This window comes from Helianthus annuus, chromosome 12 (assembly GCF_002127325.2).
Source record: "Helianthus annuus cultivar XRQ/B chromosome 12, HanXRQr2.0-SUNRISE, whole genome shotgun sequence".
Classification (NCBI taxonomy): Eukaryota; Viridiplantae; Streptophyta; class Magnoliopsida; order Asterales; family Asteraceae; genus Helianthus; species Helianthus annuus.
Genome location: NC_035444.2, coordinates 125,911,111 through 125,983,199, shown reverse-complemented (window position 1 = coordinate 125,983,199; position 72,089 = coordinate 125,911,111).

Here is a 72,089-nt window from a genome sequence, read left to right as displayed (position 1 = left end):
CGGAAGCTTCCTTTATATAACTAGTAAACTTTCATTCACAAGTCCATCCACATCAACAACACAAAACTCTCTCTTTTTTCCCCTCTTGGTTCGGCCGAAAACAACCACCCACACACCACCATCATCTAACCAAGTCTCTTCCATTCCATACATATACAAGGGTGTTAGAAGGTGCACAAAGAAGCCGGGAGCTTTCGGATCACCAAGGACCTTCTCTATTTGCTATTAACCACCACTTTTCTTCACTTGAACTCTCCAAGCTTTGAGCTAGTGGTAAGTCTCTTAGATCTACTCATTTTACATTCTATGGAGGTGGTTAAAGTATGAAACATAATGGTAAATGTGAAGAACATCAAGAACACTAAAGAACATAAAGTTTAAACTTAACATAAGCTTTAAATATGAAGAAATAATGTTGTTTAAGTGTTGAAACAATTGTTGATTATTGTTGGTTTGTAGAAATGATGTTGGTCATCGTGTAATTTTGCTAAATCATGATTAAAAACATGATCTAGCAAGATGAGAAAGTAAGAATGATGTAGGTTGATGGAATCATCCACACATAAACTATGAACATGGATGAATGGGTGATTTCTTGAAAAATAAAGAACAAAGTAGGTTATAATCATGTAGATCTAAAGATCCATGAGTGGTTTTTCAAAAGAACCAAGTTAAAAATATGAGTTTCACTAAAACTTGGATCTTACATAAACTAATCACATTCTTGGTAAATAAACAAGTGTAGAAACACTTGTGTAATAAGAAAGGTTCACAAAGAAATATTTTTAGAAAATATGGTGGAAGTTGTAAACACTTAAAGTCTTTAAAAATAAAGTTTTTAAAGAACTAATCACATTTTAAAAGGTGAAAAGACTTACTAAGTATGCTAGTAAGTTACTACATATTTTTATAAATTTTCAAGTTCATAAGTTTATAGTTTGTGCTTGTTTTTGACAAGTTTGGTAACTAGAGATTGTATGTTAATGATTGAGAATTGTTTGAATTAATTTTTGAAAAGAAAATGATATGCTAGTAAGCATGGACACCTCCAGTTACAAAGGAAACTCTGGCGAAATTTTCTAAAATCCCAACACTTAGAAAATATTTTTCTAAAACAAGCGTTACGAGTGTATTTTATAACTTGTTTTTCGAATAGAAACTTCGCCGTAATTTTTGTAACTAAACACCAAGTATCGGAGGTTGACTTTCATAAATAAAATTTGATAAATATATATTTAAAATATATATTGTATACTAGAACCCTTGTGTGAATATTTGTTTATTTTACCGGTATATTATTTTAGGGTAAAATAATATATAACTTAACAAAGTGTGTTAACGTTTAAATTGTGTGATATGTGATAAAAGTAATGGGTAGATTAACCATACGTGTTGTGCATGAGAAATTGATTGTTATCTGTACCTTATTAGGACGTGCTTGATTTCCTGATTGTTAAAGTAACTAATCTAACCGAGCAAACCGAGGTGAGTTCACACTTTTCTACAAAGCATGGTAAATTCCCGGTGGGAAAGGGAATGGGTTCAGGAATAGGGATTCCTCGTCCTTTGGGACGCGTTCAGGAATGTGAATTCCTCCTCCTTGGGACGTACTTAGACTTACTGGACTAGAACTCAATCAGCGAAGTCCCTCCCTTTATATCGACTTAATCGTTAATAGCGCTATTAGGTTTAGCAAACCTCACACCGTGCCAGTCGGATGGGCGTGTACTAATGGACTATAGCACATCGTTGATGATAGACACCGACGCTAGGGCACGATTAATTTTCGTTAGTAGTCGATATGATAAACGAGTCCGGTAGTTTAAATAATGGGGTAGCCCCCACGGTCGGAGTGCCGTGCTGGATAGCCAGGGAAGGTGGACATGGGATGGTTAACTAATAAACGTTTTCGATCTATGGGGTAACCCCCACGGCTGGATAGCTGATTAAGATTAAACTACGTTTTCGGAAACAACTCTAAAATGGGCAACCAATCGTGAACTCACTCAACTTTGTTGTTAACTCGTTGTTACATGCTTTGCAGGTCGCTAGATGCTTATGGAACTTGCACATGGAGGTGGTCGTTGTGGGATGCGAACTGTTATGTCCCGTACTTAATAAATAAACTTTATGATCTTAAGAAACTTATGTTTTGGTCATTAAACTTATGGACTACGAACTTATGTTTGGGTTTGACGTCTTATGCTTCCGCTGTTTAAATTGAACTTTGTTAACTTCCTTTTGGTCACCAATTGTATTGTGGTTGGTTTTATTTACTTAAATGCGTTGTTCAATATGATTGGTGGCTCGATCCTGGCCATGTCACGCCTCCAAGCGGTGATACTCCGCATGGTGGATTTTGGGGGTGTGACAGTTTAGTGCTTGCTTAGGGTCGTAAGTTAAGCGGTCTAGACAACCGCTTAGACTTTCGAACCCGACCTGTTTGGTCGATCATTAGGATCCGACCAAGCATGTTTAGTGATCAAAGTTACATAGGGAATAACCTCTGAGGTTATACCTTATGATCACATAGGATTGGTTAGTTATTCGTTAGGTAGTTTACATGCCCATAGAAAATGACCAAAATGCCCATTTGAAACATAAATCCGTATTTCGCATATGTGAACATGTTTTTGACATATGATCTGATTTAGTAGCGTGTTTAGGCATAATTGGGCATGTAAGACTTGACATAGCACATAGTTAACCATCCGACCATAGTTTTACGCAAACGATGCATTATAGTAGCTTATACTACCATAATGGGTCGAAACGGGTCAAAAGCACTTAGGTAGACTTTCAAATCAGAATAATGGGACTATTGAATCATGCCATATGAGTTCAAATACTCATATGATTTATGAAACCACATTCTATCCTATCTCCCGATTTAGGATCCGATTATTAACATAGTTACCCATATTAGGTGCCTTGTTGATTCCGTGATCCTTGGAGCTTTAGTTGGTCTTATTCCCAAGACTAATAAGCAATCCCAAGTGAGTACATAGTTCCTATTTTTACCGCTTTCAAATATTTTGGGGTGATACACATGTACATACTTGTTACTTATGTGCTTTTCATTGCTTTTATGACAAAAACATGCTAGTGTCACCTAGTACACATATAGTACATGCTTTCAGTTATGTTTTGCTATGAGTGTTAAGCATGCTAGCACATTGATTTCATAAGACACTTTTGTTGCATATGTTTACTCAGCATATGGACACATTGTTTTACATGACATTTCTGCTATGTATGTTTACTGAGCATGCTAGCACATTGTTTTACATGACATTTCTACTAGGTATGTTTACTTAGCATACCTAGTACATGGTACATTGGTTATGACATTTGGTTTGTTTTATCAGGACAATAATACATTCATTAACATTGATCACGCCACTCGGTAGTATGTAATGGTACCATAGGACTTGACAAATCCCGTTTCCGACTTCCTAGGTTTGTTTGGAAGTTGGGAATGACAAAATCCGATATACATAATTTAGATAAACCTTTAATTTGTTTAAGGGTTTGTCGCCACATTCGCAAGGCTTGAATGTATGCGATTAACATTACTGCATAAATGTTTGTAATCATAAAGCATTGTTTTCTGCAAAACATAACATTTGATTTAAACTTAGGTTTATTCAAAAACCTTGTTTTGTACATTTTCCTATGGGGTTGAGTAATTACTAGTTATTCACCGTACATAACATTTGTTTTCACATTGACATTATCACATAGTTTGAGTAGATACTTTCTACTTGCTATGCATTACACTTGGTTATACATGATACATTTCTCACATGACATTGAACATGGTTTACACATAAACATTTTGACATTTAACAAGACATTTTGGCTGGTTATTGATAAGTGACTTATGTAACGGGGTTATGTGTCATATGATAAAAGCATGGTGGATACGCCACTGGTACTTCCTATATATAAGTGCTTTTATTATATTATACATTGTTGCGTTATCTAAAAAACTTTGACAAGACATGAAACATTTTATACAAGAACATGACATTGTTTTACAAATTACATAGTTTATACAAATTCATATATACTTGGTTATTCATTTAACCACGTATATCCTTGTTAATGTCATTTGATTTTCACATCAATTTTCATATGATTTTATAAAGGAAAACATTTTACAAGGTTCATGACTACATTTTTGTTAAACACTTCTTTTAACTACAAGTCATGAATTCTGCATAAACAAAACCTATGTATCTCACAGGCATTTTTATGCTGACGTACCTACTTTTACATGTGTTTCAGGTGCTAATGCATGATGATGTTTGTGCTTCACTTAGGCGGACTTGGGCCTTAGTGACTTAAAAGACAGTTATTTATGTTATGTTTAGTTTGAACTTCAAGATAATGTAAACATTAATCTTAATAATACAAAACTTTAGTTACCATGGTTGTTGAAACAATAATTCTATCGCTCCACTCCCCGATGTTTCCGCCGCAGTTTGTTGTTTTACGCGGTCAGGGTGTGACAGAAGAGTTGGTATCAGAGCCAATAGTTATAGGGAATTAGGTTATTAGTAATGCTTTGACCTAGACTATAACTTTCTTGGACTCTAACACAAGTTATCTTGTGTTTATATCTTAAAACAATACACGTCACCTATCCTTAGGTGATTACCAAAACATGAACACAAGTTTCCAAAATGATTTTGAAATCAATCATCTATCCTTAGATGATTTCTTTTGGCCGTATGCCATCCAAGTTTTCAAAATCTCATCAAGGTTTGGGTCTAAATAATGTGAACACGTGCAAACTTGAAGGGTGAGTGTCTGTACCCTGAGTTTTCTGTCTAAGGCTAGAGTGTTCGTACAAATCCGCAGTATTAGACCAGTCACTCTTACCTGGGAACTCTTGGGGTGAGTGTCCACTTATAGGCGAGCATGTCTTCGCGATACATTATTATGACTCATTTACTTTGATTTGTCACTGGGTGTCGACTGTTTGTTACGAGGTAATGAACAAATGACCACCATCCTTTCATTTTGTTGATATTTATGATATCTCATTTTTCATCACATCATCTCACTAATTTTCTCTCATGTTTCCTCTTTTAAAATGCCTCCTCGATGTAACGTTCAGGAACCCAATGCCGAACTGGCAGCTATTATAGCACAACTGATGGCTGTTATGCTACCTAATCTCATCACTCAAATAAACCAAGCCAACAATAACAATGTTAATGCACCTGCTCCGTGCAACTTCAAAAGTTTAAACTCGGCTAAACCGCTCAAGTTTAGTGGTTCTGAAGGAGCAACTAGGCTCCTACAGTGGTTTGAGATTCTTGAGAGCACCTTCCGCCTAGTTCATGTTTCAACTGTGGGGATCGGACCCACTACAGGAACAACTGCCCGAGATTGGAAAACGCGAATCAAGCACCGGCTCGTGGTAGAGCTTTTAACTTGAATGCAAATGAGGCATGTGCGGATAATGAAGTGGTTAACGGTACGTTCCTTGTTAACAACCATCTTGCTTCTGTTCTATTTGATTCGGGTGCCGATAAAAGTTTTGTGTCCTTAGCATTTGAGCCTTTGCTTTCGATGACTAGAACAAAACTAGGAAAGCCCTTGACAGTAGAAGTAGCTAGTGGTGAACCTGTTGTACTCGACTTCATTCTTCGAAATTGCCAGTTGAACCTTAACAACCATCTTTTCCCTATTGACCTCACACCGATGCAACTCGGGAGCTTCGATGTAATAGTAGGAATGGATTGGTTATCCAAATACCATGCTGAGGTGATTTGTTTTCAGAAGATTGTTCGTATACCGCTTTCGACTGGTGACATCCAAGAAGTTCGTGGGGAGAAACCCGTTAGTAGCCTTAAACTCATGTTTTGTACCCAAGCCCGCAAATACCTACGAAAGAAATATGTTGCTTTCTTGGCACATGTCATAGAGGAGAAAGGCAAGGGTAAGACTATCCAAGATATCCCTGTTGTTCGGGATTATCCTGAGGTATTTCCTGAAGAATTACCTGGTTTGCCCCCTGTACGCCAAGTTGAGTTCCGCATTGATCTTGTGCCTGGCGCGAATCCTGTTGCTAAATCACCTTACCGTCTTGCACCGTCTGAGATGCAAGAGTTGTCTAAGCAGCTCCTGGAGCTTTCTGACAAAGGATTTATTCGCCCGAGCTTTTCACCTTGGGCGCTCCTGTCCTATTCGTGAAAAAGAAGGATGGGTCTTTCCGAATGTGTATCGATTATTGTGAGCTTAACAAGCTTACCATCAAGAGTCGATATCCCCTACCTCGCATTGATGATCTCTTTGATCAGCTACAGGGTGCTACTTGCTTTTCAAAGATTGATCTACGTTCTGGATATCATTAACTTCGAGTGATTGAAGAAGATATTCCCAGGACAGCTTTTCGTACATGATACGGTCACTATGAGTTTACCGTTATGTCGTTTGGTCTAACAAATGCTCTTGCTGTTTTCATGGACTTGATGAACAGGGTTTGTAAGCCTTATTTGGACAAGTTCATCTTTGTATTCATTGATGACATTCTGATCTATTCTAAGACACGAGCTGGTCATGAGCAACATCTCCGTCTTACAATGGAGCTCCTAAAGAAAGAGCAGCTTTTCACCAAATTATCCAAGTGTGAATTCTGGCTTAAGGAAGTTCAATTTTTGGGGCACATCGTCAACGAACAAGGTATACATGTAGATCCCGCCAAAATCAGTGCGATTAAGGATTGGGATACACCTACTACTCCTACCGAGGTTCGTTCATGTCTTGGTCTAGCGGGTTATTACCGACGCTTTATTGAAAACTTCTCCAAGATTGCGGTTCCTCCCACTGCTTTAACTCACAAGAATAAACCTTTTGAGTGGGGACCCAAACACGAAGAAGCTTTTCAGACCTTCAAACAAAAGCTCTGAAATGCACCTATTTTCACCTTACCTGAGGGCAACGATGATTTTGTTGTCTACTGTGATGCATCCAACTTAGGCCTTGGCTGCGTTCTTTATCAAAGAAACAAAGTCATAGCTTATGCATCAAGATAGCAGAAGGTACACGAGAAGAACTACACCACTCATGATCTTGAGTTGGGTGCTGTAGTATTTGCTCTCAAAATCTGGAGACACTACCTTTATGGTACAATGTGTGTAGTGTTTACTGACCACAAGTGTCTCCAGCATATCTTCAATCAGAAAGAACTTACCATGAGGCAACGACGTTGGGTTGAGCTTCTAAACGACTACGACTGCGAAATTTGGTACCATCCTGGTAAGGCGAATGTCGTGCCTGATGCATTAAGTCGTAAGGAACATGTCAAGCTTCACTGTGTTCAGGTTCGATCTGACATTCAAACCCGCATTACTCAGGCTCAACATACTTGTGTTACACTAGACTTGATGGGTAAAGAATTACCGTGTCATATTAAGCCTGAGCTTGAGCTGAAAGACTTTGGGATATTCTATTTCATGGGCCGTTTGTGGGTCCCAAGTATAAACAATCTTCGCACCTTGCTTATGGATGAAGCTCATAAGTCTCGTTATTCTATTCATCCTGGTGCATACAAAATATATAAGGATCTTCGAACCTAGTATTGGTAGCCGGGTATGAAGAAAGACATTGCCTTATATGTCTCTAATGCCTTACTTGTCTCAAGGTTAAGGCAGAACATTAACATCCCTCTGGATTATTGGAGCAACCAGAGATACCAGTATGGAAATGGGAAAACATTGCTATGGATCTTATTACCAAGCTGCCACGTAATAAAAGAGGTCATGACGCCATTTGGGTAGTTGTTGATGTCACACCCCGACCACGTAAAACAACAAACCGTGGCGGAAACGTCGGGGAGTGTTGTAACAGAATCATTGTTTCATAACACATGGAAATTGAAAATTTTGTTTTATTGATTCAAAAGAGTTACTATGTCTTAATCAACAAAGAAACATAACATAATTAACTAGTCTTGCATCTTTTAATGTCACTAAGGCCCAAGTCCACCTAAGTGTATCTTGATCATTCCTATGCATCATTTCCTGAAACACATGTGAAAATAGGTACGTCAGCATAAAAATGCCTGTGAGATACATAAGTTTTGTTGATTTAGGATTCATGACTTATAAGTTTGAAGAAAATGTTTAACAAAAGTAGTCATGAACCTGGTAAAATGTTTTGTTTTATAAATTATATGAAAACTTGATAAGAAAATCAGATGATATAAAAGAAATATGAATGGTTAAATAAATAACCAAGTAAAATGAGTTGTATAAAACAAAGTGATTGTAAAACAATGTCTTGTGAAAAATATATGTTATTTGTGTAAAATTTTATATGTCTAAACTGAAATGGTTCAAATAACGCTACGATATGTAATATTACACAAGCACTTATATATAGGAAGTACCAGCGGCGTATCCACCATGCTTGTATCATATTAGACACGCCTCGTTACTTAAATCACTAACCCAAACAAACCACCGATGTAAAATGTTTATGTATAGTCAAATGTCAAATGTTTTTTGTGAAAACCATCAAATGTAAATCATGTAATGTGTAAACAAATGTTATGCATGGTAAGTAAAATGTGATTACTTAAACCAAATGTAAAAGTGTACAAAACAAAGTATTTGAATAAATCAAAAGTTATGCTTTGTAGAATAATGCATGCTTTACTGATACAAACATTTATGCGGTAATGTTAAACGCCTACATTCAAGCCTTGAGAAAGAAGGATAACCTTAGAGTGAAGGTTATAAAAAAAATGTTTTCGAATTCGGTCATTCCTTGCACCCTAACAAACCTAGGATTTTAGGAACGGGATTTGTCAAGTCCTATGGTACCACTACCTACTACCAAGCGGCATGATCGGTGTTAATGAATGTAATTTAGTTTCGTTAAATAAACCAAATGATATACCAAATGCAAGCATGATTTATGAAAATAACGTACCTACAATGCTAAGTGAACATACAAGGTAGAGATGTAAAACAATGTGTCCATATGTTAGGAGAACATATGCAACAGAGATGCAATGTAAAAGAATGTACTAGGTATGCACTAAATGGACATACATAGCATAAAATGTAATGTAAAATAATTCGCTAACATGTTAAGTGAACATACATAGCATAAAATGTAATGTAAAACAATGTGCTAGCATGCTAAGTGAACATACATAGCAAAAGAAGATGTAATGTAAAACAATGTGCTAGCATGCTAAGTGAACATACATAGCAAAAGAAGATGTAATGTAAAACAATGTGCTAGTATGCTAAGAGTGAACATACATAGCAAAACATAATGAAATCATGTACTAATAGTGTACTAATGAACATAGCATGTATATGGTATGAAAACATGGAAAGCATGAAAGTAACAAGTAGGCACATGTGTTTCACCCCAAAACGTTTGAAAAACAGTAAAAGAGGGGACTATGTACTCACTTAAGGGTGCTTAGAAGTCTTGAACAACAATCAAGCAAAGCTAGAGGGATCACGGAATCAAACGGCACCCTATATAGATAACTACATAAATAACCGGACCTAAATCGGGAGATTGAATAGTATGAGGTTTCGTAAACCAAATGAGTATTGGAACTCATATGATATGGTTTAACAAAGCCTACATACTAAAATGAAACCTAACCTAAGTGCTTACGACCCATTACGACCCGTTTAGGTAGCTTACGCTTCATTAACGCGTCGTTTGCATAAAATGCATTCGGACCGCTTAACTAGTCTTATGACAAGTAAAATATGCCTTAACATGTCTAATAAAGTTACCTAATCAGTTTAGATGTCAAAATTTATTTCACATATGCTTAAAATGAATTTTGGCGTAAAAGGGTATTTTGGTAATTTTCCTAAGGCATATAAATTACCTATCATACAACTACTTAAACGACGTGACCATACGGTGTAACCTCGGAAGATTATTCCCTATACAACTATGGTCAAATGTGTTTGGTCGGATCTTAATGATCCACCAAACGGGTCGGGTTCGAAAGTATAAGCGATTGTTTAGATCGCTTACCTTACGACCCTATATAAGCACAAATCTAAAAGTGACGAATTAAACATGTTAAAAACATGTTTAACGAGGTTTGAAAACAGGTTTGATATCAAGACAAAGGGTCTTGATAACCAAAAGTAGTTTGGTTACAAAATACGCAAGAATACGCATTTTGGCCGAAACTACGACTCGTCAATGAGCATAGATGACGTGGTAATCAGTAGGTATAGTCACTAGGGACTATAACCATCGTGATTACGCTCACGTTATGAAGTTCAAACGAACTTCACGTTGACCATAAACTGGTCAATGAAGAAAGTCAAATGCAATTTGACTTTTAAGCTAAAAACGCATAAAAAGAACGAAGGAATACTTACAAAGGGTCCCCGCAAGTTTGATTTTCCAAGTATTCTCAGGTATGAAGTCGTTAACACTTCAACTTAGAGAAATCTCAGAAAAATCAAGTGGGTTTGGAGTTATGAACTTGGGGGTATTTATAGGAAAACCATGACCATTAGGATCGTTTCTTGAAAAACGTGCTTCGATCTAGGCCGTCCAAGTGTGCCCCTTGTTTTCTAAAACCATGGGAACCTCCAAAACCAGCCCATAGGATCAAAAATACTATTTGCAAGTGAGAAAAACAGGTAGAACAACTGGAAACAGGCTGGAAATGATTCTGTGTAGGTCTGGTGTTCCCACACGGCCCGCGTAAGACGCAACAGAAGTCTACGCGGCCCGCCTGGGTTCTGCAGATCAACAACCAGTTTACATATTTGTAGTTTCAGTCCCTGTAGTTGATTTAGGCCCATTTTGACCCATTCAAGGCCCGTTTAGCCAACTTTAAGGCCCTACAATGATGCCTAAACATAGTGGACATGAAATCTGCTCAAAAATATGTCGGATGTCAGTTCGTTTGGTCATACGATCGCGATATTCGCTTAATTACGACGAAATGCGCACGAACGCGAAAAACGATCCAAATTACGCGACAAATGGATTTTTCTTATGACAAACACTACAATAAAATATTTTAATGCTTACATAAATTTTTGGATGTCCGGATGTATTCAGAACGTAAGATATGCGCGAAAATGCAAACTTATGCACTTTTTGACGCTTTTAGTCCCTGAATGATCATAAAGTTTATTTTAGCACACCGAACCCCTCAAAGCCTATTTCTAAGCTATGTGAAGGATATTTAGGGTGTGTTTAACTTATGATCATGTTCCGAAATGTCCGTTACCATACTAATCGGCATACTTTCGCAGTTTGTCGATATTAGTCCTTGTAAGCGAATAAACTTGATTTCGGCATACCAAACCATCCAAAACTTATTTCTAAGTTATGTAAAGGTTATTTAAGGTTTGTTAAGCCTTTGTCACTGTTCCGGAGTGTTTGTTGCATTAAAATGGTTATATTTACGCATCGGATCGCGTATAACCTTCAAGAAAGCGATTTAAAGCCCGAAATCGAATAAGAAATGATATGTGCAAACGATACACAATTTTTTTTACAAATCCCAAGTATGAAACACAATATTTCATTGATTTGGTATCTGTTTGATGGCCATGGAGGCACAGGTGTCACAGTCTCCCCTACTTTAGGAAATTTTGTCCCGAAATTTATTTAGAGGAAACTTGTGAGAGGCTTAAAACATGAAGTTGAAAGGATAAAACAACACTGGTTAGGGTTCTGAACTTCTAGTAACTTTAAATAACATCATGCTTGCAATGTAAGAGGGACACTTATATACAAGTATATGAAGCGCCATTGGTGCGTCCACCGTACCTCCATTACATTGTTTACGTTTCGTTATTGTTGCCACTATTGGTTCTTACACATGATAAGTCTTACTGTGGTTTCCGGGCACTGAATTTCATAATTATGTATGCATCCATAATTACTTAATTCCTCGCACAGTCCACACAGTTGATCTTATACTGTGTCGGATAAGAAAATCAAACGAATAATCCTGTGGTGATTTAACTAGGCTACAATAGAGTCTCTTTAACTAGATCACCAAGGGATCTTTTAACTAGATCAATGAACAATCTCTTGAACTAGACCACCAGAGGGCCTCTTTAACTATATCAACACATGATATCTTTAACTATATTGACGTATCAATCTCTTCAACTAGATCAACGAATGATCTCTTTAACTAGACCACCAGAGGGCCTCTTTAACTATATCAACACATGATATCTTTAACTAGATTGACGAATCAATTTCTTTAACTAAACTACCCAAGAGGAATCTTTAACTACATCAATGGCGGATGTCTTTAACAAGATTGACGAGTCAATCTCTTTAACTAAACTACCCAAGAGGAATATTTAACTACATCAACACATGATGTCTTTAAACTTTGGAATAGTACTTTATAATCCAAGGGTTTTAACTATAACGTTGAAGCCCATTAAGGATTTAAGGTAGTACCTTTGGATATCCTACTATGAATCCCTTATACGAAGATATGGAAGATTCTACGAGGATTTGGATAACAAAAATTTGGATCACACAAAAACATAAAAGGGAACACATAAGCACATAATCACATAATTGTTTAATTTGACCTTTAATTTGTTATCTTTGGACATGGATAATTAAAGCACACCAGGAATCCAATCCGTGGATTTCATTTGGCACTTTAATTATTTTCAAGAATCTATCTATGAAGATAGGAATAACTTAATAGGAATTCGGCTTTGTCCTTATTGAATCGTAATGTACGTATTGAATCATACAAAGAATTCAATTAAGGGCTCCGATGAACGATACCCATCCACAAGGATCTAATTATGAGGATAGAAAGATCCTATATGGATTTTGGAATTTGTGTAACGAGAGGTGTTTCGACACCTTGCACTAGGCGTGCTTAAGTCGATACACAAGGTAGAAAGTTCATGAGGTTGAGGCGCTAGATATGCCAAGGCGACATATGAAGCAGAATTTGAAGGTTGAGCAGCAGCAGGATTTGTAACAGCTTTGCTTTGGATTGCAAAGCGGCACATGTTAACCAAATGTCCCCATCATCCACTGTGGATACATTTGAAAACAGGGTATTTGATTCGGATGATGACGGTGTCATTGATTGCACCAAGGAGCAGCTCCCTTATACGGCTTCATCCCCGAGGCGAGTCATAGTGATAGCTAAATCAACGGCCTTCTGGAGTATGACGCCAAATTGTTGGGCAATTGTAGCACCTAGTCCGGACGCTCGAGTGTTGTTGCGATGAAGAAGCATCACGAAGATGATGAAAGATATGGGAGCAAACAAGGGAAATGAAAACAGAATGATATTGCATAAAAATTGCGATCATTTGTTTATTACCTAAGGCAAACAAATGAGATGGTGACTAATCAAAGTAAATGGGTCAATATAATGTATCGCGAAGACATGCTCGCCTATAAGTGGACACTCACCCCAAGAGTTCCCAGGTAAGAGTGACTGGTCCGATATTGCGGATTTGTACGAACACTCTAGCCTTAGACAGAAGACCCAGGGTACATGCACCCACCCTTCCAGTTTGCACGTGTTCACATTATTTAGACCAAACTTTGACTAGATTTTGAAAAGTTTGAAGGTTCAAAACCATATAATAAATCATCCTAGAACAGATGATTAGTTTTCAAAGCAGATTTGAAATTTGTGTTCTTATTGTGGTTGTCACCTAAGGATAAGTGACGGTATTGTTTTAAAACTAAACACAAGATAACTTGTGTTAGGGTCCTAGAAAGGTTATAGTCTAGGTCAAATCATTACTAATAACCTAATTCCCTATAACCATTGGCTCTGATACCAACTCTTCTTTCACACCCCGACCACGTAAAACAACAAATCATGTCGGAAACGTCGGGGAGTTTGTAACAGAATCATTGTTTCATAACACATGGAAATTGTTTTGTTTTATATATTCAATAGAGTTACAATGTCTTAATCAAGAAAGAAACATAACATAATTAACTAGTCTTGCATCTTTTAATGTCACTAAGGCCCAAGTCCACCTAAGTGTATCTTGATCATTCCTATGCATCATTTCCTGAAACACATGTGAAAATAGGTACGCCAGCAAAAAAATGAATGTGAGATACATAGGTTTTGTTGATTTTGGATTCATGACTTATAAGTTTGAAGAAAATGTTTAACAAAAGTAGTCATGAACCTGGTAAAATGTTTTGTTTTATAAATTATATGAAAACTTGATAAGAAAATCAGATGATATAAAAGAAATATGTATGGTTAGATAAATAACCAAGTAAAATGAGTTGTATAAAACAAAGTGATTGTAAAGCAATGTCTTGTGAAAAATATATGTCATTTGTGTAAAATGTTATATGTCTAAACTGAAATGGTTCAAATAATGCTACGATACGTAATATTACACAAGCAATATATATATAGGAAGTACCAGCGGCGTATCCACCATGCTTGTATCATATTACACACGCCTTGTTACTTAAATCACTTACCCAAACAAACCACCAATGTAAAATGTTTATGTATAGTCAAATGTCAAATGTTTATGTGAAAACCATCAAATGTAAATCATGTAATGTGTAAACAAATGTTATGCATGGTAAGTAAAATGTGATTACTTAAACCAAATGTAAAAATGTACAAAACAAAGTATTTGAATAAATCAAAAGTTATGCTTTGTAGAATAACGCATGCTTTACTGATACAAACATTTATGCGGTAATGTTAAACGCCTACATTCAATCCTTGAGACAGAAGGATAACCTTAGAGTGAAGGTTATCAAAAAAAATGTTTTCGGATTCGGTCATTCCTTCCACCCAAACAAACCTAGGATTTTAGGAACGGGATTTGTCAAGTCCTATGGCACCACTACCTACTACCGAGCGGCATGATCGGTGTTAATGAATGTAATTTAGTTCCGTTAAACAAACCAAATGATATATCAAATGTATGAAAATAATGTACCTAGTATCTTAAGTGAACATACAAGGTAGAGATGTAAAACAATGTGTCCATATGTTACGAGAACATATGCAACAGAGATGCAATGTAAAATGTACTTGGTATGCACTAAATGGACATACATAGCATAAAATGTAATGTAAAATAATGTGCTAGCATGTTAAGTGAACATGCATAGCATAAAATGTAATATAAAACAATGTGCTAGCATGCTAAGTGAACATACCTGCGGAGTATCACCGCTTGGGAGCGTGACTGACCAGGATCAAGCCACCAATCATATAGAACAATGTAGAAAGTAAAAGTAAATGCAATTAAATCAAACCAATCCATATGAAAGGTGTTCCAAAACATAAGTATGTTATCACTGTTTAGCGGAAGCATATAAATAAAACCCAACATAAATAAGTATGTAATGTCATAAAGTGTTTAACAGAAAATCACGATCCAAGCCCACAACGACCTGTTCCTCCCTATGCAAGCTCCATGTATCTAACGACCTGCAAGGCATGTAACAGAGGATCAACAACTAGTTGAGCGAGTTCACAGTTAATAGTTCAGTAATCGGAATAGTATAGTAAGCCTTATGTTCGTTCATTAGGTCATGTATCGTATTAGTTCGTATCGCAGCCCTCTAGGCATGTATGCGAAGATTAGGGAAAGTTCTCAAGTATTCTAGACTAGGTATATTCGTATCGCGGCCACCCGGCGCCTGTGCGAAGTTTTTGTGTATAGTTCGCAACCTTCCTAGGCATGTGTGCGAAGATTAGTCATATTATCGCAGCCAACCCTGGCATGTGTGCGAAGATCAGTCATATTATCGCAGCCAACCCCGGCGTGTGTGCGAAGATCAGTTCTATAAGTATCACTAGTCTAGTCGTATCTTATAAATAACCTTCCTCCCCGAGGATCATATCACTAATTTCCATTATCTAGGTAAGTACAAGTAAATAATCAATCCCCATTCCCACCCTGGGAACCCCATGCCTTGGCTGTGTGAACTCACCTTGGTTTGCTCGGTATGCTTAACTATGTGCTAGCAAATAATCAATCAAGTCCTATAGTAAGCACGTATACTTGATCAGTTCAAGTTCGTAAAGTTTCACATGCAATTAATACCACAGAGTATGTTTGACAGTTGATATCATGCATCATACGTCAGTTAATCACATTCATACAATCCACGTTTCACATAAAGGCTTTCTCAATTTAATCTAACAATATCATCCGCACTTAACTAGATTAATACACTTTGCATAGTTCACATGCATAACAGAGTTAATCAGAAATATATTACCGTTAACTCACATAACGTAGTTATCATAACAGAGTTAACATAGTTAACATACTTAACATATTTAATAGCGTTAATAAACATAACAGGTTTAACGGAGTTAGTGGCTTAGCAAAGTAACATACATATCTTTAACAGATTCACATTATTTAACATACAACTCATGGCTTCATTATAATCGTCACACAAAGTCGGACAAGGGGGGGCTTCCTTACCTAAAAACTCAGATAAGAGGTGGCCAAAACTCTGACTCCCTTCCCTAGTGTAAAAGTTGGACCAGGGGTGTCCCCCCTTAAAAATTCAGACAGGGCCATGCCCCTTAAAACTCGGACAAGGAGGGGGGTGTCCCCTAAACCAAAATTCGGACCCTTGTTGCATGATTTATAAAAGTCTGACATAACCCTTGACATTTAACAAAAAGGTCGGACATGTTTGTAAAAGTCGGAAAAATTAAAAGCCCTTACAATATTCGGACAAGGCTAATCACCACTCAAAACTCGGACAATCTTGTCCTTGGTTTAAAGCTCGGACACACACACATAACACTTTAAGAATTTCGGACCATGCTCACTAACAAAGGTCGGACCATGTAATCTACAAAAAGTCGGACCTTTACCTCTTAAATGAAATTCGGACTAGCATGCATTACACAAAAGTCGGACATATGTCATTTTAAAGAAAATCAGACATGCATTATATCATTAAAGGTCGAACAATGATTCATCTTTCAAAAGCTCGGACAAACATAAACATGAGATATCCAATTTCCATTGTAACAATTTCAACAGTTACGTTTCCTTCAATCACCAGTTACGTTCATCGTTCCAAAACCCTAATTTCATACATTTTCATAGTGTAACAATCAAGTTAACAATCAACAGTATTAATACATCATGCATCTTAATCATCGGCAATCGATTAAACGACAATTCAACATCATTATCACCATAATCAGAATCAAATCGATAATCACAGAGAATATCATATGAAGAACTAGGGTTTTAACAAGAATCACAAGAATCAAGAATTGATAATAATGAAGCAATCAATAAACAATTACCTTGTATTGATTCTAGAGAAAGTGTGGAATCAAGGGTGATGAATATCTTGTGCCAATGATGATGGTGATGATTGCCATAGAGAACCAAAGAAAGTGAAAGTACGTGTTTTGGTTTTGTGTGAGGTTTAGTGAATGATTAGGGTTAAAATGATTAGAGTTTCACTAATTCCTCCATACATCCCTAGGTATCATATTTTACACAAGTACACCATCTCACAACAATTTCACAGTTTCACCACCAAGTTCATACATTAGACAAATCCTTTATAATTAATACATAACCACGCACAATCACAATACACTTTATTGCATTAAAACGTATACAGTTTCATAGCAACTAATTGTGCAAATAAACAACTAAACAACCAATGAACGTGCAATAAATGCGAAATAGGAATCTTGGAAACTCGAGTTGTCACATTATCCCCAACTTGAAAGAAATTTCGTCCCGAAATTAGCATGCGGTTACTAAGGAAGCTAGGTAAGTTGTATCGTTTACTGATTTTCCTGGGGTGTCACATCATCCCCCCGTTGATTTGGAATTTCATCCCGAAATTCTGTAGTAGTAGCTTCAGCCTCAGTAGTGGTTGCACGGTTTCCGAATAACTGGGGATACTTGAGTTCCATTTGATCATCTCGTTCCCAGGTATACTCTGGGCCACGACGGGAGTTACAACGAACTCGTACAAGAGGTATTCTAATGTTCTTGAGGACCTTGACATCCCGGTCCGTGATTTCAACTGGTTCCTCGACGAACTGCAACCGCTCGTCGATAGTGAGTTCCTTAAAAGGAACTATGAGGGTCTCATCTGACAGGCACTTCTTCGGATTCGACACGTGGAATACGTTGTGAACTGCACCGAGTTCAGCTGGTAGGTTTAGTCTGTAGGCTACCTTGCCTATTCTTTCAGTGATTTCGAACGGTCCAACATACCGTGGATTGAGCTTGCCTCGTTTACCAAATCGAACCACACCCTTCTAGGGTGAGACTTTAAGTAAAACCCGGTCCCCGACCTGAAATTCCAATGGCTTCCTACGCTTATCCGTGTAGCTTTTCTGACGGTCGCGTGCTGCCGCCATGCGTTGTCGTATCTGTGCAATCTTTTCTGTGGTGTCCACTATAAGTTCTGGACCCGTGATCTGACTATCCCCCACGTCTGCCCAACAGAGAGGTGACCGGCATTTACGCCCGTACAATGCCTCAAATGGAGCGGCTTGTATGCTGGTGTGATAACTGTTATTGTATGAGAACTCCACCAAAGGGAGATGCTTTTCCCAGCTGTTGCCGAAATCAATAACACATGCCCTAAGCATGTCTTCTAAAGTCTGGATCGTGCGCTCAGACTGCCCATCCGTCTGAGGGTGATATGCCGTGCTCATGTCTAGCCGCGAGCCAAAAGCCTTGTGCATTGCTTGCCATAGTTCTGACCTGAATCGTGCATCGCGATCCGAAATGATAGAGGTGGGCACCCCGTGCCTCGAGACCACTTCTTTTAGGTAGATGTCTGCTAATGTGGAAAACTTGTCTGTTTCTTTGATTGCCAGGAAATGAGCAGACTTGGTGAGTCGATCCACGATTACCCAAATAGTATCGTTCCCACGCTGGGATCTAGGTAGGCTTGTAACGAAATCCATGGAAATTTCCTCCCATTTCCACTGTGGTATCTTTGGTTGTTCGAGTAGGCCTGCTGGTTTCTGATACTCTGCCTTGACTTTTGCACAAGTCAAGCACTTGCTGACATAGGTAGCGATGTGGGCCTTCATGCTAGGCCACCAATAAGTGGTTCTGATGTCGTGGTACATTTTATCCGACCCTGGATGTACCGAGTAGCGAGATTTGTGAGCTTCATCCATTACCAGCTCGCGTAAGTCGCCATAAAGTGGGACCCAAATACGCCCCGTTACATAGTAGGCGCCGTCTTCCTTCTGTTCTAATCGTTGCCTTGAGCCGCGTAGCGCTTCAGCCCTTTTTCTGGTTTTAATGCTTCTACCTGAGCATCTCGTATCTGTGCTGGAAGACTAGACTAAATGGTGAGTTGCAATGCTCGTACGCGCTTAGGTGTAGTGTCTTTCCGACTGAGGGCGTCAGCCACAACATTGGCTTTGCCTGGATGGTACTTGATAGCGCATTCGTAATCGTTAAGTAATTCAACCCATCGACGTTGACGCATGTTCAATTCTTTCTGTCTGAAGATATGCTCGAGACTCCTGTGATCAGTGTAAATAGTGCACTTGGTACCGTACAGGTAGTGTCGCCATATCTTGAGTGCAAAAACAACAGCTCCCAGCTCTATATCGTGCGTCGTGTAGTTCCGTTCGTGAACCTTGAGTTGGCGCGAAGCGTAAGCAATGACCTAGTCGCGCTGCATTAACACACATCCAAGACCCTGGATGGATGCATCACAATAAACTACAAAATCGTCCGTGCCCTCTAGCAATGAGAGGATAGGTGCACTGCAAAGTCTATCCTTTAAGTGCTGAAAAGCAGTTTCCTGAGTGTTGCCCCAACGGTAGGTGACACCCTTCTGTGTCAGTAGTGTAAGTGGCTGAGCAATCTTTGAGAAATCCTTGATGAACCATCTGTAATATCCCGCCAAACCCAAGAATTGGCGTATTTCCGTTGGTGTACGTGGTGCAGGCCAGTTCCTGATCGAATCTACCTTGGATGGGTCAACATGGATCCCATCCTTGTTTACCACATGGCCTAGAAAGTGGACTTCGCGAAGCCAGAAGTCACATTTCGAAAATTTAGCGTACAGCTGTTCCATTCGAAGGAGTTCCAAGATAAGACGTAAGTGTTGCTCGTGTTCCTCCTGACTCTTGGAGTAGATCAGAATGTCGTCGATGAAGACAATGACGAACTTGTCCAGATAGGGTTTGCACACCCTGTTCATAAGGTCCATAAAGACTGCTGGCGCATTCGTTAGCCCGAATGGCATAACTAGAAACTCGTAGTGACCGTAGCGAGTTCTGAATGCGGTTTTGGAGACGTCCTCATCCCGGACTCTCAGCTGATGGTAACCTGACCTTAGATCAATCTTGGAGTAGTAGCTCGACCCTTGTAACTGGTCGAATAAGTCATCGATACGAGGAAGAGGATAGCGGTTCTTCACTGTGACCTTGTTCAGTTCGCGGTAATCAATGCACATCCTGAAAGTGCCATCCTTCTTTTTCACAAATAGTACTGGAGCTCCCCAAGGCGAAGAGCTTGGACGAATGAAGCCCTTATCCAAGAGCTCTTGTAGTTGCTTAGACAGTTCTTCCAGTTCAGTTGGAGCTAATCGATACGGTGCGCGAGCTATAGGTGCTGCTCCTGGAGCTAGCTCGACATGAAACTCGACCTGGCGATGAGGCGGTAGACCAGGTAAATCTTCAGGAAACACTTGAGGAAATTCGCGTACAACTGGAATATCCTCTATTCTTTTCTCTTTCGTAGCTGCATCAGTAACTAGTGCCAAGATGGCAGTCTGACCTTTTCGCAAACATTTCTGAGCCTTCAAGAAAGAGATGATGCCATCCACAGCACCACTCTTGTCACCTTGAGCTTCGAGAGGTTGTTGACCAGAACGGGGAATACGAATAATCTTTCCTTTGCATAGGTTCTCTGCTTGCTGTTGCTGCTGGCGATTCTGATTTGCAGGCCGTGGGCTCCTGAATCCTTAGCTTCATGGCCCATCTTGAGACACCTCTGGCAACGTCCCTCATTGCACTAACCACTGTGGTGTCTGTTGCATTTATTACACAGTGGGTGAATTCCCCGATATCCACCCTGCCCCTGACCACCAGAAGTTGGCTGACCCGTACTCTGGTGATCACTATTCTTGCGCTGCTGCTGTGCTTGAGACTGAACGGTAGCGGAACCCTTGCTGGAATACCCATCCCATTTAGGCTTGTTGTCACTAGGAGTAGTGGGAGTAGCAGAAGTGGTAGTGGTAGTAGTAGCGCTGATACGTCTAGACAGCCTGTTCTGTTCCACTGCCTGATCCGTGAGGCAATGAGCAAGACGCTGAATGTCTTGGATATTGTCGAGGTTAGCCGATGTCACATGGCTCTGAATTTCTGATGCTAGGCCCTTGAGGTACAACTCAATGCGCTTGATTGGAGGGTCCACCATGGTTGGACACAGGATGGCTAGTTCGTTCGACCGTTTCGTGTAAGCTTCAATTTCTGACCCCGTCATTTTCAAATGATATAGCTCCACTTCCAACTTGTGGATGTCATCACGCGTGTAGTATTCTCGCTTGATGAGTTCCTTAAAATCGTTCCAAGGGGTGGCGTTAGCAGCTGCCAACCCTAGAATCTGAACTTGCGCGCTCCACCAGGTTAGCGCGATTCCTTCCAAAGTACCAGTGGCGTACTTAACCCTGTGAGCCTCAGGGCATTCACACATCTCGAATACCGACTCGAGCTTCTCAAACCAATGGAGTAGTCCTGTTGGTGCACTTGTGTCTGTACTTTGTCTGTATTTTGTAATGTATAAAACGATGTCTTTTGTCTGTTGTGTTTACGTCTTTTGTTGTATTTGTTTAAGTCTTTGACTGTATGTTTGACCAAGTCAACCATCCTCCTGGTTTGACTTGGCCAAACAGTCAACATTATGTGTGTAAGATTTGTATGTTTTGAAGGATGTCATCGAAGGATGTTATGTATCCTTCGATGACCTCGAAAGACATCTTTCGATGGATACTTATGGACCTCTAAGGATATATCATCCTTTGAGGTATGTATGGATCCTTCGGAGTCTTTCGATGGACATTCTGGTCGATAGATGATCCTTCGACCAGAACTCATTATCCTTCGTGCATGTCAACTGTTATGGGTATATATATCCCATGTAGGTTTCACTTCACAATAAGTCATTCAGAGATATTGTGAGAGCATTGTGAGTGAACCAAGATCTTGTAAGAGAGCATTTCAGTTTGGTCAAGGGCTGTAACCGTGTCCACTGAAATACAAGAGAAAACTTTGATATATTGCTTGTCTACTCTTTCTCTTGTTACTTTGCTTTCATCTAAACTACGGTTTGCACTCTAGCTTGGATTCCGCACTTGCTAGTGTGTTAAACATAATAAGGAATAGGTTTATCCTCAACCTCCGAGGGACCTACAAGTGGTATCAGAGCCGTGGCTCTTTTCCTTGTTAAAACCGGGTTTGTGCAAGACTTTGGAAGTGTTTTGGACAAAAACTCACTTGGTTTAGCACCCGTTTTTAGTGTGTTTCTTGACTTTCTAACCATAAAAACGTGTTCTAAACTATCCGGGTGTGTTACGGGAAGGTTTGGGTAACTTAAAATCTTGTTCTAAGAGGTTTGCTATTTTCCGGCCAATATTCCGGCTAAACTCCGGTGCTTGGTTGTGGATAAGAAGCTTCCTTTTTGGGCAATTTTTCAAAGTCAAATCTGAAGTTGGTGAAAAGTTGGTTGCAGAACATCCCTTCTGCCGAAAGTTGGTTCACCAACCACATCAACCTGTCACCAACCTGTCACCTTTCTATCAGTGTGTCAGACCTGTCCGAAAGATACCTTTCGAACTCGAAAGATCATCTTTCGATCAAGGAGGTTCGACAGATAACCATCCTTCGAACATCTTTCGAAGTCAGTGAGTTGTCTTTCGAACCAAGGAATCTTTTTGAAAGATAAATCGTTCGAGTTACTGTTTCCCTTCGAAAGATAAGGATCCTTCGTGTAGGAGAATCTTTCGAAGTTATTGTTCGAAACTCAACAGTGATCCTTCGAACACTGTTGATCCTTCGAACAAGTGTCATCTTTCGAGTCTTATTTGTTTAAGATTAACAGTTTGTGATTTTCAGGTCTTTCTATCCTTGATCCTTCGGCTGTTTGTTATCCTTCAATTTTTAACATAGTTTGTGAAAATCAATTTTTCTAAATCTATTTTCACTTAATATATTAATTTTTATAAAATGGGAACAAACGGTCAGTGGGATCCATCTGCGTGGACTACAACAACTTTGACTCCACAGTCATCATCTACGCAATCATCAGCTACACAATCTGCGCCAGAGTTCAACAAAACTGCATGGATGCAGGCTATTGCCCCACCTCAAGCTGCAATGATAACTGCAAATCAATGGGCATTGGTCACAAATCAAAGCAGCAGCATTCAAGCAATGATGCAGAACGATAGTGAAACTGGTACAAGCACAAAACCGCCAAAACTAAATCACATCAATGATTGGGGATGGTGGAAAGAAAGGCTGAGAACTTATGTTCAGGGGCAAGGTCAAGATCTATGGATGTGTTTCTTTACTCCATTTGAAAACGAGTTGGAAGTTGCAGGATCGAATCCAGAAACTTACAGCACAATGTCTGATGATGATAAGAAGAAATTTGAGTTGGAAAAGAAAGCATTCATGATTCTCACGCAAGCTCTTCACAGAGACATATACCACCAGTTCGTTTACTGTACAACTACTAAAAGCTTGTGGGATATGCTCACATTACGGTGTGAAGGAAACGCTCAATCAAGGAAGATCAAGCAAGAGCTGCTGAAGAAAGAGTTTGAAGGTTTCACGTGTATGGAGAACGAGGGTTTGGCAGAATTATCTACAAGATTCCATCATCTGTTGAGTGAAATGTTTGCCTTCAGAGTCACTGCCACACCACAAGAAATGGTGAAGAGATTTGCTGATGGCTTACCAGCAAAATGGAGCGGTTATCTTGAGATTCTCAAAGAAAACGGTGTTCTGGACACAATCACCGTTTATGAGCTAATTCAGAAATTGGAGAACAAAGATGTAGAAGAAAAGCTAAAGGCAAAAAGAACAATAACTCATCAGAATCCAGAGATGTATTTTGGGATTGCAGGTGGCATTAGTGGAGAAAAGCCAGCCTCTCAGCATGCTAAGCTTCAAACAGCTTTCATCTCTAACACCGGACCTTCCACAACGAATCAGTTTGATCCTTCAGCATACACAATGATGTATTCAAGACCAGATTCTTCTTCTCAACAACAACAACAACAGACAGCTCAACAATTCACACCACCGCCTTTCTTGGATCCAAACAGAGCTCAACAGCAACAACCACAACAGCAAGGATTTTATGGAAGTTCTTCAAGCTTTCAAGCTACTTCCAATCCGAACACTGTCAGATTGGACACTTCAAACTTTTCAAAAGTCAGTGTCGAGATAGCCAAGGAGCATATGGAGATGTTGAACACCTTGGTTAGTGCTTACTGTGGGTTGGTTGCAAGTCAGATTGGAAATATCAATCTAACCAACGAAGATTACCAGCAAGTTGATAAAGAAGAGTTTGAGATGATGGATATAAAATGGGCTCTTGCTAGTGCTATTCGAAGAGCAAAGGAATTTATGGAGAGAACGGGGAGAACCAACTTGGAAAGCAACAACAACACCAAGTATGGTTGTGATAAGAATGCTGTCACCTGCTTCAACTGTGGTGAAAAGGGTCACTTCAAGCGGGAATGTCAGAAGCCACCTAAGCAAGGCAATCAGAATCCTTTCAGGAATCAGAGACAGCCTCAGCAGCAACAGAACAATTCTGACAGACAAATAGTTCCCGTGGGAGGAAATACATCTGGATCCACAAACTCTAATCCCCACAGAGGATTAGTTGTTCAAGCTGATGAGATTTGCAACTGGAATCTTCAGCTTGGTGAAGGAGGAAATGGTGGAACAGCATGTTATGCCAAGGTGGTTGAAAAGGTTGTAGAACCCGTGTCTGCTGGTGAATCTTCAGAAGATGAAGATAGCTCGGGTTACAGTGGAAGTATGGATGGGGAATCACTTGATGCTGGTGATTTATCAAGTGATGCTTTAGATTTGGAGGTTGATGAGCTCTTGGCTGACGCTGAAGCATTATGCAAGAGGAGATCTATTCTTTGCCAGAAATCTGCTGGAACTTCCGAGAAGCTTTCTCAATTTTTCTCTAAAGACGGATCTTTTTCTTTTCATACAGCCTTTATGGCTCATGTCGAAGGTCAAACCTCTCAGGTATGTGATTCTAACTCTGACTCTAATTCTGCTTCTGTTGAATGTGCTAAATGTCTAGAATATGCAGAAAAGGAAAGTCTGTTTGAAATCACACACAAACACAATCAAGAATTGATTGTTGATCTTTCTAAAGCAACTGAAGCTAACTTGTTTTTAACCAGAAATGAAAAGGAGTTTAAAGCAACAATTGCATCATTAAAACATGATGTTTCTGAACTACAAAAGGCTGTTTTGAGAAAACAACATGCTAACAATAATCTAATTGACACAATTGAAAAACAAATGGTAGAGTTAGCGACAGCTCGATGCGAATGTGAAACAATCAAGCAGAAATTGGAAAGTTATTCCAATTCCCGCTATGTTTAGGATCACATTATTGATGTCCAAAAGAAAAAGGGGGATGCAAAATGTATTGGTTACAAATCATGCCCTCCCCCAATGAATCACAATTATTCGAAATTGCCTAATGACGAGGATATGCCCCGTTTTGAACCTACTGTGCCACTCGGTCTAGATGACTTTGCAGCAGGCCTCGGGTTCACAACTGGTACATCATCCTCGGGTCAATCAGAATCTGAGAATGTGACAGATTCATCATGTGTTAAGGAACAGAGTCCTCCCATTATTGAGGATGCTGATTCTTCGGATGATGAATCTGAAGAAATTGTGAAACAACAGTCTAACTCGGTTACAACAGATATTCGTATCGAGAATCACATTCTGTGTGATCCACCGGTGAAACCGAGTAAGACTGAAATGTCAAAAACAATGGAATCCCTTGTAGTTAGCTCTGAAGGGAATAACTTGTTGTATACGCTCAAAGGAGATAGCAAAATTTATTCTAACAAAGATTTTCCAATTAAAAATGTAAATCAAGATTTAATTGAGCAAATTTTTGAAGGATGCACTGATAAGTTTTTGGGGAACAAAGGTGGAAAAGTAACAGTCACTCAATGTGATCCAATTCCGTGTGAACAAATTAGAAAACAATACGGAAACCAAAAACTACCAATTGAGCGAAAACAACAAGTCAACTCCGGAAAGGGTAAGGTACAGGGAAAGAAGGCTCAGAACAAAAATGTTCAAGCACCTAAAGTTCAGCAGCCTAAGACTGAACAACCAAAGGTTCAACAACCTAAAGCTGAACAGTCTAAGGCTACTCAACCTAAGGCTGCACAACCTAAAATTCAACAATCTAAGGTTGAGCAACCTAAGGTTCAACAACAAAAGGTGCAAAACAAAAGAGCTCTTGTTAAGAAAAGAGAACAGAAAGTGAACTTTGTTGGATCCAAGGGTACGGACAAACTTGAAACATTTCAAAATAAATCTAACATTGATTTTGTAAAACAAGTTAGAATTTTAAAACGAAATGATCAGAACAATTATACCCAACACACCAATGGATGTGACTTAGGTCCAAGCACATCTAGATCACAAAGTTCAGTGTCTGGTTCTCCGTCTGGTCATCAACATGTTTCTCCGAGGTTTGTAGAGCGGAGAATGTGTTTTGAATGTGGCACAGTTGGGCACATTGTAAGATACTGCCCATACCTGCAAAAGTTGAAAGGAAAAACGAGTGCTCCCCAAGAAACCAATTACCAAAAACAACCGGTTTCCCCGAAACAAGACCCACGTGTCTTGAAAGAAAGGGAAAAGAAGTTAAAACAAAAGAACCAAAAGGTAATTGAGAAGGCCTTAAAATCAGAGGTCAAAGAAGAAAAACCTGTACAAGCTAAATCCACAACTGTAAAACCAGTAAATTCAAAAACAATTAATTCAAATACTTGTAAGGGACAACAAGCTTGGAAACAAAAACAGGTAATTCAGTCAGGGGGAGCACCAGAGGTTCTATTTCCTAATCATCAAGTGATTGAAATCACTTTCCTTGATGATCAAGGACGACCCAAGTCCACAAAGGCTTGGGTCCCCCTCTCAAACTGATATGTTAGTTGCATGTGCAGGCGGCTCCAGGAGGAACTATTAATAGTCTTTGGATTGTTGATAGTGGGGCTTCCAGGCACATGACGGGCGACTATCGTCTTCTTTTCGATGTGCGAAGTATAAGAGGAGGATATGTTGCGTTTGCTGGAGACAAAGGAGGGTATATCACCGGCGAGGGAATGATCTCAAATGGAATTGTGAGTTTCGACAAAATCAATTATGTGCAACAGTTGGATCATAATCTCCTGAGTGTTTCTCAGATCTGCGACAAGAAGTTCACCGTGCATTTTGATGATGCCGGTTGTTATGTGCTGAAGCCAGGATTCAAGATTCCCGCTGAATGGATTCTCTTATCAGCACCAAGAGTTAATGATTTGTATGTCCTTGATATGAGCCAAGCAATAACTCAGTCAAAACAAGTTACTTGCTTTATTTCAAAAGCCACTGAAAAGGAGACGATCTCTTGGCACAGACGGATGGGTCATATTCACCTCAGAAAAATGAATCACCTTGTCAAAAACAACTTGGTGAGAGGTGTCAATGTGAAGAACTTTCAACTTCAAGATGTCTGTGTGCTGTGTCAGAAAGGGAAGCAGATCAAGAAATCACATCCATTGAAAAAGGTTAATACTGTCAACATGCCACTTGAACGTCTGCATATGGACCTTTTCGGCCCAGTCAAACACAAGAGTGTGCACGGAGAAGTTTTCTGCTTGGTAGTTACTGATGACTATTCAAGATTTTCATGGGTTGACTTCATGGTCCACAAGAGCGAGACTCCAGAAATTCTGAAGAATTTGATCACCTTGTTGGAAAATCTGTATAATCTAAAGGTGAGGCGAATTCGAAGCGACAACGGTACCGAGTTCAAAAACAGGGTTATGGATGAGTTTTGCACTGCAAAAGGAATCCTTCATGAATACAGCTCTCGGTACACGCCACAACAAAATGGAGTCGCTGAAAGAAAGAACAGAACCTTAATTGAGACTGCAAGAACCATGTTGGTTGAGTCTCAGCTTCCAGTTCGATTCTGGACTGAAGCTGTTGCCTCGGCTGGCTACACGTTAAACAGGGTTCTCACAGTGAAAAGACATGGAAAAACATGCTTCGAACTCCTACACAAGAAGACTCCTGACTTGGAATATCTAGAACCTTTTGGTGCACCATGTACCATGATTGAGCCTGACGGGAAGTTTGGTGCTAAAGCTATCGAAGGTTACTTCCTTGGGTATGCTACTCCTAATCTGCGAGTATGGAACCTGACTACCAAAAGGATTGAAGAATGGGGTGAAGTAAGAGTTCAAAGATATTCTAATCCTCGGAAGCCTTATGGAGATCCATGGATGTTCGATTAAGATGGTCTTTTCGACTCATTTAATCTGCCGACATTTGATGATGACAATGCAATTGCTCAAATGTTGTCTGAAAGCGAGAATGCGACTGGCTCTCAGTTAGCTCGTCCAATCATTGTTGACTCACAAGCATCTTCGTCTGTCAACAATCTCGTTTCAAATGAGGTGTTTAATGATGCTGTCGATTACAATTTGTCATCGGAAGATGAGGAGTATGTTGATGCAAATGATGGTGAAGCACTGCGTCCGGTTCAAGGTACTTCAGAAGCAACGGATCTAGTGTCTGCGCCAATTATCCAAGAAGAAAATGCATCATCTTCTACAACTCACCAGCTTCAGAATGATATCGGGAATTTAAATATCAATAACTTGAGGTCAAATGTTGAAGTTCCTCCAGTTTCTGAAACCCGAATTCATAACGTTCATCCTCAGCAGAATATTATAGGTGATGTTCTCAGTGGTGTAAGGACAAGGAATCAAATCAGAAATAACGAAAATGCTGGCTTGTATGCTGAGATACGAGAATCGGGATAACAAAATGATTGGTCTTTCGCCTGCTATGTTAGCCAAGAAGAGCCTAGATCTTGGAAGGAGGCATTGCAAGATGATTCCTGGGTGGAAGCCATGCAAGAAGAACTTCAGCAGTTCGAGAAGTTGGGCGTATGGAAATTGGTTGATAGGCCCGACAACTACAAAAAGATCGGAACTCGCTGGGTGTTTAAGTGCAAAAAGGACGACCGTGGGATTGTTGTCCGAAACAAAGCAAGGTTAGTGGTTCAAGGCTTCAGTCAGATTGAAGGTATTGACTACAATGAAGTGTATGCACCTGTTGCTCGTCTGGAGGCTATTAGAATCTTTCTAGCCTACGCATCCTTCAAGAAATTCAAGGTGTACCAGATGGATGTTAAAAGTGCTTTTCTACACAGAGTAGTCGAAGAGGAAGTATATGTCGAGCAACCACCGGGGTTTGAAGATCCATTACATCCTGACAGGGTTTTACTTCTTAACAAGGCGTTATATGGTCTACATCAAGCACCTCGGGCTTGGTATGAAACGTTGTCTACCTACCTGCTGAGCAATGGTTTTAGACGGGGTTTGATCGACTGTACCCTCTTCATCAATGAAAAAGGTGAAGATCTTCTGTTGGTACAAGTGTATGTCGATGACATTATCTTTGGTTCTACCGATGATAAGCTGTGCAAGGAATTTGAAAAGGTGATGCAAGATCGATTCTAGATGAGTGCGATGGGTGAAATGACGTTCTTCTTGGGTTTGCAAGTTAATCAGTCCGAATCTGGAATTTTTATCCATCAAACCAAGTACGTCGGAGACATCTTGAGCCGGTTCCAGATGTCCGATTCGAAGCCAATTTCTACTCCTCTTCCGCAGAATCACGGGATTACTCCGGATGAAGAAGGGGATGCTGTGGATTCTTCACTTTATCGTGCTATGATTGGATCCTTAATGTATCTCACCGCATTAAGACCCGACATTATGTATCCAACTTGTCTTCTCGCTAGGTACCAAGCGAATCCGAAGGTCTCTCACTATGCTGCTGTCAAAAGGATTTTCCGTTATCTGAAGGGTTACCCTGACACCGGGTTATGGTACCCTAAGGATGATAACTTCGATCTCAAAGCTTTCAGTGATTCTGATTTCGGCGGCTGCAAGAAAGATGGAAAATCAACTACAGCAGGATGTCAGTTCTTAGGCAATCGCCTAGTCACTTGGCAATGCAAGAAGCAGACATGTGTGGCTACGTCTACATGTGAAGCAGAATACATTGCTGCGTCTAGTTGCTGCTCCCAGGTTCTATGGATCCAACAACAGATGCGGGACTACGGTTTTGAATTCCTAACTACTCCTATTTATGTTGATAATGAGGCTGCCTTACAGATCATTAGACATCCTGTACAGCACTCGAAAACGAAGCACATCGATATTAAATATCACTTCATACGTGATTGTTTTGAAAAGAGACTTATCGATGTGGTTCATATTCATACCGACCACCAACGTGCCGACCTTTTTACCAAAGCATTTGATAAATCAAGATTTGATTATTTACTTTTGGTAAACGGCATTAAGGTGAAGCAAGAGTAACCGACATCAGGAAATCGTTTTTGTAAATATTTTTCTAAAAACCAAAAATCCAAAAATATTTTTACTTTATTTTATTTTTGAATTTTAGGGGGAGAAAGTTTCAAGAAAAATACAAAAACATTGAAAAACCACAAAAACACAAAAATATGTCTTTAATTTACTTACTTTCTGCATTTAAGGGGGAGAAAATTCAGAAAAACACAAAAACAATAGAAAAACAAAAATGAGTTTCTTGGTAATATAAGAGAAAGTGATATTACATCAGAGGTCGGTTGAAACATGTTTCTAGAAATCAAAAGAAAAGAAAATGATAAGTAGCTCTACTAATGATGTACCGGTAGACTCACGATCATTTTAAAATATGCAGGAGATATAAACATAACAGACTGAAAACCGCGTGGGAACCGCTCATTGGCATATGGTCTTGGTACCGAAATTTCGTTTGATAGATTGCCGAGGTTCTGAGATATTCGGGGTTTATGCTGTTTATCATCTGGGTATCATGGTTGTTTCTATAAAAGACTAAGTCTAAGTTCTTCCATGATACCATACATACGTGTACATAATTCATACTGCATTCGACCTCAATAAGTGATAAACAATCACATGTCCATTCAAAATAAGTGATAATATATCACATTTATCCAGGAGTCAAGTTCGTCTCTCTGCTGTACGGAAGTACTGACCTGTTCACGGACTTGCTCCTGTGCCCTCATGCATCGAAAATCAAGTTCCTCATCAATAAGTGATTCTATCACATAGGGCTTGTTTTCAAACTCAAATAAGTGACTTGTTCACATTGTATATATATACGTTAAAAACGGATGATAAATGGTATACTCCCCAGTAAGATGAACTCTCGTGCATACCTTGATACGGGAATGTGTCGTGAGTGGATGAACACCGGTCGGTAAGTTTAAATCATACCTTAAACGTATCTCATTGTATTATGATTACACTTGATTGTTGAGTTTAAGTGGATAACAATATCGGTAATTGTGGTAGAATACTTATCAACTTCTGTAAAAGAATTTTAAAAGGAAATGTGTTTTGACAAAAGACCGCAAGCTGATACGGTTCTCTTCGCCAGAAACTCGCAAAAATATTGTTGTGTTGTACATATTTATTTACTGCTTTATTTTAAACAGTTTTGTCGTTTGGTGCATATCAGCACGACATTAGCGGTGATGTCGTTTGATAACATTCAAAGGATATTAAAATTGTTGCCTTTCATTTTATCAAACCTCAAAATCCAAAAAGATTTTCAATTTAATATTATTTTTGATTAACTGATGTTGGTGCTCGATCAGATACCTGACAAGCCGAAATACTTCATAAAACTAACCTTTGCAGAACTTCATAATGGACAACTTTTCAAAATGGTCATTTCTGAAAACCTCCAAAATTTGAAGGGTTTAAATTGGAAATCCCCAAAAATCCAAAGTGTTGGTGGAAATCTGATCCTTCGAGGAAGCAATGGCCCTCGAAAGATCAGATGGTCAAGAAAGTCAATGAAAGTCAACTGTCTCAGTCAGTCGAAAGATGTTTTGGTCAACGAAGGATTTGACCAATTGATCTTTCGAGTTGACCAGATCCTTTAGAAAGATGGTTTAGATCGAAAGATACCTTTCGAAGGATTCCAAAATATCTGGTATCCTTCGATCCAGATCTTTCAAATATCTGGATCCTTCGAGCCAAATAGGGATCTTTCGAACCCAAGATCATCCTTCGAGACACCTTTACATCTTTCGAATGGTTTTGGGTCCTTCGAGGCGGTTGGACTTTCGAGGTCAGGGTATATAAAGGGTCTTCTGCTTCATTTGCACTTATCAGTTTCAAAAACATCTCTCAAAACCCTCTCATCTTCTCGAACCTCTGCCAAAAATTTGTCAAAACCTGTTGAGATATCAGGATTTCTTAAACAACACTTGGTAGGATGATCATGTTTTAATCCTTTAACAAACATTAAAACAAACATCACCATGAACATTTCACATGATCATGTGTTTCTATTTCTCAAATTTCTGATATGATGAATGTGAAACAGAAATATGTTGTAAATGAATCAATATTAGTTTTTGATGATCATTTGATGTTCTTTTATGTGTTTGTTTGTATTCAGAATGTTTGTTTTTGAATCTTAAAGACAGGGGTGTTTGGTTTGGGTTAAACAGGGTAATGGTTGTAATGGTTGTGGTTTATGGTTCAAATCAATGAATCCGGAGTGTTTTCAGTGTTTGTGTTGATTCCAAAATTGTAATGGTTTAAATGGATTATGATGTAAATGTTATCTGATATAAAATCCACCTGAAAAATCATTTGAAACATCACCGGAATTAAACTAAAACTCACCGGAAAACTCGCCGTTGAACAGTGATGCCGGAGCGAAGGATGATGACTCATCACCTCGATAGATGTGCTGTACAACATCCTTCGAGTTGAGTCTCGAAAGATGTTAGATATCTCGAAGGATCATCCTTCGATTGATCAATCCTTCGAATGATCAAGATATCTTTCAAAATTCTTGATTATTCGAAAGATGATCCTTCGATAAGGTTATCATCCTTCAAGAAAAGTGACATCTTTCGAGCTGACTAACATCCTTCGAACAGATTGCCATCCTTCGTGCCATGATTCAATCCTTCGATGGATAATTTGGATCCTTCGAAGAGTTCAACACTTAGAATTTTTAAAGAAATTGAAAATTTTCTAAGTGTGGAATTCCTTGTTGACTGTTTGACTTTTTCTTATTACGTGTCTATGTTTGATGAACAGAAATGGCACCAAAAGTAGCGAAAAAGGAACGGGCCAAGCCAACAAAGAAGGAGAAATCGGAAGTTGAATCTATGTCTGAATCTAGACATAACATGGCTGCATATTTACAACCGGAAGGGAGTATCAGTCCGGAGTTTACTGGAATCATGGAGTATCTTCATAGGGCGCGTATCAATTATGCTATCACGACACAGCACATTGCCTATCAGTCGAACATCAAGGCGTTTTGGAGTTCAGCTGTGATTGAAACGGTGGAGAATAAGGAAGTGATCAGGGCATCAGTTGCTGAAAAACCCGTGGTTATTACAGAAAACACTATCAGAGAACGTCTACGGCTTGGAGATCAACCGGAAGATCCTACTTCTATAGATTTACAATGTCAGTGGGGGTTACTGATGAGGCTGCGGTACAGCGACGACGTTCTTGCCAATCAGATCAACAAGAAGTATATGCCGCTTCGATACAAGCTCTTGTTGCATATCCTTATTCATTGCCTGAGCAACAAGCGTTCTGGATATGATCTGTCTCCGACCGATTTGACTGGATTGTTTACGGCGCTGATTCTGAATAAGCCGTTCAACATATCTCGCTATATCTTCGACAATCTAAAGGAAAACGCTCGAAGGCCCCTTCCGTCAGCAACACAGCGAACATCCACCAAGTTCTGGTTATATCCCAGGTTTCTGCAGATGATGATAGATGATCAGATTCCTGATCTTCCAAAGGCTGAAGCAGATGTGCTACCTGTGAATCCGATGAATGAGCGTACTCTGCTGATATTCAAGTCTATGGCCGCCTATAAGGAATCGGACCCAATTAGGAAACTTATTGGTCATCTTGATATTCCCGATTACGAGGCACCGCAGAACAACAGATGGCGTCGAGACGCGAGCGATTCTGATAATGAAGAGCCAAAGTTAATCGCTTTGGCTGATACGCAGCTCGGGGCTAAACATGGAATCAAAGCAACAAGGAAATCTGCTGGCAGTTCTAGTGCTGCAACACGTGTTGAGGTTGATGTCAATGTTGCTGCAGAAGACGTTCAGGGATTGTTTGTAGATCCTGATGCTAGTATTGGTGCTGGTGGTGATGGTGGTGCTGTAGTTGTTGAAACAGGTGGTGCTGGTGGTGCTGCTAGTCAGTCTGGTACTGTTGCGACTGACAAGGGTAAAGGCAAGATAGATCAGCCTAGGAAGCTAGTTGATGAAAGCAGCTCATCTTCTGAAGAGGAAGGAGGTTCTGGTGATGGTGGTTCATCGTCTGAGGATGATAATCCTCCTCCTCCAGGGATGAAGAAGGTCTTTGATAGTCGTGGGAATCCCCGGTTTAAGCGAATAAAGAAGACAGGTAGAACTGGAGAATCTGACCAGGATGAGGATTATACGCTTAATTCTCCGGGTTTTCTTAAGAAGAGGAAGGCAAAAAGGCAGGATGTTCGTTCATCAAAGAAAGCTGCTGGTGATTCCTCTATTCCAGTTTCTGTTCAGCCTTCATCTGCTCCTGAGCAACAGCTTCCTCCTGTTAGTGATCAACTGACTGAAAAAGAGACGTTGGAGCTAATGTCTTCTCCTCAGAGGTCTTCTGGGACACACCAGGTGACTGTTGATCAACAGCCACCTGAAACTCCCGCCTCAGGTACACATGCTCGACCCCCTCTCACTATTACTGGTCCTACCGGTGCTTCGGGTCAGGCTGGTCAGTCTGGTTCTTCAAGACCTGAGCCTTCGCGACCAACTCTGGCAGAAACCTTATCTGGATTTTCTGAAGCTGACAAGATACAATTCCTGATTGAACAAGTCAGTGAATTGGGTTCTATAGTTGGCCGACACACAAGAACAATTGAAGAATATCGTGCCCAGCGAAAACAGGATGTAATGGCACACAACCAGCTGTGTTCAATTGTTGAAGCTCAGAATATCAAGATCAAGGAACAGGCCGAGGAAATTGAAAGGTTAAAAGAGGCAAACAAGGCACGAAATAGGGAGGTCGAAATTATGAAAAGGCATAGTACTAACTTGGAGACTCAGGCGAAAGCATTGAGGGAGAAGGTAAGTAGTCGTGATGATAGACTGATGGAAGCCTTCAAACCCATGTATGCAAACTTCAACAAGATTCATTCCAAGGTTGGTACATTGTGGAGTGAGAGGTGCAGTACCTTAGGGATAGTTCCCTCAAGGCGTGAGGATGATAAAGATGATGATGCAGCTAATCCAGATCAAACAACTGCCTCAGGTTCCGGTGCAACTGCATCCGGTGCTGCAGGTGGATCTGGTACACCTCAAGACACTCCTTCTGCTCCTCCAACAGCTACCACTGGCCCATCAGAAGAGACAGAAACACTGGAAACATCTACAGGGCCTGAACATATTAGCCTGGAACCGGAAACATTTGCAGATCTCCCTGAATCCTCAGGTTCTCAGAAGTATCATCCTGTCACGGGTGAATTGCTAGAAGAGGAAGAGTTTATTTCTGAAATGTCTGATGAACAAATACTGATCTTGACTGATTTGGATGAAGTTGCTGTGTGTATGATTGATGCTACTCCGATGGTACAGGATCAAACTGATTTCTCTACAATTGAAGAAATCTTCATCAGTTCGGATCCTGAACGTCCTGTATATGTTGGAAAGGACAATGCGGAGGTGAATGCTCTGGATGATGATTTTGTGGCTGAAAAGACTGCAGAGTTTGCCAATCTTTCTTCTGATTCGCCATCAGCTCAAGAAAACCGTGAGAAAACTGTGAATGAATGGCGAGCGGATTTCCTTGCTAGGAATCCTCCTCCGCTCGCTCCGTTGGATCAGGTTAACTATATGAGTTTGGAGAAGAATCGGGCTCGGGGTCGCATTATTAGTTGGATGTTCGTCAAAGAACTTCACTACATGGTCGTGAAAAGAGAAAATGGTCTTCAGTATTTCAGAACTCTTCTCAGTATTCTCACACTTCCATACTATGATGTTGCAGTGTTAGCTCAACTAGATGTCATCAATCGAGACGAAGAAAAGATGGTGGATCTGTTCGCTAAGAAAATCAGGTTGGAAAGGAGATTGGGTTGGAAGGATCCTCTGTACAAGCCACAGTTTCCCAGATACGAGCAGATCAGGTTTACACTTGATCCAGAAACAAACACCGCTCGCTATCGGTTAGTGTATGATCCTCCCAAAGTGATGAAGAAGATACCCTTACTGAAGATGAAGAACGACTTTCTTGGAAACTTCCGCTGCTGGGTCTATGACGCGGATACTGGTGAAGCTGTGATCCTATTTAGAGATAATCAAGAGAACTTTAGAATAATAGATCCGATGTGGATTACTAACATGTCCAGATCGGATATTATTGTTCTGAAGGATCATGAGATAAACTACCTGGTTCGGGATCGAGATCAAGCTATGAAGTTTCAGAAGATGGCCTTGTACTGCTTCAATCTGCTGGTCAACGCAGGAAGTGCATGGTCATCACATCATTTAACAGTGGAAAGGACGTCAGAGACTTAAGACACGAAGACCGAGACAAAGCTACAGCCAAGGGGGAGTTTGTTGGTGCACTTGTGTCTGTACTTTGTCTGTATTTTGTAATGTATAAAACGATGTCTTTTGTCTGTTGTGTTTACGTCTTTTGTTGTATTTGTTTAAGTGTTTGACTGTATGTTTGACCAAGTCAACCATCCTCCTGGTTTGACTTGGCCAAACAGTCAACATTATGTGTGTAAGATTTGTATGTTTCGAAGGATGTCATCGAAGGATGTTATGTATCCTTCGATGACCTCGAAAGACATCTTTCGATGGATACTTATGGACCTCGAAGGATATATCATCCTTCGAGGTATGTATGGATCCTTCGGAGTCTTTCGACGGACATTCTGGTCGATAGATGATCCTTCGACCAGAACTCATTATCCTTCGTGCATGTCAACTGTTATGGGTATATATATCCCATGTAGGTTTCACTTCACAGTAAGTCATTCGGAGATATTGTGAGAGCATTGTGAGTGAACCAAGATCTTGTAAGAGAGCATTTCAGTTTGGTCAAGGGCTGTAACCGTGTCCACTGAAATACAAGAGAAAACTTTGATATATTGCTTGTCTACTCTTTCTCTTGTTACTTTGCTTTCATCTAAACTACGGTTTGCACTCTAGCTTGGATTCCGCACTTGCTAGTGCGTTAAACATAACAAGGAATAGGTTTATCCTCAACCTCCGAGGGACCTACAAGTCCCACTGCTCCTTCTGTGCCATTGAATGTGCTTGGACGACAATACATGAAGTTCTTGAAAGTGCAGACAGGTTGCTATGCGGGTTGAGCTATTGTGCACGAATAGGACAAAGTTTAAACACGAGAGTTGGTTTAGGAGTGTAGGATCTAAGGATCCTAGTGTGAGTTATGACTACAGGATATACCTCCTGCTTGTGCGGCTGCAAGTGCCGCAGCAAGTTGTTCGTTATTGAGAGTCGTCAACTGGGCTTGAGTCATGTTAATGCGTCCAGCCATTGTTCTTCATAGTAAAAGTAGTGTAAGTGAGAATGGTTCGCGAGTAGTGCGATGACAGAAGAGTGTACGCACACGAGTGTTCTCAAGCAATAACAAATAGTGAGCAAGGTAATTTAGGCATACTACGAGCATCTATGCATTTCTAGCATGTAGGCAATAAACATAAACCTTATTACCTAGGATGTTGAGTCTTGCACGTGGAGCGAAGCGTCGTTGTGGATCGTTGAGAGCACTGTTCTGGTTATAGTCTGGTTCTAATAAAAACGTTTTTCCCATATTAAAACCTAGTTCTCTATAACCAATGGCTCTGATACCAATCTGTCACACCCCTAAAATCCACCTGCGGAGTATCACCGCTTGGGAGCGTGACTGACCAGGATCAAGCCACCAATCATATAGAACAATGTAGAAAGTAAAAGTAAATGCAATTAAACCAAACCAATCCATATGAAAGGTGTTCCAAAACATAAGTATGTTATCACTGTTTAGCGGAAGCGTATAAATAAAACCCAACATAAATAAGTATGTAATGTCATAAAGTGTTTAACAGAAAATCATGATCCAAGCCCACAACGACCTGCTCCTCCCTGTGCAAGCTCCATGTATCTAACGACCTGCAAGGCATGTAACAGAGGATCAACAACTAGTTGAGCGAGTTCACAGTTAATAGTTCAGTAATCGTAATAGTATAGTAAGCCTTATGTTCGTTCATTAGGTCATGTATCGTATTAGTTCGTATCGCAGCCCTCTAGGCATGTATGCGAAGATTAGGGAAAGGTCTCAAGTATTCTAGAGTAGGTATATTCGTATCGCGGCCACCCGGCGCCTGTGCGAAGTTTTTGGGTATAGTTCGCAGCCTTCCTAGGCATGTGTGCGAAGATTAGTCATATTATCGCAGCCAACCCTGGCATGTGTGCGAAGATCAGTCATATTTTCGCAGCCAACCCCGGCGTGTGTGCGAAGATCAGTTCTATAAGTATCACTAGTCTAGTCGTATCTTATCAATAACCTTCCTCCCCGAGGATCATATCACTAATTTCCATTATCTAGGTAAGTACAAGTAAATAATCAAACCCCATTCCCACCCTGGGAACCCCATGTCTTGACTGTGTGAACTCACCTTGGTTTGCTCGGCATGCTTAACTATGTGCTAGCAAATAATCAATCAAGTCCTATAGTAAGCATGTATACTTGATCAGTTCAAGTTCGTAAAGTTTCACATGCAATTAATACCATAGAGTATGTTTGACAGTTGATATCATGCATCATACGTCAGTTAATCACATTCATACAATCCACGTTTCACATAAAGGCTTTCTCAATTTAATCTAACAATATCATCCGCACTTAACTGGATTAATACACTTTGCATAGTTCACATACATAACAGAGTTAATCAGAAACAAATTACTGTTAACTCACATAACGTAGTTATCATAACAGAGTTAACATAGTTAACATACTTAACATATTTAACAGCGTTAATAAACATAACAGGTTTAACGGAGTTAGTGGCTTAGCAAAGTAACATACATATCTTTAACAGATTCACATTATTTAACATACAACTCATGGCTTCATTATAATCATCACACAAAGTCGGACGGGGGGGGGGGGGCTTCCTTACCTAAAAACTCGGACAAGAGGTGGCCAAAACTCTGACTCCCTTCCCTAGTGTGAAAGTCGGACCAGGGGTGTCCCCCCTTAAAAATTCAGACATGGCCATGCCCCTTAAAACTCGGACAAGGAGGGGGGTGTCCCCTAAACCAAAATTCGGACCCTTGTTGCATGATTTATAAAAGTCTGACATAACCCTTGACATTTAACAAAAAGGTCGGACATGTTTGTAAAAGTCGGACAAATTAAAAGCCCTTACAATATTCGGACAAGGCTAATCACCACTCAAAACTCGGACAATCTTGTCCTTGGTTTAAAGCTCGGACACACACACATAACACTTTAAGAATTTCGGACCATGCTCACTAACAAAGGTCGGACCATGTAATCTACAAAAAGTCGGACCTTTACCTCTTAAATGAAATTCGGACTAGCATGCATTACACAAAAGTCGGACATATGTCATTTTAAAGAAACTCAGACATGCATTATATCATTAAAGGTCGGACAATGATTCATCTTTCAAAAGCTCGGACAAACATAAACATGAGATATCCAATTTCCATTGTAACAATTTCAACAGTTACGTTTCCTTCAATCACCAGTTACGTTCATCGTTCCAAAACCCTAATTTCATACATTTTCATAGTGTAATAATCAAGTTAACAATCAACAGTACTAATACCTCATGCATCTTAATCATCGGCAATCGATTAAACGACACACATCATTATCACCATAATCAGAATCAAATCGATAATCACAGAGAATATCATATGAAGAACTAGGGTTTTAACAAGAATCACAAGAATCAAGAATTGATAATAATGAAGCAATCAATAAACAATTACCTTGTATTGATTCTAGAGAAAGTGTGGAATCAAGGGTGATGAATATCTTGTGCCAATGATGATGGTGATGATTGCGAGAGAGAACCAAAGAAAGTGAAAGTACGTGTTTTGGTTTTGTGTGAGGTTTAGAGAATGATTAGGGTTAAAATGATTAGAGTTTCACTAATTCCTCCATACATCCCTTGTCACACCCCCAAAATCCCACACGCGGAGTACACCGCTTGGAGGCGTGACATGACCAGGATCAAGCCATCAATCATATCAAACATAGCATTTAAGTGTAAAAGTAAAAAAAAATGTATTTCATCGTGACATGACTGATGTTCATAACCAATCATTATTTAAGTAGCGGAAGCATAATAAGGAAAACCCAAAATAAGTTATAAGTTCAAATATCGTTCACGATCCGTATCCCACAACGACCTGCTCCTCCCTGTGCAAGCTCCATAATGTACCTAAGGTCCTGCAAGGCATGCAGCAGATAGTCAACAACTAGTTGAGCGAGTTCACGGAAAATAAGTTAGTAATAGTAATGAGTATGTTCATCTAGTTGGGGGCTTCCCATGCATGAATGTACTAATGGTGGGGGTTTCCCATGCTTATATATATATTACTAGTGGGGGATTCCCATGTTTATCTTTACTAATGGGGGCTTCCCAATATGGTACTTACTAGACTATTTGCAACCATGTGTATTTCCGTCTGTAGTAACCCGCCAAACCCAAAAATTGGCGTATTTCCGTTGGCGTACGAGGTGCAGGCCAGTTCCTGATCGAGTCTACCTTGGATGGATCGACATGAATCCCATCCCTGTTCACTACATGGCCTAGAAAGTGGACTTCACGAAGCCAGAAGTCGCATTTCGAAAACTTAGCGTACAACTGTTCCTTCCGTAGGAGTTCCAGAATAAGGCGTAGATGCTGCTCGTGTTCCTCCTGACTCTTGGAGTAGATCAGAATGTCGTCGATGAATACAATGACGAACTTGTCAAGATAGGGTTTGCACACCCTGTTCATAAGGTCCATAAATACGGCAGGTGCGTTCGTTAACCCGAACGGCATGACAAGAAACTCGTAGTGGCCGTAGCGAGTTCTGAATGCGGTTTTGGAGACGTCCTCCTCCCGGACTCTCAGCTGATGATAACCTGACCTCAGGTCTATCTTCGAATAGTAGCACGACCCTTGCAACTGGTCAAATAAATCATCTATGCATGGAAGAGGATAACGGTTCTTCACCGTCACCTTGTTGAGTTCTCGGTAGTCAATGCACATCCTGAAGGTTCCGTCCTTCTTTTTCACGAATAACACTGGAGCTCCCCAAGGCGAAGAGCTTGGACGAATGAAGCCCTTTTCCAAGAGCTCTTGTAGCTGCTTTGACAGTTCTTCCAGTTCTGACGGAGCTGGACGATATGGTGCACGAGCTATCGGTGCTGCTCCTGGTGATAACTCGATTTGAAACTCGACCTGGCGATGAGGCGGTAGACCAGGTAATTCCTCTGGAAACACTTGATGAAAATCGCGAACTATTGGAATGTCTTCCAATTTCTTTACCTTTGCTGATGCATCGGTGACAAGTGCCAAGATTGCGGTGTGACCCTTCCGCAAACATTTCTGAGCCTTTAGGAAAGAGATGATGCCAACCACAGCACCACTCTTATCGCCTTGAACTTCGAGAGGTTCCTGACCAGAACGGGGAATGCGAATAATCTTCTCACTGCATAAGATCTCTGCCTGATGTTGGGATAACCAATCCATCCCAATAACGATATCGAAACTTCCCAAGACTATGGGAATAAGGTCGATGGAGAAAACTTGACCGGCTAAGACGATACTACAACCCCTGACTATCTGCGTGGCTTCTAAACTCTTACCATTAGCTAGTTCTACTACATGTTTGATGTTTAGGGGTGTTAGTGCACGTTTTAACAATTTACTAACTTTCAAAGACATGTAACTTGTATCCGCACCCGAATCAAACAAAGCAGTAACATAAATGTTGTCGAGAAGAAACTTACCCATAACTACGTTGGGATCGTTCATTGCGTCTCCTCGCCCCAGCACGAAAGCTCGACCCCTTGCCTCGTTGCCATTGTTGTTGTTGTTCCCACCATTGTTGTGCCCGTTGCCCTGGTTATTGTTGTTGTTGCGGTTCTGATTCTGGTTCAACTGAGGGCAATCGCGTTTGTAATGACCTTCAGCCCCACACTGGAAACATCCCCGGTTTCCACGCTGTGGCTGCTGCTGCTGTGGGTTCTGTGGAGCTGGTTGTTGCGGTTGCTGGTTCTGATTGGCAGGCCGTGGGCTCCTACAGTCTTTGGCCTCATGACCCATCTTGAGACATCTTTGACAACGACCCTTGTTGCACTGGCCGCTGTGATGCCTGTTACAGTTGTGACACTTGGGGTGAAACCCTTGATACCTTCTCTGTCTATGACCACCAGAGGATTGCGGACTAGGACTCTGGTAGTGGTCAGTCTTCTGCTGCTGAGCTTGAGACTGGACTGTTGCTGAACCTTTGCTAGAATCCCCATCCCACTTTCTTTTGTTGTCACTGGGTGTAGTGGGAGTAGCGGCTGAAGTGGTAGCACTGATGCGTTTGGGCAACTTGTTCTGTTCCACCGCCTGATCCGTGAGGCGATGAGCAAGGCGCTGAATATCTTGAATGTTGTCAAGGTTAGCCGATGTAACATGGCTCTGAATTTCTGAGGCTAGACCCTTGAGGTACAACTCGATGCGCTTAATTGGAGGGTCTACCATGGTTGGGCACAAGATGGCCAGTTCGTTCGACCGTTTCGTATAAGCTTCAATCTCTGACCCCGTCATTTTCAGATGATAAAACTCATCTTCCATCTTGTGAATGTCGTCACGTGTGCAGTATTCCCTCTTAATAAGTTCCTTGAATTCATTCCAGGGTGTGGCGTTAGCAGCTGCCAACCCTAAGATCTGAACTTGGGCGTTCCACCAAGTTAGTGCTATTCCTTCTAGCGTGCCAGTGGCGTACTTGACCCTACGAGCCTCAAGGCATTCGCACATTTCAAACACTGACTCTAGCTTCTCAAACCAATGGAGGAGTCCCACTGCCCCCTCGGTGCCACTGAAAGTACTTGGACGACAGTCCATGAAGTTCTTGAAAGTGCAGACAGGTTGCTGTGCGTGTTTACCTATTGTGTACGAATAGGGCAAAGTTTAAATACAAGGGCTAGTTTAGGAGTGTAGGATCTAAAGATCCTAGTGTGAGTTATGACTACAGGATATACTACCTGCTTGAGCAGCTGCAAGTGCCGCAGCAACTTGAGCTTGAACGAGAGCCTCTAGCTGGGCTTGTGTCATGTTAATTCGTCCAGACATGATCTTCATTGTAAAAGTAGCGTAAGTGAGAATGGTTCGCGAGTAGGGCGATGACAGAAAAGTGTAAGCAAGTAAGTGTTCTCAGGCAATAGTGTCATGTGTATCTAAGCGTAATGCGAGCAAAGTTCTATATAGTTCTAGCATGCAGGTAATAAACATAAACCTTATTACCTAGGATGTCGAGTCTTGCACGTGGAGCGAAGCGTCGTTGTGGATCGTTGAGAGCACTGTTCTGGTTATAGTCTGGTTTTAATAAAAACGTTTTCCCATATTAAAACCAAGTTCTCTATAACCAATGGCTCTGATACCAATCTGTCACACCCCCAAAATCCCACACGCGGAGTACACCGCTTGGAGGCGTGACATGACCAGGATCAAGCCATCAATCATATCAAACATAGCATTTAAGTGTAAAAGTAAAAAAAAAATGTATTTCATCGTGACATGACTGATGTTCATAACCAATCATTATTTAAGTAGCGGAAGCATAATAAGGAAAACCCAAAATAAGTTATAAGTTCAAATATCGTTCACGATCCGTATCCCACAACGACCTGCTCCTCCCTGTGCAAGCTCCATAATGTACCTAAGGTCCTGCAAGGCATGCAGCAGATAGTCAACAACTAGTTGAGCGAGTTCACGGAAAATAAGTTAGTAATAGTAATGAGTATGTTCATCTAGTTGGGGGCTTCCCATGCATGTATGTACTAATGGTGGGGGTTTCCCATGCTTATATATATATATATTACTAGTAGGGGATTCCCACGTACAAGGTCACGTAGGATTTACGTGAGTGCCCAGTGGTACGTGTGGGGTTTACGTAGGATTTACGTAAGTGTGCTTCCGACCCGGAAGACAGTAGTAGGTATTTAGTTTACGTAGGTTATACGTAAGTGTCCTCCCGACCCGGGAGACAATGGTAGATACTAGTTTACGTAGGTTTTACGTAAGTGTCCTGACTATCCTGAGGACGATGGTCTATAGTCTAGCAATAGCGTAAGTTCGAGTAATCATCCATTTCAAATAATCCAACCCAATTCCCAACCCGGGAATCCCATGCCTTGGCTGTGTGAACTCACCTTGGTTTGCTCGGCAGATACACAAAAAGGTTCCTTGAACTAAAGTGGTCAATCTCGTCCTAACAGGGTTACCACACAAGTCAGGTTTTGACTCAAATAATGCACGTATGAATCACAGCAAACACGCATCGCACGTTAGCAGTCAAGAGCATAACATAATCATACTTGTGCGTTCTAAAATCTAAGCCCAATTGTACCCAGCCCGACATAAACAATCCAATATTCTTCTCGGCCCAATAAGATTAAACAGTCCAATTAGCAGTCACATAAACTAGTCCATGTATCCGGCCCAATCAATTGGGCTCGTGACAGTGCAAGTCCAATAGTGTGCAAGTGTAGCCGATCTCGAGTCGAGACTAAGTGGTCTCGAGTTGTACTGATTTCGGGGTCTTGAGTCGCAACAAGGGCGGTCTCGAGTTGTCATGGTCCGGTCGAGACTACACGGTCTCGAGTCGCAACGGGACTCGCAAACGCTGGTCTCGAGTTGTGCTGTTTGTGTGCGAGTGTTGTGGTCTCGAGTCGAGACTAGGAGTTCTCGACTCGCAACCTGTGTCAAGACTAAGCATGTAACAGACTTCCTGATTTCCATAATTTGCAGCTCAATCAGTTCCCTAATCTTAGCAAACATCTTTGGTAGTTTCACAATCAGATCAATCAACATAATATCCATTCATTCGGTTAACATAATATCGATCAAACAGGCAATTATCAACCAGTTTCTCATGAACCCTAATTAAACCATACATGAACACAACCTAATAACATTCAATCAGATTAAACCTGATCATCTAACCATATTATCCGAGTTCTACTATATCACAGCCGGTTAATAAACTTTCGGGTAACAATCATCTTAACATCCTTCGAACAACATATAATCAACCGATTACTTTTAAGATATCCGATTTTCATACATATAGAACATCACGATTTATCACACAAGCAACCCTAACCATAAAATTAAACATGTAATCATACATTAATTACATTCACATATCATAAAGCACTAACCGAGTTAAAGTGTGTAACGAATATGATCCGAACATAAGGATCTTCGAGAGTTGAGGGGCGTTGCCATCGGGTTCCAAGAGAAACGAGAGAGAGGGAAAGAGCTTCTAGGGTTTGGTGTAACTTGTGTGTGTTATGTTTTGCAACAAATGAGAAAACAACCCCCTAGAGAGTGTTGTTTGCGTATAAGGGGAGTGGGCCGAGCCCAACTCGGCTGCCCTATGGTGTCCGATTACAAGGTGTGGCCCAAATGGGCTTGTGCGACCGGATGAGCCTTGTGCGATCGGGTTATGGTGTGCGGTTTGGGCTCGTTCACTATACTAACATTTAATACACACATATCACATAAACATGCATTTATTCAATTAGAGTAGCTCACGTAACGTTACAAGATAGGTCTAAAGTAAGAGTTGTCACATCCCTAGGTATCATATTTTACACAAGTACACCATCTCACAACAATTTCACAGTTTCACCACCAAGTTCATACATTAGACAAATCCTTCATAATTAATACATAACCACGCACAATCACAATACACTTTATTGCATTAAAACGTATACAGTTTCATAGCAACTAATTGTGCAAATAAACAACTAAACAACCAGTGAACGTGCAATAAATGCGAAATAGGAATCTTGGAAACTCGAGTTGTCACATTATCCCCAACTTGAAAGAAATTTCATCCCGAAATTTAGCATGCGGTTACTGAGGAAGCTAGGTAAGTTGTATCGTTTACTGATTTTCCTAGGGTGTCACAGAACATACATAGCAAAAGAAGATGTAATGTAAAACAATGTGCTAGTATGCTAAGAGTGAACATACATAGCAAAACATAATGAAATCATGTACTAATAGTGTACTAATGAACATAGCAAGTATATGGTATGAAAACATGGAAAGCATGAAAGTAACAAGTAGGCACATGTGTTTCACCCCAAAACGTTTGAAAAACAGTAAAAGAGGGGACTATGTACTCACTTGAGGGTGCTTAGACATCTTGAACAACAATCAAGCAAAGCTAGAGGGATCACGGAATCAAACGGCACCTTATATAGATAATTACATAAATAACCGGACCTAAATCGATAGATTGGTTAGTATGAGGTTTCGTAAACCAAATGAGTATTGGAACTCATATGATATGGTTTAAGAAATCCTACATACTAAAATGAAACCAAACCTAATTGCTTACGACCCATTACGATCCGTTTAGGTAGCTTACGCTACTTTAACGCGTCGTTTGCGTAAAACGCGTTCGGACTGCTTAACTAGTCTTATGACAAGTAAAATATGCCTTAACATGTCTAATATAGTTACCTAATCAGTTTAGATGTCAAAATTTATGTTACATATGCTTAAAATGAATTTTGGCGTAAAAAGGGTATTTTGGTAATTTCCTAAGGCATATAAACTACCTATCATACTACTACTTAAACGACGTGACCATCAGGTATAACCTCGGAAGGTTATTCCCAATACAACTATGGTCACCCAATGTGTTTGGTCTGATCCTAATGATCGACCAAACGGGTCGGGTTCGAAAGTATAAGCGATTGTTTAGATCGCTTACCTTGCGACCCTATATAAGCACAAATCTAAAAGTGACAAGTTAAACATGTTAAAAACATGTTTAATGAGGTTTGAAAACAGGTTTGATATCAAGACAAAGGGTCTTGATACCCAAAAGTAGTTTGGTTACAAAATACGCAAGAATACGCCTTTGGGCCGAAACTATGACTCGTCACCGAGCCTAGATAATGTGGTAATCAGTAGGTATAGTCACTAGGGACTATAACCATCGTGATTACGCTCACGTTATGAAGTTCAAATGAACTTCGCGTTGACCATAAACTGGTCAATGCAGAAAGTCAAACGCAGTATGAATTTTAAACTAAAAACGCATAAAAAGAACGAAGGAATACATACAAAGGGTCCCTGCAAGTTTGATTTCTCAGGTATGAAGTGGTTAACACTTCAACTTAGAGAAATCTCAGAAAAATCAAGTGGGTTTTGAGTTATGAACTTGGGGGTATTTATAGGAAAACCAAGACCGTTAGGATCGTTTCTTGAAAAATGTGCTTCGATCTAGGCCGTCCAAGTGTGCCCCTTGTTTTCTAAAACCATGGGAACCTCCAAAACCAACCCATAGGATCAAAAATACCATTTGCAAGCGAGAAAAACAGGTAGGACAGCTGGAAACAGGCTGGAAATGATTCTGTGCAGGTCTGGTGTTCCCACACGGCCCGCGTAAGACACAACAGAAGTCTACGCGTGTCACACCCCCAAAATCCACCCGCGGAGTACCACCGCTTGGAGGCGTGACGTGACCAGGATCAAGCCACCAATCATATTGAACATAGTATTTAATAATAGAAGAAATCAATTCAACCCATCATAACATAACTGGTGTTTAACAAAACATAATTTGAGTAGCGGAAGCATAAGTATGTAACCCAAAGTAAATCATAAGTTCAAATGTTTAAACGTTAAACATGGCATCCACGATCCATGTCCCACAACGACCTGCTCCTCCCTGTGCAAGCTCCATAAGTACCTAAGGTCCTGCAAGGCATGCAGCAGAGAGTCAACAACTAGTTGAGCGAGTTCACAGTTGATAGTTCAGTAATCGTAATAGTATGAGAAGCTTTATGTTCGTTCATTAAATCATGTATCGTTTTTCTCTTGCATCGCGGCCCCCTAGGCATGTATGCGAAGATTAGGGGAAGTTTTCCCAAGTATTCTAGACTAGGTATATTTGTATCGCGGCCACCCGGCATGTGTGCGAAGTTTAGTGTATAGTTCGCGGCCTTCCAAGGCATGTGTGCGAAGATTAGTCATATTATCGCAGCCAACCCGGCGTGTGTGCGAAGATCAGTTCTATTAGTATCACTAGTCTAGTCGTATCTTATCAATAACTCTTCCTCACCCGAGGACCATATAACTAAGTTCCATAAGCTAGGTAAGTACAAGTAAATAATCCAAACCCATTCCCACCCTGGGAACCCATGCCTTGGCTATGTGAACTCACCTTGGTTTTGCTCGGCAGATACACAGAAAAGTTCAATCAAGCTATAGGGTGGTCAACCATGTCCTACCATGGTTACCATACAAGTCAGGTTCATATTCAAGTAGTGCAGTATATTCTACACGTATTGTACACAAGTAGTGACCATAGCATACACGTATAATCATGGCAGATCAATAACAGTCACGTAAATAAGGTCCAAGTATGCGGCCCGAATGGTTGGGCTCATAACAGTGTGCAAAGTCCAAAAGGTGTGCAAGTGTTCATGGTCTCGAGTCAAGACTAGAGATCTCGAGTCGGGACTAGGTGGTCTCGAGTATAGGTCTTGGTGTTCTCGAGTCGAAATCAGGAAGGTCTCGACTTGTGCAAAGGGTACTGGAGACTAGGTGGTCTCGAGTCAGGTCTCGAGTCGCAACAGGACTCGTAATGATGGTCTCGAGTTGTGCTGTTTGTGTGCGGGTGTTGCGGTCTCGAGTCGAGACAGTGGGTTCTCGACTCGCAACCCGTGTCGTAACAGATTTCCTTGTTTGATGCTCATTATCTCCGTAACATTAGCAAACAGATTTGGCAATTTCATAATCAGATCAAATCACCATTATTCAATCATTCAAACACGTTCATATCCATTCCAGGACAATGAATCAGTATCATATGAACATACAACCTAATCGTTCGAATATTGAACTCAAAGACTAGCATGTAACCCTAACCGATTCACCATATCAACCATGCATTCGGTTCTAGATCCTTATCATACAATTCCGATTTATATGAACATAATCTAATATATATATATATATATGAGCCGATTATAACACGAACAATCAACACAAACTAATCATGTTTACAGTAATTCTAGATCAACATACAAAATTGTAAACACACATCAAAACATCATCAAACAGGTAAACGAAGAATCCAAACACTAACCGATTAAAAGAGTGTGAAGGGAATGATCCGATCAACAACGATTATCGATCTGAAAGGGGATGTTCACTGTCGGCTTCAAGAGAGGGAAAGAGAGCACTAGGGTTTGTAAACTTGTGTGTGTGAAGTGTATTGGTAACAATGTGTGATGGTTACAAACACTCTAATTGTTAATTGATCAAAGGGGGATGGGCCGAACCCAACCTGGGTTGCCCATTCGGTTTCGGTTATAAGAGTGTAGCCCAATTGGGCTTGTGCGGTCGGGTGTGAGTGGTGTATTTGGGCCGATTGCATACATACATACATACATACAAACGCAAATCAAACATAACATTCATTTAATCAACAAGGTTCACATAAGCACGTAACGTTACACAAAGTAGGTTCGAATTACGAGTTGTCACATTATCCCCAACTTAAAAGAAATTTTGTCCCGAAATTTTGTACGTACTCACTGAGGAAGCTAGGTAAGTTGTATCGTTTACTGGTTTTCCTGGGGTGTCACATCCTCCCCCCGTTGATCTGGAATTTCGTCCCGAAATTCCGTGGTATCTTCAGCCTCAGTAGTGGTTGTACTGTTCGCGAATAACTGGGGGTACTTTTCTTTTATCTGATCTTCGCGTTCCCAGGTGAACTCTGGGCCACGATGGGAGTTCCAACGAACTCGAACAAGAGGGATTCTCTTGTTTTCGAGGACCTTAACATCCCGGTCCGTGATTTCAACTGGTTCCTCGACGAAATGCAACTGCTCGTCGATAGTGAGTTCCTTCAGAGGAACTATGAGGGTCTCATCTGACAGACACTTCTTCAGATTCGACACGTGAAAAACGTTGTGAACTGCCCCGAGTTCAGCTGGTAGGTTCAGTCGGTAGGCTACTTTGCCTATTCTTTCTGCAATTTCGAACGGTCCGACATATCGCGGATTGAGCTTGCCCCGTTTGCCAAAACGAACCACACCCTTCCAGGGTGAGACTTTGAGTAAAACCCGGTCCCCGACCTGAAATCCCAATGGCTTCCTACGCTTATCCGCGTAGCTTTTCTGACGGTCGCGAGCTACCGCCATGCGTTGTCGTATTTGTGCAATCTTGTCCGTGGTGTCCACTATAAGTTCTGGACCCGTGATCTGACTATCCCCCACCTCTGCCCAACAGAGAGGTGACCGGCATTTACGTCCGTACAATGCCTCAAATGGAGCGGCTTGTATGCTGGTGTGATAACTGTTATTGTATGAGAACTTCACCAAAGGGAGATGCTTTTCCCAGCTGTTGCCGAAATCAATAACACATGCCCGAAGCATGTCTTCTAGAGTTTGAATCGTGCACTCGACTGCCCATCCGTCTGAGGGTGATAAGCCGTGCTCATATCTAACCGAGAGCTAAAAGCCTTGTGCATTGCTTGCCATAGTTCTGAGGTAAATCGTGCATCGCGATCCGAGATGATAGATGTGGGCACCCCGTGCCTTGAGACTACTTCCTTCAAGTATATGTCTGCTAGTGTGGAAAACTTGTCCGTTTCTTTGATCGCCAGGAAATGAGAAGACTTGGTGAGTCGATCCACGATCACCCAAATTGTATCGTTCCCACGCTGGGATCTAGGTAGGCTTGTAACAAAATCCATGGAAATTTCCTCCCATTTCCACTGTGGTATCTTTGGTTGCTGAAGTAAGCCCGCTGGTTTCTGATACTCTACCTTGACTCTTCCACAAGTCAAGCACTTGCTGACATAGGTGGCGATGTGGGCCTTCATGCTAGGCCACCAATAAGTTGTTCTGAGATCATGGTACATTTTATCCGACCCTGGATGTACCGAGTAGCGCGATTTGTGAGCTTCATCCATCACGAGTTTTCGTAAACCGCCATATAGTGGGACCCAAATACGCCCCGTTACGTAATAGGCACCGTCTACGTTCTGTTCTAGTCGTTGCCTTGAGCCGCGTAGGGCTTCAGCCCTGACGTTTTCTGGTTTCAATGTTTCTACCTGAGCATCTCGTATCTGTACAGGAAGACTAGATTGAATAGTGAGCTGTAAGGCTCGTATGCGCTTAGGTGTAGTGTCTTTCCGACTGAGTGCGTCAGCCACAACATTGGCTTTGCCTGGATGGTACTGCATTCGTAATCGTTCAGTAGTTCAACCCATCGATGTTGACGCATGTTCAATTCCATTTGCATGAAGATATGCTCGAGACTCCTGTGATCGGTGTAGATAGTGCACTAGGTACCGTACAGGTAGTGTCGCCATATCTTAAGCGCGAAAACAACAGCTCCCAGCTCTAAATCCTGCGTCGTGTAGTTCCGTTCGTGAACCTTGAGTTGGCGTGAAGCGTAAGCAATGACCTTGTCGCGCTGCATTAACACACCTCCAAGACCCTGGATGGATGCATCACAGTAACACCACGAAGTCGTCTGTGCCCTCCGGCAACGAGAGGATAGGTGCACTGCAAAGTCTATCCTTTAAGTGCTGAAAAGCAGTTTCCTGAGTATTTCCCCAACGGTAGGTGACACCCTTCTGTGTCTGTAGCGTAAGCGGCTGTGCGATCTTTGAAAAGTCCTTGATAAACCGTCTGTAGTATCCCGCCAAACCCAAGAATTGGCGTATTTCCGTTGGTGTACGCGGTGCAGGCCAGTTCCTAATCGAATCTACCTTGGATGGATCGACATGGATCCCATCCTTGTTTACCACATGGCCTAGAAAATGGACTTCACGAAGCCAGAAGTCGCATTTTGTAAACTTGGCGTACAGTTGTTCCTTTCGAAGAAGTTCCAAGATAAGCCGTAAGTGCTGCTCGTGTTCCTCCTGACTCTTGGAGTAGATCAGAATGTCGTCGATAAAAACTATCACAAATTTTTCTAGATAGGGTTTGCACACCCTGTTCATAAGGTCCATAAAAACTGCCGGTGCGTTTGTTAGCCCGAAAGGCATGACTAGGAACTCGTAGTGGCCGTAGCGAGTTCTGAATGCTGTTTTGGAGACGTCCTCATCCCAGACTCTCAGCTGATGGTAACCTGACCTCAAGTCTATCTTGGAGTAGTAGCTCGACCCTTGCAACTGGTCGAATAAGTCGTCAATACGTGGAAGAGGGTAGCGGTTCTTCACTGTCACCTTGTCCAGTTCTCGGTAATCAATGCACATCCTGAAGGTACCGTCCTTCTTTTTCACAAATAATACTGGAGCTCCCCAAGGCGAAGAGCTAGGTCGGATAAATCCCTTATCCAAGAGTTCCTGTAGCTGTGTAGAGATTTCTTCCAACTCTGATGGAGCTAATCGATACGGTGCACGAGCTATAGGTGTTGCTCCAGTAGCTAGCTCGATTTGAAACTCGACCTGACGATGAGGCGGTAGACCAGGTAATTCCTCTGGAAACACTTGAGGAAAGTCGCGAACTATTGGAATGTCCTCCAATTTCTTTTCCTTTGCTGATGCATCGGTGACAAGTGCCAGAATGGAAGTGTGCCCCTTATGTAAACACTTCTGAGCCTCTAGAAAGGAGATGATGCCAACTACAGCACCACTCTTGTCGCCTTGAACTTCGAGAGGTTCCTGACCGGAACGAGGGATACGAACAATCTTCTCTTTGCACAAGATCTCTGCGTGATGTTGAGATAGCCAGTCTATACCAATGACGATGTCGAAACTACCCAAAACTATGGGAATGAGGTTGATCGAGAAAGTCTGACCCGCGAGGATAAGATTACAACCCTGAACTATGTGCGCGGCCTCTAGACTCTTACCATTAGCTAATTCTACGACATGGTTAGTGTTCAGAAGTGTGGGTGCACGTTTTAACATTTGGCTAACTTTCAAAGACATATAACTTGTATCCGCACCCGAATCAAACAAAACAGTAACATAAAAGTCGTCGAGAAGAAACTTACCCATAACTACGTTGGGATCATTCCTTGCGTCGCCCTGACCCAGCACAAAAGCACGACCCCTAGCTTCGTTGCCGTTGTTGTTGTTTCCCCCATTGTTGTTGTTCCCGTTGCCCTGGTGGTTGTTGTTGTTGCGGTTCTGGTTCTGGTTCAATTGAGGGCAATCACGTTTGAAATGACCTTCAGCCCCACACTGGAAACATCCCCGGTTTCCTCGCTGTGGCTGCTGCTGCTGGTTCTGTGGAGCTGGTGGTTGGAGTTGCTGATTCTGGTTCGCAGGTCGTGAACTCCTGCAGTCTTTAGCTTCATGCCCTAACTTGAGACATCTCTGACAACGTTCCTTGCGACACCGTCCACTGTGGTGTCTGTTGCACTTATTACATAGTGGGTGAAATCCCCGATATCCACCCTGCCCCTGACTGCCTGCTGATTGCTGGCTCGGATTCTGGTAGTCATTTGTCCTGCGCTGCTGTGCTTGAGACTGAACTGAGACTGAACCTTTACTGGAATCCCCGTCCCACTTTCTTTTGTTATCGCTGGGTGTAGCAGAAGTAGCAGCTGGAATGGTAGCACTGATGCGTTTGGGCAGCTTGTTCTGTTCCACCGCCTGATCCGTGAGGCGATGAGCAAGACGCTGAATTCTTGGATATTGTCGAGATTAGCCGATGTCACATGGCTCTGAATTTCTGATGCTAGACCCTTGAGGTACAACTCAATGCGCTTGATCGGAGGGTCCACCATGGTTGGACACAAGATGGCCAATTCGTTCGACCTTTTCGTGTAAGCTTCGATCTCTGACCCCGTCATTTTCAAATGATAAAGCTCCACTTCCAACTTGTGGATGTCATCGCGTGTGCAGTATTCCCTTTTGATCAGTTCTTTGAATTCGTTCCAAGGAGTGGCGTTAGCAGCTGCCAGCCCTAGAATCTGAACTTGCGCATTCCACCAGGTTAGTGCAATTCCTTCCAACGTGCCAGTGGTGTACTTGACCCTGCGAGCCTCAGGGCATTCACACATCTCGAATACTAACTCGAGCTTCTCAAACCAATGGAGTAGTCCCACTGCTCCTTCCGTGCCACTGAACGTACTTGGACGACAGTCCATGAAGTTCTTGAATGTGCAGATAGGTTGCTGTGCGTGTTGACCTATTGTACATAGGATAGGACAGTATTAAATACAAGGGTTGATTTAGGAATGTAGGATTCAAAGATCTTAGTGTGTATCCCATCCGCAGGGTATTCTACCTGCTTGTGCAGCTGCAAGTGCCGCAGCTACTTGTTCGTTGATGAGAGCCGTCAACTGGGCTTGAGTCATGTTAACGCGTCCAGACATGATCTGCATAGTAAAGGTAACATAGTGAGAGAGGTTCGCAAAAAGTGCGATGAAAGAAGAGTGTAAGAACATAGGCATTCTCATGTAATAGGGTCATGTGTATCTAAGCATACTACGAGCAAAGTTCTATGTAATCTAGCAAGTAGGCAATATAAACATAAACCATATTACCTAGGATGTTGAGTCTTGCACGTGGAGCGAAGCGTCGTTGTGGATCGTTGAGAGCACTGTTCTGGTTATAGTATGGTTTTAATAAAAACGGTTTCCCCTTACTAAAACCGAGTTCTCTATAACCAATGTCTCTAATACCAATCTGTCACACCCCCAAAATCCACCCGCGGAGTACCACCGCTTGGAGGCGTGACGTGACCAGGATCAAGCCACCAATCATATTGAACATATAATAATAGAAGAAATAATTCAACCCATCATAACATAACTGGTGTTTAACAAAACATAATTTGAGTAGCGGAAGCATAAGTATGTAACCCAAAGTAAATCATAAGTTCAAATGTTTAAACGTTAAACATGGCATCCACGATCCATGTCCCACAACGACCTGCTCCTCCCTGTGCAAGCTCCATAAGTACCTAAGGTCCTGCAAGGCATGCAGCAGAGAGTCAACAACTAGTTGAGCGAGTTCACAGTTGATAGTTCAGTAATCGTAATAGTATGAGTAGCTTTATGTTTGTTCATTAAATCATGTATCGTTTTTCTCTTGCATCGCGGCCCTCTAGGCATGTATGCGAAGATTAGGGGAAGTTTTCCCAAGTATTCTAGACTAGGTATATTTGTATCGCGGCCACCCGGCATGTGTGCGAGTTTATGTTGGTGCACTACATCTGCTGATTACGTCTTGTATCGAGTCATTGTCTTAGAACGTTAGATCTGGGCTCGAAATACGAGAAATAGTGAAATGTATAGGTTTTAGATGTTGGGCCGCTTTTAGAGTCAAAATTAGATGATTGGATCGCTCTTAGGACTATTAGGTTAGTGGATCGCTCGAGTGGCATCTTATGTGAACCGCTCGAATGGTAACTAACCTGGACCGCTCATATGACATGATGCTTGGACCGCTCGTATGACAAGTTGTCTGGACCGCTCCAATGTCATGGGCCGCTTATTGGGCCTGTCCAATAAGCGGTCCCAGTGCTCTATAAATAGTCCAATGAGCGATTCCATTTGTAACAGTTGTAGAAATCGTGCCGAAGTGCTGCCGGTACGAGATTGGAGCTGTAAACATTTGAAATCAGTAAAACAAGTGGTTAAAGTGATTTGCCTGCTGTTTCTACCTTAGTTTCTTGTAATTCCGCACCTGAAACCAAGGAGAAAGCCTCTGAACGACTCGTTCGGGTCTCCAAACGATCCTACAAGTGGTATCAGAGCTCAGGAGGAGGTTCTCTACAGAAATTAGCTGGTTTTCGTCACTTTTTCTTACTTCTACACCTTCTTTTTCTGATTTGGGAAGATTTCACGGTCGAAATTCGTTCAAATTCTCACAATATGTGCGGAATCATGATTTAACAAAACCTGGAAGTTTTCAGACCTTAATTCGGCTTAAAATTGATTAAAATTGAATTTTCGCTCAAAAGCGGTTCGTGTTTGCTGACATCACTTCGTGAACCGCTCGAAAATACTGTTGTGGATCGCGCATATAGACTTTTATGAACCGCTCATTGAACATTTCTTGAATCGCTTATTCGTTCAATTGACTTGGATCGCTCATAACTTGGACTCTTGAACCGCTCCAAAAACAAAGTTTGGACCGCTCGAACATTCAAGAATTTGAACCGCTCTTTTGGACTAGACTGGATCGCTTATCTGTACAATCCTGAACCGCTTATTGATCAAACCACTTGGTCCGCTCCAAATCAACATCTATTTGGACCGCTTATTTGGACATCATTTGAACCGCTTATCCGGACAATTAGATTGGACCATTTATTTGAACAATTTGGATTGCTTTTAAGACAATTCTTGGATCGCTTATTTGTCATCCGAATCGCTTATTTGGATTGCTTATTCAAACATTTGTAGATCGCTCGTCCAAACGATTGTAGATCGCTTATTCGAACGTTGTTGGACCGCTTATCAGTCAAAGTCTGATCCAAGTGTACATCGTGCAGTTTCGCTTAACCAAATCATGGGGTTCAATATCTTTAACATGACTCAAGAAGAGTGTGATAGAAGAAGAGTACTAATGAAAGAGTTTGATTCATTTTCAGGTTTTCCAGGAGAAAGCACAAGATGTATCATTGAGAGATACAAACATCTTATTCATTCAGTGTCCATGGTTGGCTTAACCAAAGTATCAGAGGAATGGGTCGAAAAATTTGCCAGTGCTTTACCTCAAGAGGAATGGGAAAATTACATCTCAAAATTAAAACGTTCTGAAGAGTTTTCTAGTCTGACAATTAGTCAACTCATTGGAAAAATTGAAGAACAGATGAAAATTAACGATGAAAAGAAAGAGGAAGTTTCAGAAATCAGAGAATCTGTAAAGTCTGGATCTTTAAGTTCTACATTAGGATGCTCTAAGTGTGACAACTTGAAGACAAACAATGATAAACTCACGAGAGACACAGAAAGTTTGGCATTTGAAGTCAAAAAGTTGAAACACGAGAAGCATGCTACTGAAAAACAGATTCTTATGGTTCAGAGTATTTGTGAGAAACTGAAAGCTGAAAATGACAAACTGTTGGTTGGTTTGAACAGTTTGACATTTGAAAACAAGAAATTGAAAGAAAAAGAAAAGTTTTTTGGAGAGAAAATTAAGAATTTTGAAATTGAAAAATCAAAAATTGAGAAAGATTTTCAAAATCAAATGAAAATTCTTGAAGATGGGAGAAATGTGTTTAGTAAAAACAACATTGAAAAACAGAAAGTGTTAAATTCCCATCTTCAGAAAATCATTAAACTTGAAAAAGAAGGTGAGTACGCTCAAGTGAAAATCAAAAAGTTGGAAAAAGAGCTTGAAAGCAAACAGAAATCATCAGAAGATGAAGATTTCTGGATCAAGTTAGAAAACAAAAACCTGAAAGCGAATGAATCAAAATTTCAGGAACAGATAAAAGTTTTGATGGATGAAAAATCTGTTCTTGAAAATTTGAAGATTGAGAATGAGAAAACTATCAAGTCTCATTTTGGGAGAATATCTCAGCTTGAAAGTGAAGCTGAAAATTCGAGGAACAAAATTGATGAACTTGAGAAGAAATTGAAAGGTTTTGTGACTAAATCTGATGGTTTGAATTTTCCCTGTCCAAAACCAATCAATTCTATACCGATAAGTGAAAAAGTTGAAGATTGTGATGAGAAAACTGATGATGAAAATGAGGAATTTTATTCAGCAGATGAGTCTGAGCCAGAATCTGATGCTGAAATTAAGAAAAAGGAAAAAATTTTGAAATTAAAAGAAAAATTTCAGAAAACTGTTTTACATTCGACTGAAAAGGGAGAATGCTCTAAGCAGAAACCTGTGAAGAAGATTGTAAAACAGAAACAAAAATTTAAAAATGAAGGAAAAAACTCATCAGTTAAATCATCCAATCGCAATCAGAAATCAAAAGATTTAAAAAATGAAAAGTCAAAAATTGTTGGGTGCAGGACAAATCACAGTGCTTCAAAGTCAAATTCAGCAAAGTTGAGGAAGGAGTATCACCAAGCCAAACAATGCTTTGATCTGAGCGTTTGGACTAAAAATGGTGATTGGTATGATAACAGAGTGTGTTACAAGTGCGGCTATCAAGGACACATTGCTGTTAACTGCCAGAGACAGAGATTTGAGGCGAGGAGATGCTATAACTGTCAAATCAAAGGTCATATTGCCAGAGATTGCCCAAGGAAATCAAGTGAAAGATTGAGGGTTAATTCTCAAAAACTGGCAAAGAAACCAGTCAAAGTCAAGCCCCAGGAACAGAAGGTTTTGAAACCTAAAGTTCCAGTACAGTCAATTCAGGAATAGAAAGTTAAACTTTCACAGGGGTAGAAAGACCGACTGAGGAAGAAGAGGAAGAAAGCGAGAGAATATCTCGAGAAGATTTTGTCCTCGGGTTCACGGGACAAACAGATTAATAGTTCTGATGAATCTACTCCTTCATCTGCAAAGTTGAGCAAAAAGAATTCATCAGATACAAATCTGAGGACAAAAGAGGAGAAGAAGAAAGAAAAGGTCGGCGATGAATCTGACAGATCAAAGTCGGACAAGCCACCTGCAGGCAATGATTCTGGTATGGTAAAACCAGAGGAGCCATTGGTAGAGGTAAAAGTTGAGAATTCTAGTTTAACAATGGATGAGAAAAACTTTCCTCCATTGTTGAGCAAGAATTCAAAATCACCCAAGGGCAGTCAGGCTTGGGTGAAATTGTTTAAATAGAAAAACCTGACTTGCCGGAGATCCCAAGATGGTATCGTGGATCATGAATCGGCACATTTCCTGAGAAATTTCACTTTGGTGATTTTTCGCCTCATAAGTGGTAAATTAGGGACATTAAGTTGTACTTAATTTTCTACTGATGGTTTATGGTAAACTAGAAATGATAAATCTTTAAAAGGTTTGAAGAAAACAAGATGATGAGATAACCCCAAATCTACAAATGGTTGGAACACAAACTAATTTTTCCAGAAAAACCATTTTGATTGAAACAAACTTAAGTGTTTTGAAATCATTATGGGAAAATAGTTTGTTGTGAGGGGGAGTTCTGATTGTTTTTGCACGAGAATGGTGAATTGAGGTAATTCACATAATGTTGTCAAGTTTCTTGTATAGTTTGTTTTCAATTTTTCTTCAGAAAATCAAAATTGAAACATATTTTGATTTTAGGGGGAGTATTAAAATTTTGAAAAATTTAAAAAGTTGAAAAATGAAAATGAGTTTTGCTGCAAAAAGAGGAGATGATAGTACATCGGTGGACTATCACAGCATGCTAGAGATTTGTAAAGACAAAATTGTTTTTAAACAAGTCTTACTAATGATGTGTCAGTAGGCTTCACACAGTTAGTAAATTGTATTCGAGATATAAACATAAAATCAAAACTTACTTATTTTGTGGGGAACACTACTTGGATATATAGGTAACCCCTGAAATCTCGTCTGAAAGGTTTCTTATTCTGGAATACTAGGTTCTTGTACTCAAATGATGTCTGGGGTATTATTCCGGGACTTCTGCTAAACGGTGGTTCTGACCTAGTCCCTGGCTAATACTTTCTTCATATGCTTGAAACATAGCATAAAGCCCTCAGCTGATTAGACAATAAAATTGATGATCAGTTGTTGTAGCTGAAAAGATCCTCTAAAGGGGACCCACTGCTAAGTCGAAACTGATATCTCTCTGCTGAACGGAAGTTCTGACCTGAGATCCCTCAGTTCTCGCATTTTTCCCCTAATTTATATACAGATATCATTTGTAGTTATTCTTACCTGTAAATGAGAATATTGAGATCTGGATACGGGAGTATATTCAAGAGGTGGGACACTCAAATAAGTCTAAGTTCTAAAACATTAAATACGTATTTTGAATCAATTGAAAATTTGTGTAGAGGTTTAAGTGGACTACAATACTGACAATCAGAAGTAAATTTGTTTTTAACATTTGCTGATTAATCAAGATCAACGGTGTTGGTGATATGTCTCAAAAAAACCGATATGATCCTCTTGCACAATCTCTCAAAAATAGTGTTCATTTTTGTATTTCATTAAATTCAAAAATCCAAAAATATTGTATTTTTGTTTGATATTTGAAAACTTCAAAAAGATTTTCGACAACAGAGTGTGAAGAACTGATTTTCGACATTTCAAGTGTAAAACATGTTGAACTTGTGGTTTGGGAGAGAGTGTTAAATTGTGAAGATTTGAAATGCAAAATTGGTTCATTAACTTGATGACTAAGTTGAATGGTAACCTACAATTTGATCTTCATAGTTTTTCTTATACGATTAGTTAATTCATTAAGTTGAATTACAAATTGTGTTGTTTTGTAATAGTATGGTTGAGTTTTGCAGGTTTCTGATCCTGTTGCTACGAATAGCCAGGAGACACATCAGAACCAGAGAAGAGCTTAAACAGAGAAAGCCAGGAGTTGATTTCAATGGCGATAACGACTTCCAGACAGAGATCCTAGCATTATGATAGGGGAAGTCTGATGAAAGTTAGAGCCAGAGAATGATCCAGGCATGTGATTCCAGGAAGGAATTCCTGAAGAAGATATTATTCCAGGCTGAGTTCCTGAAGAAGGCCGAACAAGATTGAAGAGTTGTGATTGTTTGAAGATTCTCACTGAAGATTCCATCAACATTCAAGGGGGAGTCTGTTGGTGCAGTTGTCTGTCGACTACATCTTCGTTCGTGTCTTAGAATGATAGAATGGTAAAGAGAGTGAAGCCCAAAGACTGATCAAGACTGAAGAACTGAAGATACAGCATGTTGTGACTCGATAGTCGACTCCATCAACATCTGAGGGGGAGTCTGTTGGTGCACTACATCTGCTGATTACGTCTTGTATCGAGTCATTGTCTTAGAACGTTAGATCTAGGATCGAAATACGAGAAATAGTGAAATGTATAGGTTTTAGATGTTGGGCCGCTTTTAGAGTCAAAATTAGATGATTGGATCGCTCTTAGGACTATTAGGTTAGTGGATCGCTCGAGTGGCATCTTATGTGAACCGCTCGAATGGTAACTAACCTGGACCGCTCATATGACATGATGCTTGGACCGCTCGTATGACAAGTTGTCTGGACCGCTCCAATGTCATGGGCCGCTTATTGGGCCTGTCCAATAAGCGGTCCCAGTGCTCTATAAATAGTCCAATGAGCGATTCCATTTGTAACAGTTGTAGAAATCGTGCCGAAGTGCTGCCGGTACGAGATTGGAGCTGTAAACGTTTGAAATCAGTAAAACAAGTGGTTAAAGTGATTTGCCTGCTGTTTCTACCTTAGTTTCTTGTAATTCCGCACCTGAAACCAAGGAGAAAGCCTCTGAACGACTCGTTCGGGTCTCCAAAACGATCCTACAGTTTAGTGTATAGTTCGCGGCCTTCCAAGGCATGTGTGCGAAGATTAGTCATATTATCGCAGCCAACCCCGGCATGTGTGCGAAGATCAGTTCTATTAGTATCACTAGTCTAGTCGTATCTTATCAATAACTCTTCCTCACCCGAGGACCATATAACTAAGTTCCATAAGCTAGGTAAGTACAAGTAAATAATCCAAACCCATTCCCACCCTGGGAACCCATGCCTTGGCTGTGTGAACTCACCTTGGTTTTGCTCGGCAGATACACAGAAAAGTTCAATCAAGCTATAGGGTGGTCAACCACGTACTACCATGGTTACCATACAAGTCAGGTTCATATTCAAGTAGTGCACGTATATTCTACACGTATTGTACACAAGTAGTGACCATAGCATACACGTATAATCATGGCAGATCAATAACAATCACGTAAATAAGGTCCAAGTATGAGGCCCGAATGGTTGGGCTCATAACAGTGTGCAAAGTCCAAACGGTGTGCAAGTGTTCATGGTCTCGAGTCGAGACTAGAGATCCCGAGTCGGGACTAGGTGGTCACGAGTATAGGTCTTGGTGTTCTCGAGTCGAAATCAGGAAGGTCTCGACTTGTGCAAATGTTACTCGAGACTAGGTGGTCTCGAGTCAGGTCTCGAGTCGCAACAGGACTCGCAATGATGGTCTCGAGTTGTGCTGTTTGTGTGCGGGTGTTGCGGTCTCGAGTCGAGACAGTGGGTTCTCGACTCGCAACTCGTGTCATAACAGATTTCCTTGTTTGATGCTCATTATCTCCGTAACATTAGCAAACAGATTTGGCAGTTTCATAATCAGATCAAATCACCATTATTCAATCATTCAAACACGTTCATATCCATTCCAGAACAATGAATCAGTATCATATGAACATACAACCTAATCGTTCGAATATTGAACTCAAAGACTAGCATGTAACCCTAACCGATTCACCATATCAACCATGCATTCGGTTCTAGATCCTTATCATACAATTCCGATTTATATGAACATAATCTAATATATATATATGAGCCGATTATAACACGAACAATCAACACAAACAAATCATGTTTACAGTAATTCTAGATCAACATACAAAATTGTAAACACACATCAAAACATCATCAAATAGGTAACCGAAGAATCCAAACACTAACCGATTAAAAGAGTGGAAAGGGAATGATCCGATCAACAACGATTTTCGATCCGAAAGGGGATGTTCGTCGTCGGCTTCAAGAGAGTGAAAGAGAGCACTAGGGTTTGTAAACTTGTGTGTGTGAAGTGTATTGGTAACAATGTGTGATGGTTACAAACACTCTAATTGTTAATTGATCAAAGGAGGATGGGCCAAACCCAACCTGGGTTGCCCATTCGGTTTCGGTTATAAGAGTGTAGCCAAATTGGGCTTGTGCGGTCGGGTGTGAGTGGTGTATTTGGGCCGATTACATACATACATACATACATACAAACGCAAATCAAACATAACATTCATTTAATCAACAAGGTTCACATAAGCATGTAACGTTACACAAAGTAGGTTCGAATTACGAGTTGTCACAACGCGGCTCGCCTGGGTTTTGCAGATCAGCAACCAGTTTACATATTTGCAGTTTCAGTCCCTGTAGTTGATTTAGGCCCATTTTGACCCATTCAAGGCCCCTTTAGCCAACTTTAAGGCCCTACAATGATGCCTAAACATAGTGGACATGAAATGCGCTCAAAAATATGTCGGATGTCGGTTCGTTTGGTCGTACGATCGTGATATTCGCTTAATTATGATGAAATGCGCACGAACGCAAAAAACGATCCAAATTACGCGACGAATGGATTTTTCTTATGCCAAACACTAAAATAAAATATTTTAATGCTTACATAAATTTTTGGATGTCCGGATGTATTCAGGACGTAAGATATGCGCGAAAATGCAAACTTATGCACTTTTTGATGCTTTTAGTCCCTGAATGATCATAAAGTTTATTTTAGCACACCGAACCCCTCAAAGCTTATTTCTAAGCTATGTGAAGGATATTTAGGGTGTGTTTAACTTATGATCATGTTCCGGAATGTCCGTTATAGTACTAATCGGCATACTTTCGCAGTTTGTCGATATTAGTCCTTGTAAGAAAATCAACTTGATTTCGGCATACCAAACCATCCCAAACTTATTTCTAAGTTATGTAAAGGTTATTTAAGGTGTGTTAAGCCTATGTCACTGTTCCGGAGTGTTTGTTGCATTAAACTGGTTATATTTACGCATCGGATAGCGTATAACCTTCCAGAAAGCGATTTAAAGCCCGAAATCGAATAAGAATTGATATGTGCAAACGATACATAATTTTTTTACAAATCCCAAGTATGAAACACAATCTTTCATTGATTTGGTATCTGTTTGATGGCCATGGAGGCACAGGTGTCACAGTTGATCGTCTTACAAAGTCAACACATTTCTTGCCGATCCGTGAGGATCTATCTGCTGACAAGCTTGCTAATATCTATGTGGATGAGATTGTATCCCGACATGGTGTTCCTTTAAATGCTGTTGTCAGCATAGGGTCCCACATGGCCCTGTGTCCAGTGGGCACCGCCCCGTAGTCAGAAGCGTATCTGTACTTTCAACATTTTGCACATATCTGTACTTTCAACATTTTGCAAGATTTTGCATATCTTAGCGTTGACCACGCCCCGTGTTGAGCTGGGCACGCCCCCGTGGTGGGCATAGAAGCTTCTACAGGTTTGTCGTTTCTACAGGCTCCTGACCACGCCCCCATGTCCAGTGGGCACGGCCCCGTGGTCAGTCCTTTGTTGTCTTGTTTTTGCTTTGGGGATGCTGTCGAGGGGTCGGACATGTCACGTTAATTATTTTTCTTTGTATTTATGTTGGTTTTGGCTGTATATTTGTTCCTTTTGCTCGTTTAAGCTCATTTGGTCCTGTAAATTCAAAAGGAAGACAAAAACACACTTTTTCCAACATTAGTACTAAAAATGGTTAGTTTTATGCCTTATTTGATGTAATTTATATGTTTCATTTTGCACACATCAGAGCAAACATTGGTGATTTTTGTTTCAAATCTTCTGAAGTTTTCTTGACATCATGAACAGGTTTAGGCTTTTATGGACATCGATTAGCAATGTGTCCAACTTGATTGCACCTAAAGCACGTTCTACTGTCTGTTACAATAGTAGATCCTTCAACCTGTTCTCATTGTCTCTTCTTTTCAAAGAACTCTTCATTGGATTGTTTGCTAAATTGATTTTCTTTTTCACTTTCTGAGCTTGTTTCAAACACGAAAGTCAGTTTTTTTACAAACTTTGATTTTCCAAACTTGTTGTAGTTTTTCTTACCATATCCCGAACCATTCCTCCCATAGTAAGATTTATCCTTGATCACTTGTCAAACTATCAATTTCAGACATCTCGGCCTCAACTAATTTGAAAACCTTTTTTATTTTGTTCATATTCACATTCTGAATCAGGAATTCTGTATCAGAATATAGTTTGTCATATCCACACATTTTGTTCATGATAACATTTGGATCATCATTCGAACTATAACCTGATTTAGGAATGTAATTTTTATGAAAACTTTTGTCACTTTCAGATTATGAACTTGAACTCTTTTTGCTAAAATTCGTTTTTATGGTTTCAAATTCAGTTTTTTCGATGTCACTATCTAAAACTTTTTCAACCACATCCGTTACCACTTCTGAATCGCAATCTGATGAATCAGATTTTGTATGGTTACATCGAGATTATCAGGCAGCTGGTCTTTCTGTACAGTTTTCAATTTTAAATTCAATGCCTTTTCCACCCCATAGGGTTTCTTTTTAGAATAATTGTTCCACATTGGGGGTGGAAGTCGGTGAGAACCCACACCTTGGTTAAGATAACCGTACACATCTTCCCCTGATTCATCTTTTCCTGTCGGTTTGGGGAGTATGTGATCCAATACATAGGATGCTATAGAATTAATGATCAACTTCTTATTAACCCTGTAAGTTTCTATCCAAGTAGTTTCTAGCTCTTGTTTTAATTTTGCAATCGTGTCAATATGATTATTAAGTGCAATTTTTTTATCCATGACAGTGCGTTTGAGCAAAGAAATTGTTGCATCATTTTAATTATTTGCAACTCGAAACTGGTTGATAGCTTTGCTAAGTTTGTCATAGGCTTCTTACGTATCTTTTAAGTCACTTGTTAGATTATCTATGTGCCTTTTCAACTCATTATACTTCTCATCTTTTTCAATGCAAGATTTGCAAGTTCTATGCATTTTGTGCATTGAAATTGAGTTTCTGTTTTCTCACTTTTAACCTCTTTTACCATTAACTCAACTTTCTTTTCATCCTCAGAGATTTTGACTACCTCTTTTAATTGAGCCATCATGACTTTTTCAACAATATAAGACAGATTTTCACCGGTCATTTTGTTCGACACATCTATAATCTCTTCTACAAATTCTTTCTTTTCTTCATCGAAGTGTAAGTCACTATAGTTTCCCTCTTCTCCATAAAATCCTGCAAAAGATTTAAAAACGTCAAGAGGTATAATCGATTTGAAAGCGTTATTAATAACCTATTTTGTAGCAATATTGAATTTTCTAGGATCCAACTCTGATTATTCAGAATCATAATAATCTTCATCTTCTGGATTCTCATCAATGTAACGTCAGCACACTCTTCATCAACAACTTCTTCAACTATCACATCCTCCAAATTCTGTTCCGGTTCACCCATGTCAACAATCTTAGCCATTAGAGCAAGGCTGTTGGTCTTGGGCATATAATCATTCCAGTTGAATCCTTCATCTTCCGGTGTTACTGTGATAACCCGTGTTTTCAATACTTCTCTAGTTTCTTCGATGCTCGACGTGTGTGTACTAAATGAACTTGCTTATATAATTACTTGATTTTAATTGTGTATAATGTATATACATGATTTAATGCATGTCATATTTGGTGGATATGAAATGTAGGAACCGAAATTGTTAGATGTTTTATGTTTATGTGCAACACTAATGGACCGCACCTACCTCAAACTCGAGCCACCCACTTGGGCCTAAGGCCGCACCCTCTCACACTCCCTCTCACATTAAATCGACCCATGAGTGTTAGGCCCGAACCAATCCTAGCCTTTTTCCAACTATTTGTTTACGTGAAGGTTGTATAAGATTACTTGTAACATTACAAACCCTAACAACCATCACCCCATTCCTCTTTTGCGACGGCAGACCCCCTTTCCCCCCCTCGAAGCATCATCCCAGTTGATCAAGATTGTGGTAAGTGAATTCTTATTTATGTTGAATCTCGGCCATTTGATCTTGTTGTTTGTGAATTTTATATAAATGCTATACTACGATGAGGCCACATGATTGGATTATGATGATGAACCGATTGCTAGTTATGATGTGTGAATAGGAAATCCCATGAGATTGTATGATTGGGGGAAAATGGCGGCTAGGTAAGGGGTCCAATCGAAATTAAGGGCTAACAATATCAAATACATTAAATGCCTTATGTGCAGTGCTTTACAGCCAACATGTTTTATTTTTTTTGTATTTGCATGTGGGAGATGATTTGTTTAGTGGGTTGGGCGGCAAACATAAGTCATTGGCTGTGGGGTTTGGTCAATATATTTAGGGATCCGATTTATAAAAAAAAAATAGTGGCACACTACCAAAAGTCAATTGTGCCATGTGATATTCCTTAATGATGTCGGCCGCTGATTATTATTTGGTCCAATAACAGCATGAGGTGGTTAACATTTGTCGGCAAGTATGCTTTGAATTGTATGAAGATTTGCATATAAGTTGTTGGCTGGATTATTGTGAAACAACCCCACACTTGTGATCGGTCCAATGGCATAGGACTCTCATTTTTTTTTAAAGTCAAATATTATGTGGGTGGGTGAAGTGATAGATGCACATGTTACTAGATCAAGTCACTAGCATGGGGATGTGTTGTGTGAATTAGAAACCCATGAAGTGATTGGTAGGTTTGGGCGGCCCATGGAGGGCATTGGCTAAGGAAACGGTCCACTAACATTTTTATGCAATTTGATTTTGTTATTAAGAGCTTTTAAATGAAGATACAAAGGGTCTGACTTTTTACTATCATACATGTTGAGTCCGTGTTTATAAGGAATTGTTTGGTCCGAGCTTCTTAAATATCAAGATGACCGAGTTTCATAACCACAAAAGGTCCGAGTTTCCTCAGCCTAAGTCCGAGTTTATGTGATTTAGTTTGGTCCGAGTTTAATTAAAGGACTTGTAGTCCGACTTTTGAACTAGAATTTGGTTGTCCGACTTTGTGTACCCTCACACCTTTAATCCGAGTTTGAATGTACAAAACATGTTAGTTATGTTGACTTGTTAATGGAACCAAATTGATATTGAATGAAGTATGCTTATCCTATCACCCTTGTATGCATGTTATTGAATACTACATATTGTATAATGTCTATACATTACCGTATGTTACCGTACTTACTACATATGACTGTATGACTCCATATGTGATTGTATAGTACTGAATGCAACTATATGATTATACGTGCGTGAACATTCTAGGTGGTATCACCATGTACACAATAAACACACACAACACAATCGCTTGGATATCAAAGATGTGTAAACCCTAATTTGATGCAAGCACTCACATCGAATCATGTGCAATATATCCTAGGTCGTGTGTAACGGACTTAGACGTTGAATAAACCCTAGAAGCAATAACATACCGAGCAAACCAAGGTGAGTTCACACAGCCAAGGCATGGGTTCCCAGGGTGGGAATGGGTTGGATGATTGTTTGTGCATGCTTAAATGATACTTGTCGAACTGCTTTCGCACACACCCTGGTCGGTAAAGACTATGGTCGCGAACGAACTGATCAATTGCCTTCGCACACACCCTGGTCGGTAAAGACTACGGTCGCGAGCTAACGAACCTAATCTTCGCACACATGCCTGTGAGGCCGCGATGGAACTGATACGATATGAAACTTAATTGAACAAACGCACTATTACCCAAACTAAACTATTAACTGTGAACTCGCTCAACTAGTTTGTTGATTATCTGCTGCATGCCTTGCAGGACCTTAGGTACATATTGGAGCTTGCACAAGGAAGGAGCAGGTCGTTGTGGGAATTGGATCGCGAACGTTAATTGAACTCGTAATTACATTTGAGAATTTTATTACTATGCTTCCGCTACTTAAACAATGTTTGGTTTTTGAAACATCAGTCATATCTTTATGAATTGTATTAACTACTTTTGATTATTAAATACTATGTTTGATATGATTGATGGCTTGATCCTGGTCATGTCACGCCTCCAAGCGGTGGTACTCCGCGTGTGGGATTTTGGGGGTGTGACAGATTGGTATCAGAGCCATTGGTTATAGAGAACTTGGTTTTAATATGGGAAAACGTTTTTATTAAAACCAGACTATAACCAGAACAGTGCTCTCAACGATCCACAACGACGCTTCGCTCCACGTGCAAGACTCGACATCCTAGGTAATAAGGTTTATGTTTATTGCCTGTTTGCTAGAACTGCTTAGATCTTTGCTCGCATTACGCTTAGATACACATGACTTTGTTACATGAGAACACCTACGTGCTTATACTTTTCTGTCATCGCACTACTCGCGAACCATTCATACTTATGCTACCTTTACTACTCGATCATGTCTGGACTTGTTGACATGACTCAAGCCCAGTTGACGGCTCTCATTAACGAACAAGTTGCTGCGGCGCTTGCAGCCGCACAAGCAGGAGGTATAACCTGCTATTCCAAACCTATCCTAGGATGTTAGATCCTACTCTCGTGACCCAACTCTCGCGCTTAACCTTGACCTATCTTCCTCGCGCAACGGGTCAGAACGCACAGCAACCTGTCTGCACATTCAAGAACTTCATGGACTGTCGTCCAAGCACATTCAGTGGCACAGAAGGAGCGGTGGGACTACTCCATTGGTTTGGGAAGCTCGAGTCAGCATTTGAGATGTGTGAATGCCCTGAGGCTCGCAGGGTCAAATACGCCACTGGTACTTTGGAAGGAATCGCACTAACCTGGTGGAACACGCAAGTACAGATACTAGGGTTGGCAGCTGCTAACGCCACCCCCTGGAAAGGATTCAAAGAACGCATTAAAAGGGAATACTACACGCGTGATGACATCCACAAGTTGGAAGTGGAGCTTTACCATCTGAAAATGACGGGGTCAGAAAATTGAAGCCTATACGAAACGGTCGAACGAACTGGCCATCCTGTGTCCAACCATGGTGGGCCCTCCAAGCAAGCGTATCGAATTGTATCTCAAGGGTCTAGCCTCGGAGGTTCAGAGCCATGCTGCATCGGCTAACCTCGACAATAACCAAGACATTCATCGTCTTACTCATCACCTCACGAATCAAGCAGTGGAACAGAACAGGCTGCCTAGTTGTATCAGCACTATCCATTGGATATACCAGGAGTACGCGACTTTCCATTGGATACCAATTATCGGTGAAGAAGAAAGACGGTACGTTCAGGATGTGCATCGACTACCGTGAACTCAACAAGGTGACGGTGAAGAACCGTTATCCTCTTCCACGCATAGATGACTTATTCGACCAGTTGCAAGGGTCGAATTACTACTCCAAGGTTGATCTAAGGTCGGGGTACCATCAGCTGAGAGTCCGGGATGAGGACGTCTCCAAGACAGCCTTCAGAACTCGTTACGGTCACTACGAGTTTCTCGTCATGCCATTTGGATTAACGAACGCGCCTGCTGTATTTATGGATCTCATGAACAGGGTGTGCAAACCCTATCTCGACAAGTTTGTCATAGTATTCATCGACGACATTCTGATTTACTCCAAGAGTCAGGAGGAACACGAGCAGCATCTTCGCCTTATTTTGGAATTTCTTCGAAAGGAGCAACTGTACGCAAAGTTTTCAAAATGCGACTTCTGGCTTCGTGAAGTCCACTTCTTAGGCCATGTGGTGAACAAGGATGGGATTCATGTTGATCCATCCAAGGTTGATTCGATCAGAAACTGGCCAGCACCGCGTACACTGACAGAAATACGCCAATTCTTGGGTTTGGCGGGTTACTTCAGGCGGTTTATCAAAGACTTCTCCAAGATCGCGCAGCCGTTTACTATGCTAACACAGAAAGGTGTCGTTTACAGATGGGGTAATACGCAGGAAACTGCTTTTCAGTACTTGAAGGATAGATTATGCAGCGCACCTATCCTCTCATTGCCCGAGGGCACGGATAACTTCGTGGTTTATTGTGACGCATCGATACAGGGGCTTGGTTGTGTATTGATGCAGCGGGATAAAGTTATTGCCTACGCCTCTCGTCAACTCAAGGTTCATGAGCGGAACTACACGACGCACGATTTGGAGCTGGGAGCTGTTGTTTTTGCGCTTAAGATATGGCGACACTACCTGTACGGTACCAAGTGCACAATTTACACCGATCACAGGAGTCTCGAGCATATCTTCAAGCAGAAGGAATTGAATATGCGTCAACGACGATGGGTCGAGCTGCTTAATGACTACGAATGCGCTATCAAGTCTCATCCAGGCAAGGCCAATGTTGTGGCCGACGCCCTCAATCGAAAGGACGTCCTACCTAAGCGCGTGCGAGCGCTACAGATTACTATTCAGTCCAGTCTTCCTGCACAGATACGAGATACTCAGATAGAAGCATTGAAATCCGAGAACGTCATGGCTGAAGCCTTACGCGACTCGAGGCGACGGTTAGAACAAAAGGAAGACGGCGCCTACTATGTAACGGGACGTATTGGGTCCTACCCTATGGCGATCTACGCGAACTTGTGATGGATGAAGCACACCAGTCTCGCTATTCGGTACATCCAGGGTCGGATAAAATGTACCACGACATCAGCACTACTTATTGGTGGCCTAGTATGAAGGCTCACGTCGCTACGTACGTTGGAAAATGCTTAACCTGTGCGAGAGTCAAGGTTGAATATCAGAAACCAGCTGGTCTACTTCAGCAGCCCAAGATACCGCAGTGGAAATGGGAAGAAATTTCCATGGATTTCGTTACGGGCTTACCTAGATCCCAG